This window comes from Petaurus breviceps, unplaced genomic scaffold (assembly GCF_028583685.1).
Source record: "Petaurus breviceps papuanus isolate PSGF00001 unplaced genomic scaffold, PetGlider_PUasm1.0 151, whole genome shotgun sequence".
Taxonomy (NCBI): Eukaryota; Metazoa; Chordata; class Mammalia; order Diprotodontia; family Petauridae; genus Petaurus; species Petaurus breviceps.
The window spans coordinates 28662879-28734967 of record NW_027185712.1 but is presented as its reverse complement, the minus strand read 5'-3'; positions in this window follow the sequence as shown (position 1 = coordinate 28734967).

The following is a 72089-nucleotide window of genomic DNA, read 5'->3' as shown; positions in this document are numbered from 1 at the left end:
GAGTTTCAGTAAGTTTCTTTGCCCCTAATGGCAATTGAACAAGTTGTGTTGGATTGGCAAGAAAGTTGCCCATGGTATTTGTCTGTGTTAGGGCATGAAACAGTTTCTGAATTAATGAAGTATGTGAAGATTATGGAGAGGGAGAAAAAGGACATGGAAGCCTGTGGAAAAGGAGTAGAATTCTGAAAAGAAGATGAGGGAGAGTGTAGATGCTGGCAGCCAACTCCTTATAGGACTTCTTAAATTCAGCAGGATATAGATAGGAATAGGAAGAAGAAAAAAGTGATTATTAAAAGGAAGGTAGATTCAGGGAAGATTAGTCATAAGTAAAACAAGTACTAAGCTTAGAGAGGATAGAAAAGAGAAAATTAAAAGGGAAAAAAAGTAAAAGGTTATGACTTGAAATAAATAGGGATCAAGGAGTATGGAGGATGAAAAGTGAAAGAGCACAGAAAAGAGGGAAATAAAGAATTAACTGCCATAGTTGAATGAGAATGGGATGAACTCATCCATAAAATAGAAGAGATTAACAGAATGGAATAGAAAGAAAATTTAACCATTTGTTTATAAGAAATGCACTTGGAACATAAAGACTTACACAGGACTAAAATAATAGGTTGGAACTAAAATCTATTATGTTTTAGGTGAACATGAAAATCTAGGGGTAGTTATGGTTTCAGATAATATGGTTTCAGATAGATATGATTTCAACAGTAAAAATAAACAATCAAATTAGATAAAAAAGGAAACCACATTTTACTAAAAACAAACATAGACTATTAATTGATTTCAAGTAGAAATGAGCAATGATGGCATATCTTCTAAATTCTTAAAGGAAAAACTAATTTAAAAGGAGAAATAGATATTAAATCTCCCTATAGTGGGCAATTTAAATTTGCTCTTATCAACTCTAAATAAATTTACCCAAAAAGAAAGAAGTAGCTGAATAGAATAGAATTCTAATAGAATGTTAGAAAATTTAGATATTTAAGCCTCTGACAATTGTTGAATGAAAATAGAAAGGATTGTGAAGCTAACTAGGAAAAATCTTTGCAATAAATTTCTTTGATAAAGATAAAATTCCCAAGCTATATAAGGAACTTATTCAAATCTATGAGAATAAGAGCCTTTACCCAAGTCATGCTTTAAAGATATGAACATGAGGTTCTCAACTGAAGAAACCCAGGCTATCTATAGCCATTTGAAAAAAGTGTTCCAAATCACTAAAAAAAAAATATTAAACTAATCCTGAGATCGCACCTCACTTTTATCAGATTGGCAAAAATGGACCAAAAAAAGGAAAATAATAAATGTTTGAAAGCCTATAGTAAAACTAACACATCAATTCACTGTTGGTGAACCTGTAAATAGGAGCAAACAATTTACACAAAAAGTTACTAATCACTGAGTATGCTTCAACTTAACTATACTACTACTAGGCCAATACCCCAAAATAGAGAGAGAAAAGTCCTATATGTGTGTATGTATGTGTGTATCTATATCTATATAAAGATAGATACACAGATATGTTCATATATATATATATATATATATATAGACACACATATGTGTATCAGTTTTTTTTGTGGTGGTAAAAATCTGGAAATTGAAGAAGTTTCCATCAATTGAGAAATGACTGAATAGGTTGTTGTTTATGAATGTGATCGAATACTATTATGGTGTAAGAAATAAGGAAATAGATGGTTTCCAAGAGACATAGAAAGAATTAGATTAGCTAATGGAGAGTGAGGTAAATAAAACCATAAGAAAAATTCATATTATAATATCAATATTGCAAAGGCAAACAATTTTGAAGAATTTTATAAACTGATGAAGAATGAAACAAGGAGAACTATTTTCATAATAACAATTATACTATGAAGATAAACAATTTTGAAAGCTGTAATGACCATCTATTCTGGATTAAAGAGACCCAAGGATAAACTATGATCAACATCCTGACCACAAGGTAGCAAGGTTGGCATAGGTTAGTAAACTTTGGTAACATAGTTCCAAATTATTTGCCTGTTCCCCTATAGCCCCTCCAACATTTGTCATTTTCCATTGTTTGTTAACTTTGCAAATACCATAAGAGTAGGCTAGAACTCAGAGCTGCTTTAATTTGTATTCCTCTAAATATCAGTGATTTGGAGCATTTTCGAATAGCTGAATTTCTCCCCTTGAGAACTGCCTGTTAGTACCTTTGATAATTTATCAAAAAGGACAATTAATAATTTTAAATTGTGAATTATATTTATATATATGCTTCATTCATGTAAATTATATTAATCTATACACATATTTTATTCAGGTAGATGTTTTGAGGTCAGAGCAGTGTTGTTTTTTCATCTTTGCCTCTCCAGTACCTAATACACAATCTAGTACATAAGAAGCACTTAAAGAATCTTTGGCACTTTATTGAATAAGAGAAAGTTGGAGATTAAGAGAAATGACCTCTTCAATCTTCTCCAAAGGTAATGTTATTCTTCGGGGTGGCTAGGTGGTGCAGTGAATAGAACACCTGGAGTCAAGAGGACCTGAGTTCAGACACTTGACACACTTACTAGTTGTGTGACTTTGGGCAAGTCACTTAACCCCAATTACCCTCCAAAAAGCAAAAATAAAATAAAATAAGATGTTATTCTTTGATTTCTTTTAATAATAATTCTTTGTATAACAAAATAATGTATATGATGCATAAGGTGGTATATGTCTTAAATTATATATGTGATATAGTTATAATATGTCATTAATAAAATATATAACATAATAAGATAATCATTTTTATTTATGTAGAATTATGTATTAATAAGAAATATCATCATTCTAAATATATGAGTACAATCCTGGCATCTTTTACTAATCTACCATTAGTACAGGATGTGTCAACAATTATATTTCATATATGATAACCAAAGAGAGGTCTTGGGATTTTGTCTTTGACTGGTTTAAATATTACATAATCAGTTTTAGAAAAGAAGATTTAATGTGGTAGAATTCCAGAATAGGTGGAATTCCCTCTATTCTTGTAATTACACCTTCTCCATGATTTAGTTTGTCAATAAGCATTTATTAAATGGCTGCTGTGTGACAGACACATGCTAAGTATTAAAGATAAAAGATAGGCAAAAAATAGTCTCTGCCTCTGAGGAGTTCAAAATCTAATAAAGGAGACAATATGCAAATATGTATGCACAAATAAGGTATACACAGCATCAATTGGATATAATAATCAACCAAGGGAAAATACAAGAATTAAGGAAGACTGAGAAAGGCTTCCTATAGAAGGTAAGATTTTAACTAGAATTTTGAGGAAGCCAAGAAGCTGAGATGAGGAAAGTTAAGATTCTAAGTATCAGGGACAACCACAGAAAAATGCTTGAATCTGAGATAGTTCTGTAGTTTTAGAGAAATGCTGAGAGCACTAAGAGGTTCAGTGATTTACCCAGGGTCACAAAGACTGTACATATTCAAAGTAGGACTTGTACCCAGGTTTTCCTGGCTTTCAAGTTATCTCTCTATCCATTATGCCACATTGTCTCCCTCTCCCTGCTCATCCTTTCTCCTCTTTTCTCTGTTTATGTCTCTTTTTTTCTCATATGTATACTTAATACTGTTGTATTTCCTACCTGAGTCTAATGCTATTAACAAATGGAAATAATTGCCCTTTCATTAGACCAACCACAAATATGAAGTATTCTAAGCTTATTCCATAATATGCCTTGACTAGCTATTGTCTTCTGAGAATAAAGACATTCTAACTGGACATGTACGCTCCTGTAAACAGCAGAAGACAATGGATTCAAATTATAAGTAATTAAAACACCTGTGACTTTATTAATTTCTGTCTACTTTAAATACATATTTAGGGCTAATTTCTTGATTTGAAATAATTTATATTGATCTGGGATTCCAGATTTCCTTGGGTCCCATGTAGCTTTAATAGAGTGATTGCTTTATTCTCTACATCTTTGTCCTCATTTACATGGTAATTCACATAGACAATATCAGTGATAACAAGTCAGTATTGTAATAGCAGCCTTGCAGGAGGAGATACATAATGGCTCACTATTTAACATACAGATGGACTACTGAACACCATAATGAAGGGTAATATTAGCATAGGGGTCATCTTACCTTTAGGGAAATGAGGTATTTGCAAATACTTTTTCATGTTACCTAAATTTAACTATCTCCATTCCAAGATGAGAATATGGCATTTAACTATTAAAAAATTCCATGTTGAGTATATTTTACACAGAATTCTTTGACATGGTAAAGAACTGCCTGATCAAGTAGAATTCTACTGTGGAATTCAGGAGTTCTTAACCTGTTTTAGGTCTTGGACCCTTTTGGCACATCTGGTGAATCCTATGAGTCCCTTCTCAGAATAATCAATCAATATTGATTCAGTGCCTTCTCTTTTCCAGGCATAGTACTAAGCTCTGGGGATGCAAAAAGAGGAAAGAAAGTCCCTGCCCTCAAGGAGCTTGCAATCTTTGGGGAGGGAGGTATGATATGCAAACAAAAACAGACAAAGAAAGTTATATGCCAGATAAGTAGACCAAGATTAACAGAGGGAAGGCATTGAAATTAAAAGGGGTTACAGATAGCTGCCTGTAGAAGGTGGGATTTTAGTTGGGGCTTAAAGGAAACAAGGAAGGTCAGTAGTTGGAGTGGAGGAGAGGGATTGTCCCAGGCATGAGGAGAGCCAGAGAACTATCTGGATCCATGCAATGGATGTCTTGCTTATGGAACAGCCGGGAGGACAAAGTCACAGGATCAAATGCAGTGGTGAGTAAGTTTTTAAGAAGGCTGAAAAGGTAACAGGATTAGGTTATGAAGGGCTTTGCATGAAAGAGAATTTTTATTTGATCCTAGAGGCAATAGGGAACCACTGGAGTTTACTGAGTAGAGGGTGTATAATATTGAATAGAATCATACCTGCACTTTAGGAAAATCATTTTGGTGGCTTAATGGAGGAGGATGTATTGGAGTGGGGAAAATTTTGAGGCAGGCAACCCCGCCTATTGCAATGATACAGAAGTAATGTAATAAGAGCCTGGAGTAGAATGGTATCAATGTCAGAGGAGAGAAGGGAGGATATTCAAGAATTTGTTGTAAAGATGAAATCAATGGGCCTTGTGACAAATTAGATATGGGGCGGGGGGCGGTGAGAGATAAGAATATAGGATGATTCTTAGGTTGTAAATCTGAAGGACTAGGAACATGGGAATAATGATAAATTTATTTATTTTGAGGCTGAGTCTCTCTTCCTGGTCCTGACTGGAAGTTCAGCAGCCACTCAAGGGCCCAGTTCAAAAACTAATTGACACAGAAGTTTTAACCTTTTCCATTTTTAATATGGGGGCTGGTTTACCTCTCCTTAGCTACTGGATCCCTCACTCTTGAGCAGTTGCCATACTGGCCCTGGACTTAGTTCAGATACTTGTGCAGTGCAACCTATTATTTCTCAGAGTTCTTGAGCTCATGTGATCCACCAGCCGCAGCCTCCTCTGTAGCAATTATCATAGGTATGTACTACCATGTTAGGCTCAAAATAATACTTTCAAATGCATAAAATAGAATATGTAGGGTTTTGAAGGAGGTCAATTTTGTTCAATAAAGATGTTTATCCCATCGAATCTCACACATCACCTGAAATTTATGCAGAGACTCCTTGAGGATCTATGAATCCAAGGTTAAAAACCCCTGCTCTATACTTTTTATGCTGCATGGGAGCTGATGCAACAGGAATAGAATGGACTATATGTCCTCTTCACTACTTATGAAATTAACCAAGAAAATGGTGCTAAAGGAACCAGAAATATCCTACCTACTGATCCATATGAGATCCCACTATTTCCTGACTTTGCTGTGTACTATTGATAAGGGCCATTAATCTCCTCACTTTTTTTTTTTACTTCTTTCCTTCTCTTGAAATCATTTGTTTGTTTTCCATATTTTGTGAAATTATTTACAGATCTCAGTTCAATTCTGTCTCCTTGTAGTCAGGATTTTATGCCACTTGTAACAATTGGACACAAAGTCCAACTACTCTGGAACCAGCTTGAGAATGAATGATAACATTGGGTTTGGAAAATTGTTAGAATATTACTTGTGGCTTGATCCTGGTCATGTATGAGGATTGAGTGAGAGCTTCTCTATAGCAATTAGAGGGGATGAGCACAGAAGGTCAGATATCAGAAAATTCTTTCCCCTGAAGGAATTCACTAGAGTTAATATCTTCTGAATGCTTCACTCTTCAGTCTTTGTGTTAGTTGGCTCCATGCTAACTCTGGATTATTCTCTCTGGACCTGCTCCCTTGGCCTGTTCGTTGGTTTCTACCTCCTCTCTTGCTAGGCAGATTCTCAGTCATTCCTAGATTCCACTTTGCCAGTCTATTTTTATTCCATTGTTTTCTCTCCCATAACAGAAATAGAAAGAACATTTTCCAGTATCTGACTCAGATGGCAGTAGTGCCCCCTACTGAAGTTAGAAGATGGCAGAGTCCTATACTTGGCCTCAAACCCCAAAGGACTCAGACTCTCACAGGTTACCACATTTATTTACAGAATGGTCTCTGGGCATATGAGTTTACAATGTTTGCCCTCCCACATGAGCTTTACTGTCTGTGAAAATGCTGATTTGTATGTTAAACAAAGCAAATTGCCAAAGTCCCTCCTTAAAAGGTATGTTTCGTTCACTTAGCTAAGCAAAATAACAACTTGTGTGATTTTACAATCAGTAATAAGCCTTAGGTCCTTGGTGATTATTTTCCTGTCAATGGATAAAATATCAGAAAGAGTTAGCTTCTTTTCTAATTTCTTATTTTATGAAATTAAGGTTTGAATGCTTAATATGTCCTCTACATGTATTTTCTATATCATCAACAAAACAAAAAAAACCCCTGAAAATTCACTAAAAAGTAACTACTAGCAGGTGTTCAGTATACTGCATTGCAAGCTTTTTAAAAAGATCATCTATTGTTCTTGATTTGGATTCTTTGGGAGGGATATTACTTGTGTCATTGGTAATTGAAATTTGGCTATGACTCTATGGCCTTCTAAGTGATAGGAATACTAATAAGTCCTACTAACACCAGAAACATCAAGGATACACTTAGAATTTGGTCTCAGAATCTGGGTATAGGTTAGTCTCAACTTTTTCCCCACTTCTTGCCCTCTGATATAGTTAACTGACTTCCAAAAAATGACATTCAGATTCACCTTATCTCCCAACCATTACTAACACCACCACCCCAGTACCTGAAGGAAAGAGTAGTTTGACCCATGACTAATCTCAAGAAATTTAGTTTCTTCTTCTTCTTGTTGAATGGATAAAGAGAGGGCTGGACCTGCAATTGCATCGGTATATAGAATTTCTAGATGAAGAATCTGCCTCTATCGATGCGAATCAACACCTTCTCTGCAATTTGTAGTCTCGGGGGAATTGCCTAGAACACTGAAAAAGTATGTGACTTGACTAGTGTTGCACAATTTATCTATCAAAGGCAAAACTTGACTCCAAGTCTTCCTGATTCTAAGGTTGGTTATTTACCGTGCCTTATTTTTTATAACCCCTAGTAATTTATTTCTCATCACTGGAGACAACCTGGTTACATTTTACTGTGGAAGGCAAGAGTTTAAATATTCATTTAATAATATTTGTATTATAATAAATATTTAAATCTTTATTAGAGATAAAAAGGAATCATCCAAATGTTTTTTAAAACCCTGACACCTCAAGTCTTCCATACTAAATGTGTATTGTTAGTGACCAGGAAAAAATATTATTCAGTAAGAATCTAGGTTGAGTTAACGGTTAATGCGTCTGCCAATCTTCATTCTATTCTTTAGCAGAATGAGAGAAGAAAGAGGTATCTGCATGATAAGGTCAATGATTAAGAAACAGAGAGGTTCAGATATCAAAAGTATAATCAATGCTGTAGTTGGGTATATAGGAAATACAATGCTTTCTCCCTTTCATTATAGGGCATCTGAGTGGCCCCATGCCATTTCCCACTAAATTTTTAGCAGATCAAAAACAGCATTGAAATTGCTAATCACATCAAAAAGCTACCTCTCCTTTACATACCGTGTTATGCTGCTTTCTAGCATCTTTCTTCCTGCATTTAACTTGCCTTCCTCAGTCAGCAATTTACCTATGTTTTCTTTCCTTTGGTGTTTGAAGTTGATGAAGTCTCTCCCTAGAGTTAGGAGTTCAAACAATACTGTGAAGCCTTGAAGTTGCATCTTCTCATTCCCTCTGGTTAATCTTAAGATACTAGAAATGTCTTAAGATCTTTGTGCCCTTCTCCCAACCTCATCACTGCAATCATATTTTTGTTTTTCCTCATGCCATGGTAAATACTGGTACCCCAGAGTGGAGTGCTTTTTCCCTTCTATGAACTCTGCTTCTAAGAGATTATTAGTCATCCCCAGGTCTCTTATGATTCTGATTTTTACCTTGCAAACACCTCAAAACATGAAAACATCCCCATAGCAGTATTCACAGGCTCTCTGCTCCTGTGATTCTGGGGAAATTTTTTTCCCAATCCCAAGAGAACTTTCCCCCTTGATATCTCCTCAACAGTGCACTTAGCAAATGTTCCCTCTGGCTGAGCATGGCTGAATAAGATAACTTATAACCTCTGTTAACCAAAATCCCAGCTGAGGAAAAAGAAAAAAGTGCTATTTGAACTAGAGAAAGAAATGTCCTTTTTTCCCTTCAGAACCTAGTAGAGCTTTTGTATTAATTGGGCCTGAGAAATAGCAATAAAGCCCTCCCAAAATACATGCACAAAATAATGTTTTCTACTGGGGAGTAGACCTCTGTATTTTCTCCTTTCCATCAATATCAGCAACTTTCTACGTTGTCAATCATGGCATCAGATTGACTAGTGACACTTTTAATAGATGGTTGAAGCATCTTGATTGTTCCAATGTTCATTGATGGCTCCTCTATCTAGCAGAAGGAAGTGAAGGAATAATGAAACACATGTCCTATTCTTTTTTTTTCTTCCGCTTATTTCTTCTTCTTCTGCTTATTTTATCACTTCTTTTTCACTTTTGCTTATTCAACCTAAAAATATCTTGGATATGACTCTAGAGATACCAGAACAATAGCAACTACTACCAAAACCTCACTCTGTTTAATAAAAAAGCCCTTATTCCTTTTAAGTTAACTAGAGAAGAAAAGAAAAAAAATGCTATTTTTAAGGGTACTGGTTTGGTGACACAGTAGACAGAGCACTAGGCCTAGAATCAGAAAGACCTGAGCACAAATCCAGTCTCACTCACTAACTATAAGAACCTGGGAAAGTCACAACCTCTGTTAGTCTCAGTTTCCTCAATTATAAAATGGGGATAAAAATGGTCCCTACCTCATATGGTTGTTTTAAAGATCAAATGAAATCATGTTTTGTAAAGTGCTTACCACAGTTCCTGATATATACTAGACCTTATACAAATGCTTGTTTTGTTCCTTCCCCTCCCCCACCATCTATATCATAATTCTGCCAATCACTAGCTGTGCAATCTTTAGCAAATTACTTACCTGCTCTGGGTACTGTTTTATTGACCTATGAACTGAAGATAGATGCCCACTATGGCTTTGTCCAATTCTAGATGCCATGACGATTGGATGAAGGGAAGAATTCTAGTTGTGTCTAAATCATCCCCATTGGAGAATGCATCCTTTAATGCCACATCTTGTTTGCTATCCTACTTCCAGTTAGGGCTTAGACAATAGTACCTTAGAGGTCTTTTTGAAGTCTAAGATTCTACCACTCTTTGAACACTGTTTTCCTGTGTGCAACACAATAATATTTTATTATTATAGAAAAGCACCAACAATAATCTTTTCCCACGTTTTCAATCACTTATACTCTAGCTCATTAAAATTTGACATGCAGGACTTCACTTATTACAGAAGGAATGATACATTACCTACAATTATTAAGTTAAGGCCATTTTTAGAAACAACTAAAAGGCTAAGATGAATTTGTTAATCTCATCAGTTTGAATATTTCCTGTGATCTCCATAATTGGCATTTGCCACTGTAGATGAGGAAGCGAAGCATAGCATACAAGCATTTATCAAGCAACTACTGTGTGCCAGACACTGCACTAAGTACTTTACAATACTATCTCATCTCCCAAGCAACATCTGACACCAGCTCCCATTACTGCAATGGAAGAGAAGTTTACTCATTTTCTGCCATCTCCATTGTTGGCATTTGCTGCTTTAGGAAGGGAAGGGAACAAGCTTTTATTAAGTGACTATTCTGTGCCAAGCACTGTGCCAGGTACTTTACAAATAATAGAAGATAATCAGTTTAACCTAAGTACAATTCTAAAACCCACTTAGTCATATCAAGACATTGTCAATTGGCAAAGCATATGCTTTGGCTCATTCACTCCATTGTGCAGCTCTTTTCCTATTCAGTACCTCAATAAAGCTATGTTTTTTCCTTCCCCAATTCTACTCTAAGGTGACATTTGCTAATAAGGATTATAATCAATATTCAGATTCTGTCTTATTATATTGCCTTGACCCATCTACGTGCAGGCTACATGCACAACACTAACGAAGTGGGTACATTACAGTCTTCAGGAATACTGCCTCCTTCCTCCCTTCCTATTAATGAGCAAGTGCCTAAGTTTTGGTCACGAAGGCATTAAAAGGGAATGCTATTTAAAATAGCTAGGGTAATATTTACTAAGCTTAGAGGAAGCAAATTACTTTTGGATATTTTTCAGCAATGTGGATAGGTTTCTAGTTACATTAACTGAGCTACACAGAGTCACCATTACCAGCATACAAATGTGCAGAGGGGGATTTAAGGAAGGGGATAGTACTTTAAGTACTATCTGCTAACTTGGGAATACATTCTAATTCAATTCAACAGCTATATATTGATTTTTGGTTGCCTTTAGAGGTGACAGACTCAGAGATTAGCCTCTAAAATTTAATAAGTGTTTAACTACACTATCAGAATTCCCAGACTTGCCTGATGCTGGTGAATATGTGTTTAGTTTCCCTTCCTTAGGACATACTTGGTACCTCTCTTTTGTTTATCCCTCTTGTGGTTTTAGTGAAGTCTATGTTGAGAAGACCTTCCTGAGATATCCTAGAGTTGCATTTATAATTTAGCATCTTTTTGAGACTACCTCATTAAATTCAGGTTTGCTTATGTGTCTCTGGCATAAGTAAAACAAAGAAAGTGTAGTGAGAGACACAGAAACCTAGTTCAATGTTGTCCTAATTTGATTGTCTTTGTTCAGTACATAAAGATTTTTTTTTGGCACTGTCTGTATTTCCACATTTCATGTGAAGTGGGGAATTGAGACAAGTACCCATATATCAAGGAAAATGGCCCACTTTTACTCAAATTACATGGTTAATTTAGGAGTTTTCCCTGAATTATACACATAATTAAATCCTATGCTTTATCTTGACTATGAAGAGATGACCTTAGGAATCCTGGGAGAGTATTTACCTTATCACAATATCATGTTGTACCATGCCATCATGGCAGCATTCTCAATTTACCAAGCTTCTCACAGAGTCCACTTGCTTCAGTAAATTACAGAGGCATAATTACCTCAATGGCCACTCTGACTGAATACTAAAGTTGAGATAAACAATATCTATAATTACTCCTAAGGAAATTTGGAGTGAGCGGGAGTGGGAAAATACCTTTTTTTAATAATGAAATTAATGTCAATTATATATGTCTGGTTCTAATTCCTATCTATACTAACATAAAACCTTCAAAGACTTTTGTCTTCAAAAAGAGAGCAATTTCTCCCAAAGATCAATTAGAATAGAATAAAGAAGGAACAAGTAGTCATCTAACACCTCTCTCCTGAGGAAAGCTAATCAAACAAGAAATCAATAAGCAACTTTAATGTCCTTTTGTTCTGGGTACCAGGAAGTCACCATGTATTTATCATGAATTCATTTTTGGATATGAGAATATAAGAACTGACATACCAAACCAGATTATCGAACATTGTGCTGCTGATACTATAAGCCAATTCCTGAAGGATTTTATTTCCATTAGAATGCAAGCATCTAGTAGACAGGGACTTCAATCAGGAAGAGACTTGAACAGTGCAAGGACTTAAGGACATTTTAGCTAAGAGCAAGAAAAGGGTATGGTGCTATCAACTAAAATGCCCCCTAAGTATGTACAATTAAAATCAACATGTAAATTCCATATGTCTCCCCTTTTTACACTGTTGGCACACTCCCAACACCCAACACCATTCTTTGCCATCATCCTCCAGGAAATGTCTGCAGTACTGGGTTTGGCTGCCTAGCAGCCATCCTCCTTTCCTTTCTTCTTATGCACATTCCCAGGTCCAAATTGCCCCTTTATGGCTTCTCCTTTCTCCTTTGTCCTTTCTAGGTTGCCTTTGAAGGAATTTATGCTATAGAAAAATTTTATCCCATGTGTTATTTTCCACAAAATCTTAATTGTTCAAAGGAAAATCCTTCTCTTGAAGCCAGGGATAACCCAAGGCCTTCCTGTCAGTTCTTCCTTGCTCACCTCAAACTTTCAAAGGTGTCCTGTTGTAATGGAAGGCATAGGATTTAGTGACATTAATCAACTTCTCAACCTTCTGGTTTTCTTCAGATCACAGCTAAAAATCCCACCTTCAGCTAAAAGTCTTTTCTGGTCTGCCTTACTACTAGTACCTTCCCTCTGAGATTCTTTCTGATTTATCCTGTACATAGTTCCTTTTATGTTGTATGCCTCCTTAGGTTGCGAACTCCCTGAAAGCAGGGGCTGCCTTTTGCCTTTCTTTGTAACCTCAATACTTAGCACAGTGCCTAGCACATAGAAATAGCTTAATAAATATTTGTTTACAGATTGCCTGCTTCGTCTCTCACCTCCACACTTTGCAGTCTGTGCTCCATGGCTGAAATATGCTTCTTTTTCAATTGGCCTCTTGGAAATCCTCATTTTATGCAGGATTTGGCTCAAGAGTCACTTTCTATATAGACTCATATGATCATAGTTTTAGAACTGGAAGGGACCTTAGAAACCATTGAGTCCAACTTCTTCATTTTACATATAAATAAATTGAGATTCCAAGAAGATAAGTCATTTACCCAGGGTCACACAGGGAGGAAACAAGACAAGGATTTGAACCTAGATCCTCTGACTGCAGAGAAAATATTCTATGGACCAGGGCTTTTTAAACCTACTTTTTGTCATAGTTCCTTTTGGCAGTCTTATTAATTATTAGGTCTATGGATCCCTTCTCAGAATAATTTTTGAAATGTGTAAAACACATAAGATTACAACGAAAATCAATTACAGTGCAACAATGATTTTTTTTTTTTGAGCAGTAGAGCTCATAGACCACTAAATTCTATCCAGGTATCCTAGGTTAAGCACCCTCATTTTCCATGAAGCATTTCTTTATCCCCTCACATATTAATATCCTTCCTCCTAAAATCGCAGTATGGCTATTTTCTCTATGTTCTCTATTGACACAAACGTATGTGCACATATTGTGTCCCCATTTAGAATGTAAGCTCATTGGAGGTAGAGCATGTTTTGCCTTTGTATCCTCAGCAGTTACAGTAGGGCCTGGAACAAAGTAGTAATTTAATCCATGCTTATTGATTGATTCCTCTCTTTGGGTTTCAGTTTCTTCATCTGTATAGTGAAGGGATGGGCTGGACTGGCTGACCCACAAATTCCCTTCCAATTTTAAATGTTGTCCTCTAAGATGCTTGTAGCTATTCAAATGTGAGTTCCTTCAGAGCTGTGATGGTCTTGCATTGTATTTATATTCCCAGAACTTAGTATGTACTTTGCATATAGAAAGCCCCAAATAAATGTTTTGTCCGACATTCATTCAAAATGATAGGCTTTGGCCAAAAGTGGAACATCCTGCAATGTGAAGTCGACCAACTGTGTGCCGTTCTTTCTCTGACACACTGAAGTTTAGTGGTCCCAGAGGCAATGACCATTTTCCTAGCTTAGATGCATTACTCTGGAATACTCCTGCAGAAGGGAAAGGTCCATCCCAACTTCTGAGGGCCTAGATTTTTCGTGCAGTAGTTCTCAGCAAGTATTGAAGTCAACTCTCATGTAGCCATGGATGTGTTGGCATGACAGGAGACTATCTGTAGAGGGAGGGAACAATGGGGAAAGGGTGATTCTTACTTCTCTGTTGAACTCTAAAGAACAAAAAGTTAGCTAAAACTGTAAAACTAAGGAAAGACCAGAGACTGTATAGAATAGCAATGTCTTCACTATAGAAATAAAATAAAACCTATATAGATACTAGAGCAGGAGGAGAACATCTATTATTTGGTTTTTTATCAGAGTGTACTAAATGAAAAAAATATTTTTGATATATAGATGGCTACTTGAAAAAAATGTGGCAAATATTGCACCAACCGAAACATAGTGGCAAGGCTCATAAATAAATAAAACATCAAAGCCCGAGATTTCTTAGATGTGAGAAATTTCCTTCATGGCCCACAATACATCTCTGACTTAAAATTTTAGAAGTTCCCCTGATGCTCCAAGAACTTTACTGACTTGCCCATAGTAACACAGATTGTATGTATTAAAATACAGATTATCTTGACTCCAGGTATTCAAAGCTTTCAATTGTGACACACTGGCTAATAAGAGAGTGATCTTCACTATGATTTTCTTCCTTTCCTTAATTTTTTTTTTTTTTTGATTTTACTTTTCTCAGCTCATAGAATTTTAGAGTTGGGAAAATTCCTTAATGATTTGGAAGAGATTCCTTAGGGCAGAATCTGGAAATTAAAGTTCTTCTCCCTTAGTATCTTTACTTTGACAGTATGATGGGGGGGGGGGGATGGCAATAGGTTATACAGGGGACCCAATCAATGACCAGAGTCCCTGAATCTGGAAGGAATTAACTAGGCTCAAGCAAACTTGAAGTCAGGATTGTAAAACTTTATTGTTACACTGTACAGTGGGCAAGGGTTCTTAGGGAACCTGAAAGCTTAAAGAAGTCATAGGTATAGTTTTTTAAAGAGTCACAGTGGTAAATCAGGTGTCAATTATGCTAACTAGATAAGTAAGGGTGGGATTAGGGAGGATTTAAGGAGTGGTCAGTGCTTAAAGGAACATGCACTTTTAATACCAATTGCACAGGCTATTGCCCATAATTCACTGGGAAATAGTCCAAGGGGGCGCTACCTGGAGGTGTGGTTTTAGGCTTGAAGTATAACTAAGTCAGCTAGTGGTCAGGGCTGACTGAGAAGTGCCTAGTCTTCCACCCATCAGTGTCATGTTTGACAAGGTGGATATTGGGAACCAAGGCTAATGGAGACTCAGTATGGGTATAATTGACGACAGAGTTAACCTATAGATAGTGAATTGAAGGATTCATAGATGCAGTTGGCCATTATACTAAGGGGAGATAACATTTGCCTAAGCTAAAATGTTTATAGAAGATTTAATGAAGGATTCATAGGTGTAGCTTGTTATTGTTCGAAGCAGAAATAAACAGTTCATGAGTTGTTGCTGGGCAGAGTGCTGGCAGGGGGAAGGGGCAGAGTTAATGCTCTGAGGCTGGGCAGGGGGAGATGTGATTTTACAGACTGGTTTTACAAATTGATTTTACAAACTGATGTTACAAACTGCTATTACAGACTGATGTTACAAACAAAGATCCCAAGTACCCCATCAAGTACAGGAAGCTGAGGTCCAAATCTGAAGTAGTTGAGTGTTAACACTGACCTTTTCTTTAAAATGTGCCATTGTTTTCTTTCCAGAGTCCAGTTCATTTAATTACATAATGATGGTTGTGACCTACCAGGTGGCTCAGTCTTTTACATGGAAAATAATTCAGTCAATTGTTTGGTTTACATGCTAGGGGGATGCTATACCTTCCCTTTTGACTGCAAGAGAAAGGAGAAAATCAGTCAGAAAGTGAAAAGTTATTTTCTAGGTCATCTGAAATTGCTCACATTCTCTGTTTCATAATGTTTGATAAAGTGAGAGTAAAATTCTTATACCTGTATTGTATATTTCAGAAGGACTCAGTTGTCAAGAATAAAATGTATTTAATGCCATAACCAAAACATGCATTGATTTCTCAAAGTATAACTTTGATCACCATTGGTGCTCATAGATAGCTATTAAGATTGCCATTATTGACCAAAGCCAACTTTTAAAATTTTTATTATGAGATTCTAATAAAAAAAAACTGAGCAGTTTGTTTAGAATTCACATTTAATTACATAAACCATCAAATCCGTCCTCAACCAATGCCAAACTGCTTGGAAGAGAGCAGAAGTCCAAACATGATGCCTGTTCAGTATGTTACATAGCCACAGATCCATCTCCCATTGTGGGGGAAAAACGACAACAACAAAACCAAAAACATGACAACTTGAAAGAGTATTGGAAGTTAACGCTAGTTGTTCTTGCTTTCAATGATACCTTTATTTCAGTCTACTTGGAGTCCCTATTGCCTGCTTCTGGAAGTAGAACTCCCTTTGGATATGGGTATAGCCAAATCAAAGGACTTTTCAAAACATTCTGAGGTAGGCCCTACTGGAAAACATGCAAAAAGACACTGTCTTCTGTGAATTTTAAGTGCTGGAAGAAACCACCTTAAATTATTTTTATCTTTCCATTGCAGGATATGTTTAGAGTACTAATGTGCAATGAAACTCATTTTGCATCTTAATGATTTTGTGAAAGAAAAGCCATTCCCTGTTTTTTGAAAAGAGTTACCATTAATGTAATCTATTTTCTTGAAAGCAATGAAATCATTCAGACTTTGTTAATGGTGGATTTCTACCCTTTCATTTCAGGGAATTGAAATAAGACAACCTCATATTGCTGTGTTTTGCCCATTTTAGCCTCAAATGATCATAACAGTAATCGCTAAAGAGGCTTTTCTTTCACACTGAACTTTTGTTAGCCCAAATTATATTCCAACAAGACCAGGCTGCCCTGCCTGTTGCTAGTGTGGAAAATAACAGACTGCACATTCTCCTAGCATAATTTTGTTTTCTGCCAGTAATTCCAGGAGTGTTTGTCCTGTTGCCTTTTGGATCATGAGAATTTCAGCTTTTACAGAGGACAATAGACAAAATCATTTATGTATACTACATATCAGCAAGTTTTCAAAGTGTGGCACAGAGACATTTGGGGGATCTTGAGACTCATAATACTAACAATTTTAATTTCTAATGTAAATATTTCATACCTATAACCCACATGAACAAAAGCTGGTGTCACTTGTTATTTTTAAGAGTATAAAGAGGTCTAAGATAAAAAGTTTTGAGAATTAAGTCATTCAATCCACAATGTTTTATAAGAATAGTTTACATTTTATGAGTACTTTGACAGTATAAATATTTGTCATAAATTATAACATTTGATCTTATGACAGTCAGGTGAGGTAGGCAATGAAAGAAAATTTTATTGCTGAAGAAATTAAGATTCACAGAAGATAAGGCACTAGTCTATGATTACAAAGCTAGGAAGTGGTGAAACCAGTGCTAGAATTCATATAACTCCAACTCCAGTGAGTTTATCTAGCACATGAATGAAGGTTAAAAAAAAATTGAAATAGGAGAAATACTTTAATGAAAAGAAAGACAAGAAAGAATAACGAACAAAAGACTAGAGGGTGGAGAAATACAACAGTTAGAGAAGTAAGAGAAGGACCCCTGAAATATTTTAACTATGTGCTTGATTTTGGGGTTCTTCCCATAAAAAGTGAAGATAGATTCTCTAAGGAGGAAATATCTATTCCAGGGAAAGATTGTGAGCAGCTATGGAAGAAGACATACAGTACTGGGTATAGGAAGAAGATATGTAGTACTTGGCATAGGAAGAGGAAACTATTTGTGATGGTTGATGAGTCCCTGCTCAGGAGTATCAATTTCCTTGACGTGAACAGTTGAGAAGTATGCTATCTGGCTGAGGCAGGAAACTAGGACATCACAGAGAGCTCTAGGAGATTCCTCAGACCTAATAACCACCAATTACTTCTTACGATTCTTACAGAGACAAGTGATAACCCCAGAAGAATTCTTAAATACAAAGCTTCCACAGAATCTTTACTTATAAGTTAATAGCTTAAAACAGAACTAAGCCTTTTGGTATACTCTGTACATTGCTTGCTAGGGATTAAGAAGTCATAGTAGGGGCGGTTAGGTGGTGCGGTGAATAGAGCATTGGTCCTGGAGTCAGGAGGACCTGAGTTCAAATTTGGCCTCAGACACTTAATACTTACTCATTGTGTGACCTTGGACAAGTCACTTAACCCCAATTGCCCTGCCTTCCCCCCCTCCAAAAAGCAAAATACAAACAAAAAAAACCAAAAAAACAAAACCAAGAAGTCATCCATAAAACACTAAAGATATAATCATCATATCTTTTTTCAGTTTTGTTTTGGAAGAAGGGGGAAAAACACTTCTAACTATTAGAGTAATCCCAAAGTAGAATAGCCTGACCAGGAAGGTAGTGAGTTTCCCTTTATGAAAAGTCTTTAACTAAAGGAGAGATATCACTAGTTGAGAGTACACTGGGCATTCTTGTTTATGGAAGGGTTGGACTAAGGTCTTCCCAAATCTCAAAATTTTAATACTTTGGTGAAAATTTCATTCCTCAAAAAATTGAGGAAGTCATTCGATTCCATTCTGTTTAAGAAGCATATATTAAGTACCTGTTCTGTGCAAAACACTATGCTAAGTAGTTAGTATAGAAATTATAAAAATGAAAAGCTCCTCAAGGGATATACATTCCACTGGGAAAACATAATATACATGAATATTAGGAAATCTAGAATATATAAAGAGTAATGTAAAGACTAAGAACTAGCTAGATCAGTAAAGGCTTCATTTGGAAACTGACTCCTATACAATGTCATGAAGTAGGGAGGCATAAACTAATATAAAGGGAACAATTAACAGGCAAAATTTAATGAAATTAAGAGTGCATGAAACAGAATAATGTGAAATAAGACTGGAAAAGTAAGTGTAAAACTTTAAATGCCATCTTACATTTTTATTCCATTCTAGGGGAAACAGAAAGTCACATCTTTTTTAGGAATACTGATTGGTAACTATGTAGACAATATATTTGGAGGGGGGAGAATGGAAGTAAGATGACTATCACAATAGTTCTGGTGAGAGGTCATAAGAACATATACCAGAATAGTGGCTGTATAAGTGGAGAGAAGGCCACAGAGGTGATATTATGGAGGTACACATGATAAGCTTTTGAATCATTGTCCATGTTCTTTAAAAATTCAGGGAGAATTATACAGGTGTTACAGGTTTTAATGATAATGTAATTTGACTCTTTGTATTAGCAAGTAAGCAGGTACTTAGCACTTAGTAATTGATCAAGCCTCCGTTGGGGAAACAGAAGGTATGAACTCCTGTCTCCTGTTACTGACATAACAGGAAGGGGTTGGCTGAAACAGGAAGCTAATGCTGTGTGTATGTAAGAAAAGCTCCAGAGAGGCGCAGTCAGAATTTCTTGGGACAAGAATCTGGTGGCAGAAGCTGTTCTGAAGAGGAGCCCAGGAACCCCCTTCCCTCAGGCTGGATAAGGTGATTCTGATTTTTTGAATGAGCTGCAGAAGACTGAGGAAGCATGACCAGGATGTGAGGACTTTTGTCTGTTTGTGGCTTGGTTGAGCCTTGAATTCCCTGGAGCAGAAATGGTGAAGGATCTGACATGGACCAGAACCTGTGAACTTCAGTGTGGAGTAGGACCTACCCAGAGAGCTGGACAAGGAACTGGGAGCTGTCTGCCAGTGAACCCAGGTGACAATCTGGTGAATCCAGGTAGAATCTGTGACCATGGAAGGGGATCCAGGGAATCTGAGAACAGGTCCCAAGTCAAGATGAAAACACCTCTCCCTGGGTACTGAGTAATGATGAAAGTGTAGTTTACTAGTGACCTAGTGTTGGAGGGTTTGTGCATTTTCTAATGATTGTACTGACTGATTAATGATACTTAGTAATTGATTGCTGAATAAGTAACTGATTAATTAATTTAGTGAGCCCCATGAGTGGAAGACTTTGAGTATTGTACTTTGAGATGATTGTTCTTTGTTCTAAATATTGTGACCATTTTGATGAAAACTATGGGGCCACTTTAATGATAAGCTGTTGTGAATACTATATTGTGATTTTCTGTGTTAAGTTGTAACGTTGTGAATGCTGTACCTTGATTTACTGTGAATGTTTTGCTTTGATTTGTTACTGAATAAATACAGTGTTCACTATACTATGTGATCAGAATCTTAAAAGCTGTTCACAGTAGCATTCTAGAAACAGGAAAATGAGTTCTCAATTTTTTTTTTAAAGGGAAGAAAGCCATGTCTTAATATTACAAGCTCATTAGTTTGATGTGTATTCTTGGAAAACTACAGAATGATTTATTTAATGGATGATCTATAAAATCTTTAGAAGAGTCAACTTGGGATGTTTGTGAAGAATGAGTCAGGGTGGTTAATACCTATTTTTTTAATCATAAGGTAACTTGGAAAGAAGGAATAAAACAAACACTTATTAAGTACCTACTATGTGTCAAGCACTGGGCTTTACAAAGGTTATTTCATTTGATCCTCACAATAATCCTGAGAGACAGATGCTATTACTATCTGAATTTTATAGTTGAGGAAACTGATTCAGAGGTTTAATGACTTGCTTAGGGTTTCTCAGCCACTGGATTTAAACTCAGGTCTTCCTGACTCCAAGTCCACCACTGTATCCACTTCATCACCTGGTTGCAGCTATCATTAGCTATGTAGATCAGAAAAATGCTGCAGATATAGTCTGTATAAGATAGTTGTCAAAGTTTCTCATGCTTTCTTTATGACCAATATGGAGAGATATTGTATTGATGATGATAGAGTCAGGTGGGTTTGAAACTGATTTAATGACCCAAACCAAAGAATAATAGTTAATCAAGCAATTTCAGTCTATGGGAGTTCTCTTGGGAGTACCTCTGAGTTTTATCCTTAGCCTTGTACTGGTCACTATTTTTATTAATGATTCGAAGTTATAAATAGCATGATTATCAAATTCAGCTGGACTAATTTTGAAATCCTGAAGGTAATTACCCTTCAATACTCCTTCTCCTTACTCCCTCTCAATGAGCTCCAATAGCTATAAAAGCATCTTTTTGGCTTTTAATTTTCATAAGGTGATCCCTTCCTACCTTTCTAGTCTTATATTTTACATATGCCACCTACTCTACTATCTACAGCACTGGCCTTTTTGCTTTTCCTTACATGTAACACAACATCTCCTGACTATTGTTTTTATTGGTTATCTATCATAAACATCCCTCCTTATCTCTGCCTCTGTGCTTCCATTGCTTCCTTCAAGGCTCAACTTAAATCTCATCTACTTCAAGAGACTTTTTCAGGTGTTTCTTTATCCCTTTCCACAAGTACCTTTTCCTCTAGATTACTTTCTATTTATACTCTATGTATCTTGTATGTACATCATTGTTTGCATATTGTCTCTCTCATTAGAATGTGAACTTCCTAAGGGCAAGGATCATGTTTCTGCCTGTTTTGCATTTATTTGGCATGTAATGTAGTGCATAGAACTTAAAAATGCTTATATGTTATGATGATGATAGGTCCACAATCACATTTGTTACAAAGTATTTCTACCTGGTAACATGAACTCATAGAAGACAGTTCACAGTCTCTTGCACTTGTCTTACTTGGGTTTCAATTTTATTTGTTTTTTTTTTAGAAACCTATCCATCCAAGAGTGAGTATTTTATATGAAAAAATAAAACAGAACACATTTCTGCATTATATCGGCCATCCATTAACATGGGATATACTTCAAGTAAGAGTATTTTCTCTTCTCTGATCTCTGATTTTTTTATTCATTCTCCATTATTTTTCCTTGCTTCCATCTTCTATACATGACTTTTTAATAAATTTGAGTTGGTTTATAAGTATCCTATGTAACCACATCAGATTATATCAGACAGATCTTCTTTGTTTTATCAATCATGAATTCTTAAGATGGTGCAATAATGTCTTCCCAATGTTCCTATCATTTGCATTTTAGCAACTGGTCTCTTTGTTGTTCAGAATCAGGTCTTGAATAGGAATCTGCCATAGCACCTCCGTATTTTCCATACGTTTAAGCCATGAATCCCTCTTGATTAAGGTTCTCTTAAAATTAACATGTTATAGGTGAGCTGCTGTCCATAATCTTTGGGAAACCATCGCAAATGAGAGAGGACTAGAGACAGAAAAATGTAATGCTAATTAAAAAACAAGAAGGTAGTGTCTTACCATAAACTGGAGAGTTTTATTTCTATTCCTGCCAAAATATGGAATTAATTATTTAATGGAGGATTGCCAACTAACCCTTCAAAAGATCTAATTTGGTTTTATGAAGAAGCAGTCTTTATGAGCAAACCTCATTTCCTTTTCTGACACAAGATTAGAAGAATGTTGTAGACAAGTCTGAATTTCAACAAGAAATTTGTCAAAGTTACTGATGTTATGCTTATGGCCAATGTGGAATGAGGTGGTCTAGGTAATGACATACATAAGCAGTTTTGGAACTGGTTGAATGAGCACATCTAAGGAAGCATATTGACTTTGAGGGGAGGATCTGGTGGTATGACTCAGGGTTCCATTCTTTGTCCTATTCTGCTCAATAAGCTTTATCAGTGGCTTACTTGAAACCGTAAGTTTCATGCTTGTCAAATTTGAAAATGACAAGGAAGTGATAAGGAGAGGTACCATGTTGAATGACAGAATAACTTTCAAGGATATCAACAGATTAGAAAGATCCATAGATCCAATAAAATGGATTTCAATACAATTGAAAATACAATCTTTCACTTGGGGTAAAGAGAAGAGGTTTTACATAGTATCAGGTTAAATGAAGCTGATGTAGAACAATAATTAATGTGAAAATATATAACTGAGACCTCTCATGCCCACATGGAAACTATGGTTGAATGGGTAAATAAAAAAAAGAAGAGAGGTAGGTATAATAACTTTAATAGACATATATGATATTATTTATAAGAAAACCTCTTAGGTGATATATGAGGAGAAGATCACACATGGGGGGATTAGATACAACTCCTTTAGATAAGGGCAAGTAAACTAAATTTTAAAGGATCAGTAGGAGTTCAATGAGTGACGAGGAGGAGAGATGGCCTCCTAGGAATTGAGAACAGTCTAAGCAAAAGCACAGAATTATATAGAGCTGCTGTGTATTTTGGAGGCCGAGAGTTTTGCAGTTGTCATGGGCAGAGGTTGTTCAGGGGATTATGATGATTTAAGGCTGGAAATTTAGATTGATTTTACCTGAATATAGAAGGTATTGAGGGCCAGGCAAAGGAATTTTCAGAGTCACTGTATATATTTGAGTAAAAGAGTGGCATAACCAGATATAGGCAAAAAAAAATAAAATGAGCTACAGTACAGAAGCCTCATAGTCTACATAAGAGGCAAAGAGATTCATAATTAGATGTTGATAGTGAAAATAGAGAGAAGGGGAGGAATTCAAGAAAGGTAAGGATGAAAAAGTAGACCTTGTTAACTAATAAAAGGTGATAGAGGGGAAAAATCAAAGGGGAAATATCCATGATTATAAACATGTAACCTTGTGAAAGCTGGTGCTCCAGAGGGAAGTTAGAAGGAAATATTGATTTTGGGGGGGGGGCGGGCATACTAGTTCAGTTAGGAACATATCTATCCTAAGTTGGCAGTTGCAAAGGTATTAAAAGATGGAGCAATTAAGATATGAAGACATGGAATGAATTGTTCAGGGCAACACAGCTAGGAAGGAGCTGAGTTCCTCCTCACTAGAGGTATTTGAACAGAGATCAAATGACCACTTATTAGGGTCATTGTAGGAAGAGTTCCTTCTCAAGTATGGGTCATACTTGATGAGTCATGTGAAATACTATGATACACTGGAATATAAGAAGAGGAAAATTCATTTGATGATGTAGGTCTACATTGTATCTTTGTTTTCTCAGCAGCCTGTCCATCTATTAGATTTCAATTCTTCTTCTTTCTTTTTCTTTTTGCCTTTTGGAGGGCAATTGGAGTTAAGTAACTTGCCCAAGTTTACATGGCTAGTATTTTTGTGTGTGTCTTAAGTGTCTGAGGCCGGAACTGAAATCAGGTCCTCCCAACCCTGGGGCCAACGCTTTACTCACTGCGCCACTGATTTCAATTCTTCTTATAGCACTTGAAGATTTGATGTGATTTATTCCTGTACACAGAATAAGACCAATGACAGCAACATCTCTTAACACCTCCATGGAAGACTAGTGAAGAAAAAATGAGTTGGAAGCAGAGTGCCAAATTCAGCATATTTTGCCAGATTAATCAATGGGGAGATTTTTTTCCCCTTTCATTTTTAGCAAACAAATGGCTTTTCTCCAATTTAATAAAGATCTAAAGTAGATAAATAGCAAAGAGCTGTGGGCAGAGCACTTGGGGCATAAAAATGATTACAGTTTAGTAGCTGAAGTCTCTGCTTTGCTTTTTAGCATCAGATTAGACTCCTCAGTTTTGGCAGAGAATAAAGAGGACTCATCACAGTTTTACCTGAAAAGTGGGTGGATTCTAATATTGTTAATACAAAGACCAACTTGAAAATTAGTTTTAAAAATTGTGCTTCAGAGGGAATCATAGAATGGTAGGGTTGGAAGAGTTCTTGAAGAGCACCTCAGATTTTAGAGGTGAGCAAACTGATCCCCAGAACAATAACTAACATTTAATATAACATGTTAAGTTTTAAAGAAGATCTATATATGTGTGTCTACATGTATATACATATACATACATATGTGTATATATATGTAGAGAGAACACACAGATATAGATAGATAACTATACATGCGTGTTGCATGTATGTATGTATATATATTTGATCCTCAAAATAACCTTGTGATCTCAGGATTATTTTGATTCTAATTTTAAACATGAGGAAACTAAGGCTGAGTGAGACAAAACAAAACAGGGTCACAAAGCTAGTCCAAGGCAGGAATCAAACTTAGTTATCCATGACTACAAGTCTAGTGTACTGCTCCATACAATTAACCATCCAGTTGCTTCAGGAGGGAAAGAGATTAGTCCAAGTAACTGTTAGTGGCAGAGTTTGAAAAATGATGTTCTCAAGTACTCTCACTGAGCTACAAGAAGATTTCCCAAGATTTAAGAGAGAAAGAAAGAAAATTTTAATTGACTTACATGTGGCAACCAGTCATGGCAGCCTTTATTACATCTAGGGTAAACACAGTAGAAGGCAGTGTACAGATGACAGTACCACCTTAGTTTTTGTTGCTGGAAGGGGCACCTCAAACCCCTGGAAAAGCAGCACTGTGGTGAAAGGTGGTTAAAACACAAGCTGCAAGGGGTACCTGGAAATGAATCATGGAGGATGGCTTATATCACAGGAAGGAAGCACACTCCAAGATGGTGCTTTAGGGTAAAGCTTCATTTGCTATTTATGGCTTTGATGGGAATCCTATTCAATGATCATGTATAGTATCAAAATAAAATGAAAATAGACTGTCTTTTGGAAATAGTTTTGAGATCTTTTTTAAGTGCCAGGATTCTGGCCAGGATGAAATTATCTTATATTAATTTGTAAAGATACACTTGGATTTCTCAATGGACTTTGTAGATGATAACTTTCTAGTGATAAGAATAACTACATGAGCTTTTCCTACCTTTGAAATACCCTTGCCTTATAATCATCCATTTAATTCTTAAAGTCCCACACCACCTTTTATGAGGTTATCACTCTCATCAATATTTAGAGAAAATGTTTCTAATACTCAGAGGTTAAAGTTTTTTTTTTTTAGCAAAGAATCACAGTGAGTTAATATCCAAGTTTAATTGAACCTAAGTGTCTTAATTCTAAAAGCTAGTTAGCATTGGCTAGATCAGCAATTTTGGCTTTTGGGCTTAAGCTTTTTTTTTTATTAAATTCAAGGATTCTATTCAATTGCCTTTTTTTCCATATAAAATCTAAATGAATCCAGCTATTCTCTCTTCTATTTGTCATGTGCTCTTTATAACCAGGCTGAAAGCAGGTGATTTGTGTGGAAGCCAGCTTATTAGTAATGAATTTAGGAGTTCATTATTCAGTAGAAATATATTCAGGATCATCAAGGAAACTCAAGTGCTCCTCATCTGTAATTCTTTACAAAAAGGAAAGATTGGTACCTAGAGAGTTATGACTAGAAACTGAAATCTTCACCTATCATCTTCTTAAAAGAAGGACATTTAAACAATTATTCAGGAAAGTAGTGTTGAGGGATGAAGATTAGGAAAATGACACTCATCCTTCATCTTAAGATCTGAAGATTTCTGGGGGTGACTAGGTGGCACAGTGAATAGAGCACCAGCCCCAGAGTCAGGAAGACCTGAATTCAAATCAGCCTCAGACACTTAACACAAAAACTAGCTGTGTGACCTTGGGCAAGTCACTTAACCCCAATAGCCCTCCAAAAAGCAAAAAAAAAGATCTGAAGATTTCTGGATGTTGAGACAGAGTATAGTGAGGGATGGGGGTTAGCAAGAGAAAAGACAACCTCTAGAGAAGTTATGGAAAGTTGTATTTCAGTTTAAATGACTATCAATAAGTTTGTTGATGGAAATAGTGTGTGTTCTCTTAGCTCTTACCTTGTCTACATTAGGGAAAATATGTCTAGCCCCTAAAGTTATTATAAGAAAATGACAAGAAATTCAACAAACAGATTTCATTTGTTAGCTATCCAAAACCAACTAGGTGGTTGCCTAGGAATATCCCAAGTAAGGATATTTCCGTCACACTCCAGATGTGTCTTCCAAAATAGATCTATAGCTGTTATAGAGTTAATATTCAAACATTTATCCAAATTCTGATCTTGAAGCATTTTGTAGGATTGTATAGCAGAAAGAACACTGGATTTGGAATCAAGAGATGAAGGTTCCAACCTCTTCTTTGAAATGACCTCTATTTTTTACTCAATCTTCTTGGACCTCAGTTTCACCATCTGTAAAATAAAGAAATTAGAATAGATGATTCCTAAGATCCTTTCTAGATCTAATTTATATTCTTCCTTTTTTGGAGGGGGGAAAGGTAAGGCAACAGGGGTTAAGTGACTTTCCCAAGGTCACACAGAGCTAGTAAGTGTCAAGTGTCTGAAGCTGCATTTGAACTCAGGTTCTGACTCCAAGGCCAGTACTCTATTCACTGTGCCACTTACCTGCCCCTCTAATTTATAATCTTATGAGTGTACATTTTGGGGCTGTTCTTCTAAGATGAGGAGAGTGGAATGAATTCTTAAAATGTAGACAAAAATGAGGAAAGTAGTTGGAGTGGATGGTACTTTGAAAGAGACCCTTTGGAAAATTGAGTTTTTAAATAGGGATAGAAATAAAACCAGGAAGTGATTTTTTAAATTGATTTTCAGAAATGCAAATATGACCAATTATAGAGATTCAGGTAAAGAGGCCTATGTAAAATTTAAAACAGGTTAGGGGAAAACTGAAATTACCAAGTTCCACTGTTTCTTTTCATTTATTTCTTCAACTGGATGGTAAGCCAAGCTCTTTGTCAATAGGGTCTATGCACATTTTTCCTCAAGTTCACCAGTCATGAATTAGCAGTAAGTGGTAACATGCACATAGTAATACTGAAGGAAATGAATAAATCTCCTCCCTATTGCGTACACAAATAATTCCCCCCAAGTGTACAATCTGTGGGTCACAAACAAGGTAAAGGTCATTAAAAAAAAAACAACAGATCTGTGATTTCTTCAGTATAGGGAATTCCCAGTGAGGAAATTCCCTGAGAAAATTCAACTCAGCATTTTCTCTGTAATTTATATCATTAGGTACCATACTTGATACTGAGAGGTCAAGTTACTTTTCCTATAGCTAGGCTGTTTCAGAGGCAAGACTTGAGTTTAGCTCCTCCTGAATTTGAGACCATCTACTTTCAGAGAAGTACAAATGTAATGAGGCAACATTGACCTTACTAATGTCACTGAGACTTGAAATTCATGACTAGAGTATAGCTTTGGATGGATATGCCTTATTCAGGATGAATGGGATATGTAAAAGGGAAGTGTGGCCGGATATTAAGATTAGATATTAATGTAATGAAATTCATGAACCAGAGCATGGAAGCAAGGTAGAACACATTTGTCTAAAGATCATTGGAGGCAGAAATAATAAATATTGTCATTAGAGTATACAATAGACCATCAAGATAGAAGGAAGATAGATTCAGAAAAAAATATTACAAGCCTGATATGAAGTTATAATATAGTGCATTCCAAAGGTTATAATGCAGTAATGAGCTTTAATAGCTCAAAACTCCACTAAGACTTTTGTAATACTCTGTTATGGCAGCTATGAATATGCTGATGTAGTTGTGAATAACAAAATGTAATAGGCTCTCCACATGGAGAACAGAACCAAAGCATCTATTCAAATATCAGAAAACTGATTCCCAAAACCAGAAAGGCAAATTCGTTACAGTAACCACAAAGTTGGTCCATATAACCAATGCAGTGAAATCCAACATTCCCAAGCCTTCCCTCTGTCAGGCCTTCAAAACAAAACTCCCTTAAGCAAGAATGCAACTCTCTCACTCACACTAGCTGCTTAGCCTCCATGCTGCTTGTTCCCAGAAGTTCTGGCTCTGTCTAAGCTTGTGCTTAGCTTTTTATTCTGGTCACTGGCTCCTCCTTGTTCTGTCCCTTCCTGTTGCATCAGCAAGTTCCTCCCACTGTAGGATTCCCAAGTTCTGTTTCTTAACAAAGACTTGACATAATAAAGGGCAAGGCTCAACTTGAACCAAGGCTCTAAGTACTTTTCATTACAAGGGGCAGGGAAGATCTTCAAATCCCCATTACTATCTGTGTAAATGATAAAGGGAGACTCTAGTTATTTTTACATTTGCTGAGGTTAACTAGCTGATATAGTGGGTAGTGTGCTGGGTGTGGAAAGATTCTTCTTCCCTGAGTTCAAAGCTGGCCTCAGAAACTTACTAGCTGTGTGACTCTGGGCAAATCACTTAACCCTCTTTGCTCAGTTTTTCATCTGTAAAGTGAGCTAAAGAAGGAAATGGCTGAGAGGAATAGCATGCTTCAGTCTACATTCAAATAGTATCAATTCTTTCTCTGGATGTGGATAGTATGCTTCATCATTAGCCCTTTGGGATTGTCTTGGATCATTGTATTGCTGAGAATTACCGGAGTCATTCACAGTTCTTCATTGTACGATATTGCTGTTAATGTGTATAATGTTCTTCTGGTTCTGCTCACTTCACTTTACATCAGTTGATGTAAATCTTTCCAGGTTTTTCCAAAAATGATCCTACTTATCATTTCTTATAACACAATGATATTCCATTGGAGTCATATACTTCAGCTTATTTATCCATTCTCCAATTAATAGGCATCCTCTGATTTCCAGTTCTGAGTCACCACAAAAATACGTTGTTCTTTTAAAAAAATGTTTATAGCTTATTATAATGCCAACTTACTACTCTTTGTATTCATTCTACAAACACACCCATCAATCTTACGACAATAAGAAAGAAAAAAAAGACATTTAATTAACTTAACCATAGTCCCCTATAAGAAAGGGAGTACATTTTCTCATCTCTTTATTGGAGAAAACTCATGTTGTTTTAATTTCACATTATTCAGAGACTTCTTGTGGTTGTTCTTTTCATTTATATCGTCATTGTGAATACAGTTGTTCTGCTTATTTTGTTCTTTATCATTTCAAATATGATATCCCCTCCCCCAGTATGTCTCTGGATTATTTGTATTCATCTTTTCTAATGGTGTGGGTTCAAGGAAAACTAGTACTTCTGGTAGGAGGGCTCATCCAGCCCTTCCCAGGGCTGCTCCTACATCTTTTTTGGAGCCATATAGCTATAGATAGCTTTGATTACTTCATCTGGAAACTGATCATATCTTTTGATCATTTATCAATTGGGGAATGACTCATTTTTTTTATAAATTTGAATCAGTTCTCTGTATGTTTGATAAATGAGGCCTTTATCAAAGAAACTTCAATTTTTTTTCATAGTCACTTTTGCTAACTGTTCCCTCTACCACATTCCACCATTTATTCTGTTCTCTCTCTCTTTTCACCCTGTGCCTCCTCAAAAAGGTTTTGCTTCTGACTACCTCCTCCCCTAATATGCCCTCCCTTCAATCATCTTCCACCATTCTCTTATCCCCTTTACCCCCTACTTTCATGTAGGGTAAGATAGATTTCTATACCCAACTGAATGTGTATATTATGCCCTTTGTGAGCCAGTTCTGATGAGAATAAGATTCACTCACTCTCACTTCCCCCCTCCTCTATAAAAGCTTTTTCTTGCCTACTTTAAGTGAGATAATTTACCTCATTCTATCTCTCTCTCTTTCTCTTTCTCCTACTGCATTACTCTCTGACCCCTTAATTTTACTTTTTAGCTATCATCCCTTCATATTCAACTTATACCTGTGCTCCCTATCTGTATATACTCCTAATTAACCTAATAATGTGACAGGTGTTATGAGTTACAAATATTATCATCCCATGTAGGAATTTGAACTTTGTAGGAAGTTTAACTCTAATAAATCCCTTATGATTTTTATTTCCTGTTTACCTTTTTATGCTTCTCTTGAGTCTTGTATTTGAAAGTCAAATTTTCTATTAAACTCTGGTCTTTTCATTAAGAAAGATTCAAAGTCCTCTATTTTGTTGAATATCCACTTCCCCCTGAAAAATTATAATCAATTAGCTTGGTGTTGAGGAATATTTTAGCTTACCAATGAAGGGAAATCTTCCTAACCATTAAAGATAACCAAAAATGGAATGGAGTTCCTTGGGAGGAAATGGATTCTTTATTACCAGAAGTCAAGTGAAGGCTGATTGACCAGTTAAGAGGGCAATTGGACAAGGGATTTTTGTTTAAATATGATTTGAGCTGTATGGTTTCTGAGGGATCTGCAAACTCTTAGATTGTGATCCTTTCATCTGTGTATCAATAGAGCAAGATCCCTGGTTCTGTTGTCACCATATAATAATTTATACTTCCTAAATCGTTTCCATGAAGAAAGTGGTAAACCACATATTCTCAATCCTGTCTTCTTGAATTCATTAAAATTATTCAAGGCAACAAATGAACAAACATTGATTAAGCACCTACTGTATTTTAGGCCCTATGCTAAGTGCTTGAGATTAAAAGTATGACAAAGACAAGTCCTTACCCTCAAGGAGCTCACAGTTCATGAGTTCCTTGGGGAATGGGGAAGACAACATGGAAATAACTATGTAGAGACAAAATATATACAGGGCAAATTAGGGGTACTCTCAGAGGAAAGGCACTACAACCTAGGTAAAACCTAGTTGCAACTGGAAAATTTTTAGTTTTCCTTGGAACTTCCTGGGTCTGGATGCCACAGTTTAATAGTAGACATGATGGAGTAAAAAAAAAAAAGAACAAAAATTACATAAGCAATAACTTCTAAATGATGACCTACAGATGACTCAGTTATCTATGAAATGATAAAGATTAGAAATTAACTTTAGTTCTGCTATGCTTCTCCATGACCCTGGCATTTCAGTCAATAGTCCTTCATAGGCCATTTGAGCTTGGAAGTCAAAAGAGCTTTTTAACTCAGAAGTTTTCAGGTCAAAGGGAAATCTATGAAGCTCTGTAAGGAAGAAAAAAAAAACAGTAAAGAACCTTTCCATTTTTTTTTTATATTGGTGGGTTGGAATGCATCAAGAAGGTATATAAGCACAATGCAATAAATTAGAGATAAGTTAAGGATGTAAAAATTACTTCAAAAAGTATAAAACATTGAGTGATTATTAAATATTTTCCATAAGTTTCAAGGACATTTTGCTTTTCCTGGAAGAGCTAAAAAGTCTTGTATTTAATCATACTTTTAATAATTAACTCTTTGCAATTTGTAATAATTATATAACATATGGAAATGAGATCAGCATGATATACAGTATTCATATCACAGTCTTGAGCATTGCAAAGGGGATAATTTGCATTCCATCAATGAACCAACTGAAAAAGGGAAAATAACTACTCACATTTATAGTTTTTTTTTAAGTTCTACAAACCATTTTACTCACAACAACCCTGGATGGTGGGTAGTATAAATATTATACCATTTTATAGATGAAGAAAGTGAAGTTCAAAGATTTACTGACTTGTCTATGGCTACAGATTATTTTATACTATCGTGAAATATATTATAATGAGTTTCTATGTCTCCGTGTCTCTTCAATACCTTATGCTGCCAACTTGACAATCTTTCAAAGGGATAAATAGAATTATCATGACCTTTCTGTGATGAACCCATGCTCTTCCTCCCTAATACTGTCTTCCTTTTCTTATTTTCTTGATAATACATTTTTGAATTTTCCAGGAATCAAAGTCAAGGTTTTGGTCTAGAATTGACTGAACATTTTCCTTTCCCTCTTTTGAAATTGGGAACATCTTAATCCTTATCTAATCATATGATCCCTCATCTTGGTAGTCACGTTTTTTAAATAGTTCTTTCAATGTTCAAGAATGTAATTCATCTAAGACAGGCAACTTGAATTCATTAAGGGAAACTTAGGGCTCCCTGATTATTTCCCTACTAATCTTGGACATTATCACCATATTAGCTATTTTAGTTGTATCCTTTATCATTCAGAAGACATTCTCTTTATTAGAGAAAATGTCAGCAAAATAAAACTTTTGAAGCTCTGCCTTCTCTCTGTTGTAATTTCTCATTTTTTCACTGACTACAAACACTGGTCCTATCCTTTCATTGATCTTCATCTTCCCCATAATACAACTTAAAAACACACATGTACATTTGCCATCTTTAGCTTTCTTTACCAGTTTCAATTCATTCTGAGCTTAAGCATTTCTGACATTATTTTTACAGATCATGCCATGCTATCTTATTCATTCTCTTTTTTCTATCACTTGCCTTTATTTTTCTGTATATGTATCTTTAAATTCTAAGTTGCTTGATAAATTTCCTGTGCATTCATAGCAATTTCTTTAGATACTTCCTTTTACTCCTTATTGGAATTAACATCAAATTAACACCTGAGGTTGTATCAGTCATGTAGAAACTCTGACAGCTATGGCCAAGTTGGAAATGCTTCAAGAATACAGCTAGAACAGACTAGATGTTTTTCATCTCAGGGTTAGCCCAGACAAGTTCAGAGAGGATTCTGGATGATAAAGCATTTATCTATAGAAACTCTCTAGGATCCCCTACTAAGTCACTGTTGTTCAGTCATTTTTCAGTTGTGTCTGACTCTTTGTGACCCCATTTTGCATTTTCTTGGCAAAGATACTGGAGTGGTTTGCCATTTCCTTCTCCAGCTAATTTTATAGATGAGTAAACTGAGGCTCACAGGTTTAAATGGCTTGTGCAGGGTCACACAGCTGATGAGAATCTGATGCCAGAGCTGAACTCAGGACAATGTCTTTCTGACTCCAGGCCCAGCACTCTATCCATTGTGCCACCTAGCATTGCAATATGTTTCAATGGAGGAAATACCTGCAAAAATGATGTTTGGTTCAGGTTAAAAAATTGTTAGAAGTGGCAAGAAGTCACTTTGCCAGGCAAAATATCATTGTTACAGAGCATTGTTCCCACATCAATGGAATCACAGATCCTTGGACTATTGAAGTCAATGTAGAACTGGTATCTGTTTAAGAGTCAGCCTTACATGATTTTACGTATTTTGAACAAGTGGATCAGACACTGATAACTCCTTCTCACTAAATGTATAATCAAATTAAAATTTAAATTGAGGTAGTGAAATCTCTTCATATTACTTTTTGTGAATCTGAATTTTATATGCAAGAGAACGTTATTTCCTTACATTATTAAAATATAGAAAACTGGCATAACTAAGGATTGTAATCTCTAGTTTCTTGCTTATGCCATGGAGTAAGGCTTTCAGGCCCCAGTCTTTGGTGTCAATATTTTAGGACTCTACAGTTATATTTGTTATGGTGCAGAGTCTGTTATATTGTGACTCAAATTATATTCCCAGAAACACAATTCCTATATTGGTAAGACTTTAAAAAAACACAAATTACCTTGAGTTGATTACTCTTCCTGCTACCCAACACCAGCTTTATAAAAAGAGGAAAGCATTCCATTATTTATCCCTAACCCATGATCTTGGGAAGGCATCATGATCCAATAGAAACCTCCTCCCCCAACCAACCTGGAAGCAAAAAAAAATTTGATTCTTGAACACTTTTATAATTTTGTAAGCTTGAGTAAGTCACTTGACCTCAAGGAATCTCAGTTTCTTCAATTACATATTAATGAAGTTGGACTAAATGACCTCTCCAGTTCTTTCCCAATCTGACATCCTATAATTCTGGAATGGAGTGGGCCCAAGAAGGCCGAGGAAAGAAATTAGCAGCCAAGTGAAAGAAGAATCAGAGAGAAAAAATTAAGTAAATTCCTCTTAAGAATAGATAAAAAAATTATTCTATTTCAGACAATAAGGGAAATCTTTGGTGATACCTTTTTTCTCCTATACTAACATAAAGAATAGATCTTAAGGATGTTTGTTTTAAGTTTATGCCATCCATAAGTTATATAAAAAAGAAGAAAGTGCTTCTTTTACAACTTGGACCCATCTTTATCACCAGAGATCTGGCCTTGGAAATGTTCATCCTTGAGCTGATGAGGAGGAAGAAGAATACAAATCATCTTTTCCTCCTGATGCTACAGTGCACTTTTGCTACAAGGAAGAAAGAAATAAACAACTAGGATGAATGTCTGACAGTTGCTACTCCATCAACCTTGAAATTACTCACATCCAAAAGGGTATGAACAACAGAGATAAAGCTCATGAAATAGGAGCCAGCTCAATGGAGGTCTGCTTATTTAAACTCTTTTCAATTTTTAATTTAATCTTTTTTTTTTTTTGCCATTTGCCACCTCTAGCTAAGTGAGCTGGATAGCCTCCAAATGCAGTGTGGAGCTTAGTAACTATGAAAAGCAGTAAACTGAACACAGGCTGCCTTCATATAGGCTTGCCTAATATCACCAATGTTAATGCTATAGTTGTTATAGAGTGAGGCCTGACAACTGGATGATAGCAAAGCTGTATTTTCCTGATAGAGCTACAAAGTCACTGTCCTGAGTGCTGAATCCACTACAGTGTACTGCAGTTTCTGGCATTTTATGTTACAAGCTGGTAAAGAAACAAAACTTTATTTATCCTGTAGTCTAATCCTATAATTTTAGAGCTAAGGAAATTGAGTCCCAGAGAGTCCACATGACTTACCCAAGATCTCACAGGTAGTTAAATAGCAAGACCAGGTCTTCTCACTCAAAATTCAGTATTATTTCCCTAGTACCATGCAGTTGATAGAATGGAAGAACCCTGAGTCTCTACATCACTTTTTTTAACCTTGCATTTTAAATGAACTGGCATAGAAATCTATTTAAATGAATTTTTGGTAGAGTGGGAAAATGGAAATTCACATTACAATATTAATAATTATCTAATTTATTTGTTTTTTACATACAAACATGCATGTACATTTTTGTGTATGTATAAAATTCTTGCCATGAGAATTACACTTTGTATTTTCTGTAGAGTTTTATATACTCTACTTCTTTCAATACTTGTGTATAGGATCCTGAGTTAAAAATAAAGCTGGAATTTAAATAATACCTGATGTTATTTCATTTGTGCCTTTAAACAACCCTTGAATTATATAATACAAGTATTATCATCACCATTTTTATACATGATGAACTTGAGAGTTAGAGAAATTGAGTGACTTTTATGTGGCTAGGAAGTACCAGAGTAATGATTTGGACCTTTTTTGTGTGTGTTGTAGACCCCTTTGGCATTCTGGTGAAGCCTATGGACCCTTCCTAAGAATAGTGTCTTCAAATTCATGAAATAAACAAAGGAAACCCATTATATTAAAATAGACCCTTGGTTGGAAATCCCTCCTCTAAGTCCAGTACTTTTTATCCATTTTATTGTACTTCCTTTCTAGGCAGCCATGTATTAACTTCATTTTACAGATGAAGAAGTTGAAGAGACATTTCATTACTTTTATTTAGGATCAAAATTTTGGACCAGAAAAGAGTCCAGTTTGGAATTTCTCAAACTATTTTCTATGGACTCCTGAAGGTCTACGAAGAAAATCAGTGCAGGTCTCCAGAGAAAGCATTAGCAGTGGCAGAGAAGCACACATAGCAAATCTGTCTAATTTGTTGTCTGTGTTGTTGTCAACTGCCAAGTGTTGCTGCAGCTGCAGCCCCATCTGGAGAGGTGGAAAGCATGGGAGCCATATCAGCCAGGAACCCAGAAATTAGCCACCTCGTTGTGGTTTCATTGCCTATTCTGATTAAAGCTGCTACCAGATGCAGGGGCTGAACCAGAGGATGAGTCCTAAACTGAGCCATCTTTGAACAATCACAGCATCCAGCACCTTGGATAGCAACAGTACCAAATCCAACCCTAAATCCCTACTCTGGCCTGAAACTTTTGCCAGTGCAACTTCAGAGTTTATAGTAAGAGGCAGGAATCAGACAAAATGTTGCCAAATACCTACTCTATACCCTTTGACTCTTTCGAGGATATTTGTAGTTTCAGGTCTTGGTAGAGAAAAAATAAAGTTAGAGAATGAGACAAAAGTCTAGGTTACCAAGTAGCTTTTCTAGAGTTCCACTCCATCTCATATTCTATATTGTATCCTTACTCTGTGCTCTATGACAACTACCATTTCTTTATTGCCCTAACTGGAGACCTGCTACCATTCTTTCCATTGGTTTATCCCTAAGTTCTTGATTTTTCTGTCATGGATTTGAACATTTCACTTTCCTCTTGTGTTCACATCTTCTACCACTTTTCTTGTTTGGTGGTATTAGTCTGACTACCAAACAAGATGGGGTTGCCAAAGCTTAGGAGATTGACTTGTGAGGGACTGGTGGGGGCATTTGTCTCTCAAGGTCTTGGTTGAGAAATCTTCTGACATGGAGGGATATGTTCTATTATAACTGTTGTTATCTGTCCCTGCAATTTTTCAAAGTTTAGAATACATATGGAGAAGGGAAAATGCCTCATTTTACATCAGTCAATGACTAGACATTTAAATCAGGTGGTCTTGAATTAGACATTCAGTAGGGCACACAACTGATCATTTGTCTAGTCATTAGATATAGTTGGAGGGATTCTTATCACCTCTTCTGGAGGGATCTCTGTATCCCCTTTGGGTGATAGTACCTCTAATGAAATGAAGTTGCAAAGTAGTTAAGTAAATTTATGTATTCTAACAAGTAAATTATTCTTAGTCAATAAAAAATGTGGCTTAGAGTAAAATTGCTTCACAAAGATCTGGGTTCAAATCCTGTTTCAAATATTTGCTAATTATGTCAAGTCATTAAACCTATCTGAGCCTCAGTTTCCTCCATCTATAAAATTAGGGGTTGAACTCAGTGACCTCTAAGTTTCCTTCTAGCTATAGATCTCTATTCTTAACTCTAATTAGGAATCTTTTCTAAAAAAAATTCTCCATTGAAATGGACACATTGGGGATATTGTAGCCTATTCACCAAAAAGATCATGCCCCCAAATCTCTTATAGAATGTACATATGCATGATTATTGTATGTATATCAGTGCACCATAGTTAGAAGTATTTTATGGGAAATGGATTAGTATTAGTATAGGATTTAGAGCTGGAAAGGAACTTCAAGATATTTTATTTCAACATTCTTATTTGACAAATGAGGAAATAGAGCTGAGGACATGTACAAGGCAAAATGCTAGTATGCAGACCCAGGGCTTTTAGCTCCAAATACAGTATTATTTCCATAGCACCTATCTCCTTGCCATATGTCTATTTATATCCTGTTACTTCAATCAGGAATTAAGTGATTTCCAATCATCTTTCAACTCTAATCTCAATTCAACAACATTCAAGACCATGATATTAACTAAATGCGTCTCCTGATACATTTACTCACTGTCCTCTAATGCCAATAAAGGCAGTCACTAGGGGAGATTATAACTCTCCATAGAATATAAACGTAGAGTGACATAAAAAGAATTCCTAGAGATTATCTAATTCAAAACCATCCCTCATTTTATAGATAAGAAATGTGACCCCAGAGGGAAAGTTGGTACTGGAAGCCAGGTGTCCTGTGTCCCTCTCAAGTACTTTCTCTACTACTTCACAGAGACTCTCTTCTTATGTCTTCAATCTAATAGAATTTACAAATTCTGTCTAAGGACCAAATTAGACTATAGAAAAGAATTTTTTTTCTTTTACAGCTGGTGAATCCAGTTGTTGTTGGTTTCTTAACTGCGCGTTACCCCCCCCCCCCCAGTTCAACAGAGGAACTATCTTTCATATTGCTTGAAATCCCAATCTCTTCCTATACTTAAGCTTCAGCAAAGTCCTGGACAGGAAGAGGAGACTGCTAATTCCCTCTCTTATGTAGCATCTCTCTGGGTTAATATTGATCCAAGGAGATGATGGGATGAATGCTGCAAAGTCATATTCTCAGCAGAAAACCATGTCACAGTTCATTTTTTAAAATGCCGAACCAAAACCAAACATTTTTTCAGTGTTCCATGAGTTATCCCTTGCATAGAGCTTACATTTAAGTTTGACTATAACATAAATCAATCCAGTTGCTTTACTTCTCGTAGAATTTTGTATTTTTTCAAGTACTTTCACAATGTTTTGCTGTTTGGAGGCTTGATAAGTATTTATCAAATTGAAATTTTTATGAATACAATAGCACACAACACAAATTAAAAAATACACCCATTTTACAGGTGGGGAAATTGAGATAATAGATCCAATGTATGATCAAGATGTAGCACAGACATGACACTGGAATCAAAATATTTTTCTTTACCACTTTTCCTCCAAAAGAATGACTCCTTTAATACTAGATAAAGAGAAAACTGTGTTGATTCTGTTATCTGATTCAAATATCTGCCACCAGGAGATTTAATTTTCATTCCCTTGGAGCTTTAGCTACTGAGACATCTAATAGCCTGTGTTTAGGATTTCCCATTGCTGAAATGAATTGTCCTCATCCTGAATATCTTGAAGATGTGGAGACAAATGGCATACCCATTTGTTTAATGGAAGGAAAACAAAGTTGGAATTATTATTCTGTATTAGAAATGGTGAGATTGAGATGCCTATAGCAAGCACAACAAGTTTAAAATGACTAGTGGATAATTGATGATGGCAGACTGGGATTCAAGAAAGAGATTAAGATCATAGAGATAGACCTGAGAGGCATCTACACACACAGATAATTGAACCCAGTTATAGTCCCACTACCTGCTTCCCCTAATCATCCTTTGCAGAGAAAAGTGAACTATTTTAGGACTACTGTGAATGCAAATGAGGTGCTCTGCAGCAGAAGGTAAGCCAGGATGAGGAAATGATATATTTAATGGAAACACATTACAGAGGAATTGCAAATTGTGCCAGATGCTTCAGCTTTACCTAGACTGTGGCTGAAAAGGTACCTCTGAAGTCGAGAAAGCACAATCATAGAACATGGAAATGTAGTGTTGCTGGTGCTCAACTCATTCCTTTTATCTCTGAATATTCTGTCAGAAATAGCAGATGACAGCAGCAGCTGGTACAGAAGATCATAGCAGAGAAAAGAAAAAACCAAGGGATCTTTTTCCTAATGTATATGCTAGAAAGTGGGTAATACGATTTGGTTTGAGGGTCAGAAAGTGTCTGCCTTGGATTGTGGTGCCCAGGTAAACCCAATTAAAAATACTATTCAGACCCCAAAGAAGGTGTTGTTCTTATTGCTTAATTGTGATTTAAATTAAATAATTTTCTTTCCATTTCAGCCCACACACTGCCAACACATCTGTATCAAATTTGTTATCAACCCTGTGCAAAGCCTAAGGCACTGAATGTGGTAGTCTTCACTACCTTTAATTAATGTAAGCAGGATGGTTAATAGCAGTAATGGGTGATTTCTTGGGGATTTTTCCTATTAGAAGCACTATTTAATAGTTATGTCAACTCTCACCTATTTTTAGAATTTAGCAGCAGCCAAACCTGGGTCCCCAAATTGACCATTATTTAGGATTGTGAATAAAGACTGACTTGTCATTGAGGCCAAGTGCTTGCTATAGGATACAGCTAATTTGAAAATTAGTTTTACTTGCATTTTTACCTTTTGTAAGTATAATGTGTCACCAGTTCCTTGAGTATAAAGACCAGGCCCCTGGCTGAGAGCTGCTGGCAAGCATTTCTCTCTGCCTTATAAAATTATCAGGCAGTAACTGTATCTCTTTCCCTGCTTTGCTTCTGAATCACTATAAGCCATTATGTATTGAGACTAAATCCATGATGGGGAATGTGTCTCCTTGCACAAAGAAATGATTGGGTGGGGTGCAATGAATGAGCAAGTAGTTTAAACAAGGAATTAAATATACAATGGTAAGATTCACTCATCTAACTGTAGGTCAAAGGAATGCTGTCTCTTATTGCACAATCCATTAGTTTCAAGGAATCCCTGGTCAATCGACTATATTTGTACAGTGTTTTACAGTTGGCAAATTGTTCTCACACAGTATCCCATCTGTTCTTTATAACAATCCCATAAAGTAGGTAGAACAAATATTATCCCTATGTTACTGATGAGGAAACTGAGGCTCAGAAAAGTTACAGTTTATTACTTATATGGTAATCTCATTAGATACTTGGGTCCAGTTGTCTGAATATCGAGATGACTTTCAAATCTATCTCTCTGACCCTAATCTCTATCCTGAATCCCAGTCTCCATCACCAGCTCTCCATTAGACATTTGGAACTGGTGATGCCATAGGTATCTCAAGCTCATCATTTTTTTTAATTTTTAAATTTTTTATTAATTTGTTTGTTTCCTTTTAGTTTACAGGATTCAATTCCACAATTCCTTGTGTTTCACATTTTGTCCCCCTCCTTCCCCTCCCCTCCCATGACGGCTTATAGTCAAGTATAGGATCTGTAAATACTTTCACATTATACATTAGTCAGGTTATAAGGATGGATTGTACCAGCTGGAATGAAAAATGGTAAAGAGGACATAAAACCAAATAAGAGAAGGAAAAAGATCAGGTATTTTGCTTCCACCGGGATATAAACTTAGTTCTTTCTAGTTCTTTCTCTGAATGCACATATTTCTCTCCATCATGAGTCTTTTGGGATTGACTTATATCACTGCATTGCTGAGAAGAGCCCAGTCTATCAAAGTTGGTCATCACACATACGTTGTGTCTGTAAATGTGTACAAATTTCTCCTGGTTCTACTCTTCTCACTCAGCATCAGTTCTTTTAAGCCTCTCCAGGTAAATATGAAGACCGTCTGCTCCTCGTTTCTTATAGCACAATAGTATTCCATAACATGCATATACCACAACTTGTTCAGCCATTCCCCAATTGATGGGCACCCCCTTAATTTCCAATTCTTTGCTACCACAAAAAGAGCTGCTATAAACATTTTTGTACATATGGGTCTTTCTCTCATTTCTATGATCTCTTTGGGATATAACCCTAGGAGTGGTATTGCTAGATCAAAGGGTATGAGAGTATTTATAGCCCTTTGGGCATAATTCCAGATTGCTCTCCAGAAAGGCTGGATCAGTTCACAACTCCACCAGGAATGCATTAGTGTTCCAATTTACCCACATCCTCTCCAGCATTTGTCATTTTCCTGTTTTGTCATCTTAGCCAATCTGACTGGTGAGAAGTGGTACCTCAGAATTGTTTTGATTTGCATTTCTCTAATCAGTAGTGAATTAGAGCATTTCTACATGTGCTTATAGATAGCTTTAATTTCTTTCTCTGAAAACTGCCTGTTCATATCCTTTGACCAAATATCAATTGGGGAATGACTTGTATTCTTATAAATTTGACTCAATTCTCTGTATATTTTAGAAATGAGTCCTTTGTCAGAGACATAGGTTGTAAAGATTCTTTCCTAATTTCCCACCTCCCTCTTAATCTTGGTTACATTGACTTTGTTTGTACAGAAACTTTTCAATTTCATGTAGTAAAAATTATTCATTTTACATTTTATAATGTTCTCTAATTCTTGTTTAGTCATAAAGTCTTTCCCTCTCCACAAGTCTGATAGGTAAAGTATTCCTTGCTTTAGGAGACTGCTTACAGTGTCAACCTTTATACCTAGATCATGAACCCATTTAGACTTGATTTTACTATATGGTGTTAAATAATGGTCTATGCCCAGTTTCTGCCATACTATATTCCAGTTTTCCCAGCAGTTTTTGTCAAATAGTGAGTTCTTATCCAAAAGCCAGGGTCTGGAGGTTTATCAAACAATAGATTACTATAGTTATTGACTTCTGAATCTTGTGTGCCTAATCTATTCCATTGATCCACTCCTCTATTCCTCAGCCAGTACCAAGTAGTTTTGATGACTGCTGCTTTATAATACAGATTGAAATCTGGTATAGCTAGTCCACCTTCCCTAGCATTTCTTTTCATTAATTCCCTTGATATTCTGGACCGTTTATTCTTCCAAATGAATACTGTGCTATTTTTTTTGGCTCTATAAAGTAGTTTTTTGGTAAATTAATTGGTATGGCAATAAATATATAATTTAATTTAGGTAAAATTGTCATTTTTATTATATTAGCTCGAGCCAGCCATGAGCAATTCATATTTTTCCAATTAGCTAGATCTGACTTTATTTGTGTGAAAAGTGTTTTGTAGTTATGATCATACAGGTCCTGGGTTTGTTTTGGCAGGTAGATTCCCAAATATTTTATAATGTCTACAGTAACTTTAAATGGGATTTCTATTTCTATCTCTTGCTGTTGAATTTCATTGGAAATATATAGGAATGCCGAGGAATTATGTGGGTTTATTTTATATCCTGCAACTTTGACAAAGTTATTTATTGTCTCAAGTAGCTTTTTACTTGATTCTCTAGGATCCTCTAAGTATATCATCATATCATCTGCAAAGAGTGATAGCTTGGTCTCTTCTTTGCCTAATTGGATTCCTTTGATTTCTTTTTCTTCTCTAATTGCTACTGCTAACATTTCTAGTACCAGATTGAATAAGAGGGGTGACAGTGGACACCCTTGTTTCACCCCTGATCTTATGGGAAATGCTTCTAGCTTCTCCCCATTACATATAATACTTGCTGATGGCTTTAAATAGATGCTACCTATTATTTTAAGGAAGGCTCCATTTATTCCTATACTTTCTAATGTTTTTAATAGGAATAGATGTTGTATTTTGTCAAAAGCCTTTTCTCCATCTATTGAGATGATCTTGTGGTTTCTGCTAATTTTATTGTTGATATGATCAATTATACTGATGGTTTTCCTAATATTAAACCATCCTTGCATCCTGGACTAAATCCTACCTGATCAAAGTGTATTATTCTTGAGATAAGTTGCTGTAGTCTTTTTTGCTAGTATTTTTATTTAGAATTTTTGTATCTATATTCATGAGGGAGATTGGTCTATAATTTTCTTTCTCTGTTTTCCCTCTTCCTGATTTAGGTATCAGTACCATATTTGTGTCATAAAAAGAATTTGGTAGGACTCCTTCTTCACTAATTTTCCCAAATAGTTTGTAGAGTATTGGAATAAATTGTTCTTTAAAAGTTTGATAGAATTCACTAGTGAATCCATCTGGCCCTGGAGATTTTTTCCCAGGGAGCTGACTGATGGCTTGTTCAATTTCTTTTTCTGAGATGGGATTATTTAATTAATTTAATTCCTCTTCAGTTAATCTGGGCAACTTGTATGTTTGTAAATATTCATCCATTTCCCTAAGATTGTAAAATTTATGTGCATACAATTTGGAAAAATAATTCCTAATTATTGTTTTTTTATTTCCTCTTCATTGGAGGTAGATTCACCCTTTTCATTTTTGATACTCATAATTTGGTTTTCTTCTTTCTTTTTGTTATCATATTGACTAAGGGCCTATCAATTTTGTTGGTTTTTTCATAAAACCAGCTCTTGGTTTTATTTATTAATTCAATAGTTTTCTTAATTTCAATTTTATTAATCTCTCCTTTTGTCTTCAATATTTCCAATTTAGTATTCAATTGGGGATTTTGAATTTGTTCTTTTTCTAGGTTTTTTAATTGCATGCCCAATTCGTTGAGCTCCCTTTTCTCTAATTTAATCACATATGCACTCAGGGATATAAAACTTCCCCTAAGAACTGCCTTTAATACATCCCACAGATTTTGGTATGTTGTCTCATTATTATCATTCTTTTGAATGAAATTACTGATGGTTTCTATAATTTCTTGTTTGACCCACTCATTCTTTAGGATTAAATTGTTTAATTTCCAATAAGTTTTTAGTCTGTCTTTCCCTGGCCCTTTATTGCATATAATTTTTATTGCATTGTGACTTGAGAAGGATGCATTTAATATTTCTGCCTTACTGCATAGAATTGTGAGGTTTTTATGCCCTAGAACATGGTCAATTTTTGTGTATGTGACATGAACTGCTGAGAAGAAACTATATTCCTTTTTATCCCCATTCAGTTTTCTCCAGAGATCTATCATACCTTTCCTCTATAAAATCCTGTTCACCTCCTTAACTTCTTTCTTGTTTATTTTGAGGTTGGATTTATCAAGTTCAGAGAGGGGGAGATTAAGGTCTCCCACTAGTATAGTTTTGCTATCTATTTCTTCCTCTAATTCCTTTATCTTCTCCTCTAGGAATTTGGATGCTACACCACTTGGTGCATATATGTTAAGTAATGATATTGCTTCATTCTTGATGGTGCCTTTTAACAGGATATAGTTTCCTTCCTTATCTCTTTTAATTAGGTCAATTTTTGCTTTTGCTTTATCTGAGATAAGAATTGCTACCCCTGCTTTTTTTTACTTTAGCTGAGGCATGATATATTTTATTCCAACCTTTTACCTTTATCTTGTATGTATCCCTCTGTTTCAGATGTGTTTCTTGTAAACAGCATATTGTAGGATTATGATTTCTAATCCATTCTGCTCTCCATCTCCGTTTTATGGGAGCATTCATTCCATTCATATTTACAGTTATGATTGTTATCTGTTTCTTTCCCTCCATCCTATTCCTGCCCCTGTCAATGTTCATATTTTTCCTCCCTTCTCTCTTCTCCCCCTTAATAGTTTTCCTTTTGACCACCGCCTCCCTCAGTGTTCCCTTTTCAGCCTCCCTCCCTTTTCTTCCCCTTTCCCCTTACTACTTCCCTCCCTACAAACCACTCCCACCCCCCCTTTCATAACCCTTTCCCCCTCCTACTTCCTGTAGGATATTTTTATACTTAATGAAGTATACTATTTCTTCTTTGCATCAAGAGTGACAGGAACAAATCTCATGCAAAACTCCTCTCCCTCCCCTCTTTCCCTCTAAAATGATACTTTTTGCGTTTCTTCTCCATAGAGTCCTATGCTTAACTGGTTGTTATTCCATCCTTGTACCAGAACCAATGAGGGAAAAGCTCATATGCTTCCCAACTCCCTCCCTTTTTCTCCTCTGCTATACAGTTTTTATGCCTCTATGTGTGGCATAATTTACCCTTTTCCACTTCAACCATTCCCTTTCTTCCATTGCAGTCCCTTTGTAGCCCTTAATAAAATTTTTTTTAAATCGTCATCTTGTGTATTTTGTAGTCATACCCTCTACTTGTCTATAACCAGTTTGTTCTTATCAAATAGCAGGGTGTGTGTATGTTCTCCTTGTTTACCTTTCTAAGTCAGTGTTGCATCTTTTAATTGGAGGTTGAATTTTCCATTGAGTTCTGGCTTTTTTATCAAGAAGTTCTGGAACTCTGTTATATCCTTGAATAACCATCTCTTTGCCTGGAAGAATATGTTCATTCTCTCTGGGTATGTGATCCTTGGTTGTAACTCGAGCTCTTTTGCCTTCTGGAAAATTGTATTTCACTGCCTCCGATCCTTCAGTGTAGAGGCTGTCAAATCCTGTGCAATCCTCACTGTGGACCCTCGATATTTGAATTGTTTCTTTCTGGCTGCTTGAGGTATTTTCTCTTTTATCTGGTAGTTCTGGAGTTTGGCCACAACATTTCGAGGACTTTTCAGTTTGGGATCTCTTTCAGCAGGTGTCCGGTGGATTCTCTCGATTTCTATTTTACCCTCAGGTTCTAGTATCTCAGGGCAGTTTTCCTTAATGAGCTCTTGGAGAATGTTGTCCAGGCTCATTTTTTCATCATAATTTTCTGGTAGGCCTATGATTCTCAGATGATCTCTCCTGGATCTGTTTTCCAGGTCAGTTATTTTTTCTTTGAGGTATTTTACCTCTTTTTCTAATTTTTCATTCTTGTTGTTTTGCTTGACTAATTCTTGGTTTCTCATAGAGTTATTTGTTTCCATTTGGTTAATTCTAGTTTTTAGCAAATCATTTTCCTTGGTTAATTTTTGAAGCTCCTTTTCTGTATCATACACTTTTCTTTTTAGAGAGATATTTTCCTCATTATAATGTTTTTCTAATTCTGCTATTTTTGTTTTGAGAGAATTATTCATTTTGTCTTCTATCTCTCTCATTTTGTTTTCAAAGTTCCTTTTGATCTCATCTAGGAGAGCCTTCTGTGCTTGGGACCCATTCCCTGTTGAAGTTTCAGCTTTGGGTGTGGAGTCTACATTGTCTCCCTCTGAGGTTGCTTCCTTCCTCTGAGGATAGTAGGACTCCGGAGACTTTGTCTTTGTAGTCTGATTTCTACCTGTTTTGAGGCCGGGTCCTAGCCACGCCCTTCCTCTAGGATCCCAAGCCTTTACTGTAGAGGGTTTTGCCCGGGGGAAAGAGTTACTATGTTTTCACAGCAGGGGGGGGGGGGGGGGGGGGTTGGAGCAAGTGAGGTTCACTCTGTTATCCTAGTCTTTGGAGGTCCTGAAAGGGGCTTTTTAAAAAAAATTTCTGGGCTATGAAGTGGTAGCCCCAGGAGTGTTTGCTGTCCAGGACAGGGGCCCCTGTATTTGCTTCTTACCTTGCTCTTTCCAGTCCCAGCCCTTTGGTGATAGGCCTGGTAGTGGACCTTGTGGTTGGTGGGAAGACTTGCCCTCTGAGCTGATCAGGCCCCTTCTGGGCCTTCCTCTGCCGGCCGCGCCTTCCTGGCCTGCCCCTGTGTCTGCCCAAGCTCATCATTTTTAATACAGCATTCATTATCTTTCTCCAAAGACCCTCTTCTGAAGTTTTACATCCTTTTTCATTATCCCCAGAAGTATACCTGTCACCCAGGTTTGCAATTTCCTTGTTATCCTTCACTCCTTTCTTTCAATGACACCCTATATTCAAGTGAGTTTCCAAAGCTTGTTGTATTTATCTTCACCATACCTGTTAGATGTGTCCTTCTCTCCATTCGTTAAGTCACCACTCTTCTTTAGGACCTCATCCATTATTACTTCTATTCTGGACTCCTGCCATAGTCACCTACTTGTTCTCCCTACCTTATGCCTCTCCCTCTTCTAATCACATCCTTCACATTGCTGCCAAAATGATTTTCCTAACATCTAGTGTTGTTAATGTTACTTCCTTACTCAACAGATTTATTGTGGTCCAGTCATTTCAGTCATTTTTGTCTCTTTGTGACCCTATTTGGGGTTTTCTTAGCAAAGATACTGGAGCGGTTTGCCATTTCCTTCTCCAGCTCATTTTATAGAAAAAGAAACTGAGGCAGAGTTAAGTTACTTACCCAGGGTCACACTGCCAATAAGTGCCTGAGGCTAGATTTGAAATCACAGAGATAAGTCTTCCTGACCCCAGGTTTAGAACTCTATCTGCAATACCTCTTAGCTACCTTACTTAATAAATAAGTGCTTTTAAAAATGAATGCTGGGATCAAGTATAAATTTTTCTGTCTTTCATTAAAGTTCTTCACAACATAATCTATTCCTCCCTTTCTTGTCTTTTTCTCCATTACTCTCCTCTGTATACTCTTTGGTTGGGGTTCACTATACTAGCCTGTTAATTGTTTCTTATGCATGACATTCTATCTCCTGTCTTTAGTCACTGCCTTTGCATTATTTCTCATGCCTGGAATTCTTTCTCTCCTCATTTTATAACATAACATCCATGGTTTCCATTAATATTCCACCTGCAGGAGCCCTTTCTTGGTCTTCCTTACCTGTTAGTACCTTTTCCTTTAAGGTCACTTTGTATTAATTTTGTTTTTATCTCATATATGTTTACATATGTTCTCTTTCTCATTAACGAGTCAGCTCCAGTAAAAAAGATGAGATGTAGTAGTCTTTTAGCTCAGAAGGGATAAAAGGAAAGGTCCCTCTCACTGTAACTGAAGAAAAACAGCATAGGATGGGAGGTGTCCTAGCAAGCCCTACCTCAGCAAACCAGTGGTAGATCCTGAGCCCCAGGGTGGTGAAGCAGTCAAATGTCAACACCAGGCACACACCAGCCACCATCACCAACTCCTATTCAGCACCAGGTAAGCTACCAACTTCTAGATTCTAGCACCTGAGGCCCCAGCACACAAAACCAGTAACCAAGCCTCTAGTCCCCAGAACAAGAACACTGGGGCACTGGCACCTGGGCCCCAGAAGCAGAGATCAACTTTAATAGCCAGAAAAAAAGGCAAACGACATGAGCAAAAAGCAACAAAGAAAAACAATAACCATGGAGAAGAATCTTGGTGACAGTGAATATCAAAACACAAATTCAGGAGAGGACAACATTGTCAACATACCCCCATCCAAAACCTCAAAGGGGAATATGAACTGGTCTCCAATACAAAAACACCTTCTTGGAAGAGTTCAAGAAGGATTTTAAAAGTCAAATAAGGGAGGTAGAAAAAAAAAAACTTGAATAATCCCTTTAAAAATGCAATCAACAAAATGGACAAAAAAGGTACACTGAACAAAATGACTCATTAAAAATTAAACTTGGCCAAATAGAAAAGGAGGTACAAAAGCTAACTGAAGAAAACAATTCATTAAAAATTAATTAGAATTAGGCAAGTGGAAGCCAATGACTCTATGAGACATCAAGAATCAGTCAAACAAAATAAAAGAATGAAAAAAATAGAAGAAATAGTAAAATATCTCATTGGAAAAACAACTGACCTGGAAAGTAGATCCAGGAGAGATAATTTAAAAATTATTGGTCTACCTGAAAACAATGCTAAAAAAAAGATCCTGGACAGCATCTTTCAAGAATTCATCAATGAAAACTGCCCTGAGATTCTAGAACCAGAGGGTAAAGTTAAGTCATTGAAAGATTCCACTGCTTACCTCCTGAAAGAAATGTCAAATTGAAAAATCCAAGGAATATTGTAACCAAGTTCCAGATTTATCAGGTCGAATAAAAAATACTGCAAGTAGCCAGAAAGAAACAAATCAAATAGTGTGGAATCACAGTCAGGATTACACAGGACCTTGCAGCTTCTACATTAAAAGATTGAAGGGCTTGAAATGTGATATTCTATGAGGAAAAGGAACTTAGATTACAGAATCAACTGCCCAGCAAAACTGAGCATAATCTTTCAGGAGAGGATATGGACATTCAATAGAATAGGGGGCTTCCAGAGTTTGCTGATGAAAAGACCAAAGCTCAACAGAAAATTTGATCTTTAAATACAAGACTCAAGAGAGGCATAAAAAGGTAAACAAGAAAGAAAGAAAAAAGACATGTTATTTAATAAGGGCATATTGCTTACACATCTGCATGGGAAGATGATACTTATAACTCTTGAGAACTATATTTTTATTACAGAATTTAGAAGGGACATACATACCATGGCAACAAAGAAAACTTATAGGTGATTCCTATTAGGTTAACTAGTAGAACAACTGGGACAGCTAGGTGGAGCAGTGAGTAGAGAACCAGGCCTGGAGTCAGAAAGTCTCATCTTCCTGAATTCAAGTCCAGTCTCAGACATTTACTCCTCATAACTGAAAAATGGCTCAACAACAGTAGAAGAAAACTCAAACATCCAGTTTAGGAAGGAATTTGTAATTAAAGTAAGTTGAGGTAAAAGGTTTCTAGAGTTGACAGATGATCTTACAGCAGAGAATCAGTAAGTTAATGGATTCAGTCAGACGGAAGTAGGAAGGTGAACATATTGAAATGCCAGACTTGAATTTCTCTTTAAGATTTTTTTTTTCCAATTAAGAAGCAATTCATTTTTTTCTCCCTCTCAGCACAATGCCCTCACTGAAAAGAAAAAAATAAAGAAGGACAAGGACGAGGAGGAAAGGAAGGGAGGAAGGAAGGGGAAAAGGAAGAAAGATCACTTTTTGTGGTTAATTTTATTTGTAATTTATAGAATTAATCAAGTATTTTCATAACAGTATAATAAAAATATTATTGGGGGTGGTCAGGTGGATCAGCGAGTAAGAGCACCAGCTCCAGTGTCGGGATGACCTGGGGATTGAATCAGGGCTCAGATGCTTAGCACCACACCAAGAAATAACTGGCCATATATCCCTGAGCAAGTTACTTAACCCCAATTGCTTTAAAAAATTAAAAATATTATTGCACACATAACTGCAAATCTATTATGTACAATTTACTATTCCTTATAATTATATAATACAGTTATCACGTATATTTCTTTTTTCCCTTTTTCTCCACCACACACTCAAGATGGCTACCATCAGACATAAATAGGGGTATACAAATACACACATACATCATTCTGTACATACTTCTATTTATCTGTTCTTCTCTGGATGCAGATAATATCTTCCTTCATATGCTCTTTTTAGTAAATCTGGATGGTTATAATAGTGAAAATGACTTATTTACTCAGTTGTTTTAAAAACAATACTGCTGTTACTGTATACATTCTCTTGGTTCTGTTCATTTGTCTCTTCTTCATTTTGTACAAATCTATCCATATTTTTTTAAAATCATTAAGCTCATCATTTCTTATAGCATAGTAGTTTTCCATTACAATAATATACTAGAACTTGTTCAGTCATCCCCTAAATTTTGGTAAAATAGCAGGATATAAAGGAAATCCACTGAAATCATCAGGATTCCTGTATATCACAAACAAAACCCTGAAAGAAGAAATGGGAAGAGATACTCCACTTAAAATAACTCTATACAGTATAAAATACCTGGACATACACCTGCCAAAACAAATCAACGAACTATATAAAAACTATAAAAGTAATTTTATACAAATAAAATCAGATTTAAGTAACTGGAGAAATAATAATTATTCATGGGTAGGCAGGGCCAATATAATAAAAATGGCAATTTTACCTAAACTAATTTGTATATTCAATGCCATCCCAATCATAAGTACCAATTTTTTTACTAAACTAGAAAAAATGTAACAAAATTCATTTCATAAGTAAAAAATATAAATTTTAATAAATATGCATAGTCAAACAAATTCTCATATTGACATTCCCATAAATGTATGTTTATTCTGCATGTTCTCCTTTCTGTCAAAATGTAAGTAGCATTCTTCATCATTAGTCCTCTGGAGTCATGGTTGGTCATTGCAATAATGGGAGTTTTTAAGTCTTTCAAAGCTATTTACTTTTATAATGTTGTTATAGCATGAATTGTTCTGTTTTTGTTCACTCTGTGTGGGTTCAAAAAACCATTCATTTCATCAGTTCTTATAGTGCAATAGTATTCTAGTGTATTAATATGTTATATTTTTTCAGCTGTTTCCCAATATAATAGTACCCCTTTAGTTTCCAGTTTTCCAGCACACACACAAAAAGCTACTGTATCTGTTGGCTTCTGTATGCTATGTACCTAATCTGTTTTACTGATCTCTCTTTTTAAAACAGTACCAAATTATTTTGATAATTACTGCTTTGTAGTATAGTTTATGCCTGATATTGTTGGACTTACTCCCCATTTTTTTTTCATTATATTTCTTTGATATTTTTGGCCTTTTGTTTCTCAGGAACTTTTAAAAAATATTGTCTTGCCCTATAACATAATTCTTCTGTATATTGATTGGCATGACACTAAGTAGGTTTAGTTAGTATTATAATTTTATTATATTAACTTACCCTACTACTAACCAATTAATATTTCTCCAATTGTTTAAGCCTATAAAGATTGATGTATAGTTGAATTCATATGGTTCTTGCATGTATCTTGATAAGTATGCTTCCAAATATTCTGCATTTATTTTAGTGGGAATTTTTCTTTCTTTCCCCTCTTGTGTTTTATTAGTAATATACAGAAATGCTGATGATTTATGCGAACTTATTTTATATTTTGCAGCTTTACTAAAATTATTATTTCTATCCATTTTTAATAACTCTATAGGTTTCCCAAAATAAACCATTACATCATCTGCAAAAAGCAATATTTTTTTCTCTTTCTTCGCTTATTCCCTCAACTTCTTTTTCTTGTCTTGTTGCTCTAGCTATCATTTCTAGCACTATGTCAAATAATATTGCTGAAGATAAATATCTTTATTTTATCCTTGATGTTGTTGGAAAAGCCTCTACTTTCATTATATTTAAGACTGATGACTTTAGAAAGACACTAGTAAATAACACATCAAGTCAACACGAATTTATTAAGTACCTTTTGTATTCTACATGATAACCACAAGGAAAGGACCATTTATTCCTTTGTTTCCTAATGTGTTTTTAACATAATGTGTGTTGTATTTTCTACATATATTGAAATAATCATAAGATTTTTACTGTTCTTATAATAAATATGGTCATTAAAGTTTATAGTTTTCCTAATATTGAACTAATCCTATGTTCCTGGTATAAATCCAACTAGTCACATTGTATAGTCTCTTTATAGGCTATTTCACAATCTGTTGTTTATCTCAGACAATAGTGAAAGAGAATCTGCCACTTATCTGGGCATCCAGTAACTAATTTTTTCAACCAACTTAAACACAAGTTCCATCCAGACAGAATGTCTAGGAAATGTCTCTACTCAAATGTTTTCATTGAGCTGCTGGTCTTTTCACGGGAGCTGTTATTACTATTAAAGAAACTGTTCCATTTAATAAGAATGATAGTGTGGTAAGTGGATAAAAGTGATGAGCTTGGAGTTAGGAGAACCTAGGTTCAAAATGCATCCTTACGACTTACCAGCTGTGTCACCGTGGACAAATTATTCTCTCTGAACCTCAAATGCAAGACCACACTTAAGTTACAAGCTGATTGTGATCTGCCTCCATCAAGGGAGTCATCATAGCACTAATGGGCTTAGTATGAAGAAACTAGGAGGACCAACTTTTTCCAAAAGCCCTGTCTTTTCCCAGAACTTCTCTTTTTGCTATGTTACTTTATAATTATACTGTATCTCTTTCGTGTTTACGTTTTCTGTTTGTAAATCATTTGTAAGCACCTTGAAGCCAAGAACTGAACCTTCTATTCTCTTTGCATTTCTCATAAAGTCTAATAGATTACATTCCCACAAAATGGGTACTCATTGTTTATTGAATAAATAAATGATGTAATACAGAGTTTCAGTTAGTGAATCTTTGCCTTAGATTTCCCATTTCTGAAGTGGAAATAATACTCTTTTTTTTTTTCATCTAACTCTGGGCACGGATAAATTTAATTCAAAAATGAAATAGGGTTAACTAATCATTTTTAGTTCTATGCCTATTAGTATTCTAAATTTAATCCTAAAGAGAGAGTTTGATTTTACTTTTAGTTCCTGGTGCAGTCCAGAATGAGTCTAATTTTGTACCTTCACTTCTGGGCTGCCTTCTCCTTACAGAGTAACACAAACTCCCTGGGTAATCTGGCATCAGGCAATGGATGTGTCAACTCTAGAGGTAAAATTGAGCTAATTAGTGTAACTATCATTCCTACTGCAAACCTTTCCATAACCTTTCTTAGTAAGTGCCTACTTTCTTTCTTTTAAAAGACAGAGAAGTAACCTGCCATCTTCATATTCTTTCCTTTTTCCTTTTCTCGTGACTTTGTGGAAAGTTGCTTAGTGCTCAGAATAATTCTACTGATACCAAGTAGGGTTTGTAAGTCACCTTTGTCCAAGGATCATGGAATATTTTCTAAATATCGATACAAGTAACCTTGTGGGAGAAGTTACTTTAGAATCCATAGAAAGATTCTTTGAACTTCAGATCTACCCACATCTTTAAAATGAAAGAGTCTTAAGTATAAGTGGAGGGAGAGGTGAGGAAGGGGGAAATTTAGTTCTTGAAGATAGTCACTCTTTGTTTTCCCCTTTTTCCTGTACACTATGACCAGGAGACTAGGAGAATAAGAAAGGATATCTCAGGGATATTTAAGCTAAGATTTCATATTGTACAGCATGAGAAGGAAGGGGTATGAGAAGCTTAAGTATTCTTTTACTTTAGAGAACCTTCAAAGGCACTAAGGTACAGTAGACATGGAAACATAGATCTAGAAGGAAAGAGACTAAAAGATCATCCAATCTAAGCTACTCATTTTACAGATGAGAAAACTGGGGCTCAGAGAGATTATGTAATTTGCCCTAGGATACAGTACTAAAAAGGACACAGTAATAAGGAAAACCTCTATCAACCCTGGTGCTCATACCTTATCAATACTTTATGAAGAGCTCCTCCAAAAGTTTCCACTGAAGGAAGGAGCCCAGACCAAACATCTCTTCATTTTCCACTGTACTTCTTTGGACTTCTCCATCATAACCAAATGCCTGGACCTCTTCCCCTTTCTTTTTTCAGTTTCCTTTTTTTGTATTGTACTTCCCTATTAAATTATAAGCTCCTTGAGGGTACAACTGTTTTTCTTTTCTTGTATTTATATCTCCAGTACTTAGCACATTGCCGAGTCCATGGGTGGTGATTAGTAAATGTTTACTGACTGACTTAAGGGAAAGAAGGTCAGTAAGAGCAACTTTCTTGAATTATCTTGGGATTCAAGATAAAGGGGAAAGGCACCATCCAAGTTTGATTGAGAAAAAAAAATAGGAGCATCTTCTCTGACTCAGATGCTACACTGAGACTTTTCTCAGCTTTACATGAAGCAAACAGGACAGCAAACATTTGACCTGCATTGTGGAAACATCTTTGTTTAACCTGGAACAGTGGAAGGAAAATCCTTATGGAGTACCCTGTAAGAATGAACTTATTGAGAGAACTATAACTTTGGATAAATAGGGAACACAGGATAGGAAGTCTGCAAAAATATTCATCATGGGGGTGGCTAGGTGGAGCAGTGAATAAAGCTCCAGCCCCAGAGTCAGGAGGACCCGAGTTTGGTTCCAGCCTCAGACACTTAACACCCACACCAAAAAACTAGCCGTGTAACCTTGGGCAAATTACTTAACCCCTATTGCCCTCCAAAAGGCAAAAAAAAGTATTCATCATGAAAAATATATCAAGATGAAGGAAACATTCTACACAAATAGTTTTCATGAAGTTGAGTAAGAAATGTCAGTCTCTTTTAGGCTGGGCATCATAGAGTGGCAACACTTTGGTGTACCAGCATAGGTCAAGTCTCATTCTGAGCTTCAGGTTTTCAAGTACAAAATTTCAGTTTGATCACTACACTCTAAGGCAGGGGTTCTTAACCTCTTTTGTGTCATAGATCCTTTTGGAAGTCTGCTGAAGTCTATGGACCTCTTCTCAGAATAATGTGTTTAATATTAAAAAATAAAATATAATACATTACGAAGGAAACAATTATTTTGAATTGCAATAATTAAATACTTATAAAATGAAATGCATAGACCCCAGCTTGAGAACCCCTTCTCTAGATAATTATCCCCACCCTACTCTGTATATTTTTACATGTATAGTCACTAGAATATGAGAGGAAGTTTGATGTAGAATATAGAGCTGGACTTGGAGTCAAGATGACCTGAAACTTAGTAGTTGTTTGATCCTGATCAAATCACTTCACCTCATTTTAAGATGAGCTACTCTACTCAGTCCTTCACTCCACCTCTGACTTTTGCACACTTGTATTCTGCCCCTCATATCCTCTTCTTTGATTCTGGTTCCTCCTAGAACTTTCATGTTAAGGAAAGTGCCCAGACTTGGGTAGAAATCCCAGAGTAGTGTTTTCATTATTCCTTGGTCTCTACCCCTTACTTCATGCTCTCTCTCTAACCATGCCCTGGGTAACTATTTCATCCACTTCCCCTTTTACAGCTTTCTTTTATGCAGTGTGCCTAGCATATGGTAAAATTGTGTTTACTTGACTTTTGAAATTATATAAGATATAGGTACTTTAGTAATTTGTTATACTTAAACAGGGAGCTTGAAGGTGTGGTAGAACCATGACACTTACCTTGAATCTCCATCTCCATATTGTTATTTGATGCATGTAGATATGTTTATGAGGATTGATCTTAGTCAGAATTCAAGACTGGTTCATTCTAGTATCCTAGTGAATTTATTCAATTACAGAGAACACCTTATACAATACCCTTTTCCTGTTAAGTAATACATTGCTTACCCTAGCCATCAAGTCTCCTACCATTGTATAACAAATTTGGAACTCAAGCTCCTCTCTCATGCAGTATCTTTCAACACACATCAACAATCTGCCTTGAACATGGCACCCATTAAGTAATACTATGGATTTACAATCAATTGTTACACATCCCAGCTATCTCTCATTCTGGAGGAAGTTTTCTTTTCTTTTTGAAATTTTAATTAATTTATTTACTTTTAGTTTATAACATTCAGTTTCACAATCCCTTGAGTTCCCAAATTTTCTCCTACTCCCTCTCCTCCCTTCCCCACCCAGCCCCACATGGCACCATACAATCAGATATAGGTTCTACAAATATCTTCACATTAAACATTAGTTGAGATGTAAATTGGAGTACACAATGAGAAAGAAGGAACAAAACAGAACAAAACGCAAAAGAGAGAGAGCAAGTAGTTTGCTTCAATCTGCATTCAGACTCTATAGTTCTTTCTCTGGATGTGTATATCCCTTTCCATCATGAGTCTTTTGGAGTTGTTGTCTAACCTTGCTTCTACCAGCCCTGCCCACCTTTTATCCCCCTTCCTTCCTACTTCTCTGTAGGGTAAGATATATTTCTATACCCAGCTAAGAGTGTATATATTTCTCTACCCAGCTAAGAGTGTATGCCAAGTCTAGCAAAGTTAGTCATCACAGATATGATGTGTCTGTAATTGTGTACAAAGTTCTCCTGGTTCTGCTCTCCTCAGTCAGGCTCCATTTATATAAGTCTCTCCAGGTTATTATGAAGTCTGTCTGCTCCTCATTTCTTATAGCACAATAATATTCCATTACATTCATATACCATATCTTGTTTAGCCATTCCCCAAATCTCCTTGATTTCCAATTCTTTGCTTCCACAAAAAGAGCTGCTATAAATATTTTTGTACATATGGGTCCTCCTCCCATTTCTCTGATCGATTTGGGATGTAACTCTAGAAGTGGTATTGCTGGGTCAAAGAACATGCACTTTTTAAATAGATCTTTGGGCATAGTTCCAGATCACTCTCCAGAATTGTTAGATCACAACTCCACCAAAAATGCATTAGCATTCTAATTTTTCCACATCCTCTCCAGCATTTATAATTTTCCTATTTTGTCATCTTAGCCATTCTGACTGGTGAGATATGGTACCTCAGAATTGTTTTGATTTGCATATCTCTAATCAATAGTGATTAAGAGTATTTTTTCATGTGTTTATATATATATATATATATATATACATATATATATATATCTTTGGTTTCTTCCTCTGAAAACTGCCTGTTCATATCCTTTGACCATTTATTAATTGGCGAATGGCTTGTATTTTTATAAATTTGATTCAATTCTCTGTATATTTTAGAAATGAGGCCCTTATCAGAGACACTGGTTGTAAAAATTCTTTGCAATTTTATACTTTCCTCCTAATCTTGATTACATTGGCTTTATTTGTACAAAACTTTTCAATTTAATGTAATTAAAATTATTCATTTTCCATTTCATAATTCTCTCTATCTCTTATTTCATCATAAATTCTTCCCTTCTCCATAAATAGAGGAAGTTTTCTTGAGTGAACAGCAATATTTGTATCTTCTTAGTCATCTCCTCACCATGCCTCATACTTCCTAGACATCATCTTCATTTTTACCCTCACCCAACCATAACCCTTAACTCTACCCTTTGCTCTGATAGGTGAACTTTCAATTTAGTTTAACCAGAAGCATGTCTTCATGATATATCTAACCTTTTCCTTACCCTGTTGCATGCACTCCAGTCATTATTCTCATCTCCAATCCACTGCAACATTGGAGGCTGTCATAGACGAGCTTTCACCTTATCTTGACTGGATCCAGGTTTCTACACTACCTTCTGTCCATTTACATACTAGGCCAAAGTACATTATCCCCTGAGCCCCACGTTGTAGCCTCCCTTTATGTGTCATCTTCCCATGGTAGAATGTAATTTCCTTGACAGAAAGGATTATCTTGCTTGCTTATATTTGTCTCCCTATCACTTATCAAAGTACCTAACACATAGTAAATGTTTATATCTCTTGCTAACTTAATATTATCCTACCCACCTGACATTACCTTGGTCATTTCTTCATGTGGGCCTGGCAGCTTGAACTCATTGAGATCAGGTAGTGACTACATATTACCTGCACAGTTATTTTGAGTATCAATTTGCTTTTTACCATTTTTGTTTTATATTTACTGGTCCAAATAATATTCCCCTTGGAAAGGAAAAAATTAAAATAAGAGATATATACATTTGTCTTCTTTGATTATTATCATTGTCCCATTTACCCTGAACAGGGGTCCTACCCTTTCTTTGTTCTTTGTTTTGCCCCTAAAAAAAGCACCTTTTTCTTGGTATTGATTGTAATCCTTGACTCAGTTCAAACTTGACTTTCTGACACTGAAGATGATGCATGTTTTTATAATCAGTTTAGGTTACTGGCCTTTGCTGGCTTCTCTTGTACCTGACTCTTTATAATGTAAATTACTTAATGTCTCTATGCATCTACATTAATTTCTTTAGATAGCAGCCCTCATGACTCTCTTTCTTCTTTGTGTAACCAAAATTTCATTCTGGAAGTTAATTTATACATCTCAAAATATCTGTTCCTTTTGGAATATGAATCTATGATACCATTCCTATCATTGCTCTAAAGTCTTTTAATTTCAATATCTCAAAATGTGAAGAACATTCTAGACTATATCAACTATCCCCTCACCTCTTTATTTACTAGGAATTGTAAAATATTGTATTCACTTCTTATAAAGAGTTTGATACTTATTGCTCCAGAAAATAGTTCCTCTTTCTTGATCAGAAATAAATCAAGATGAGTTAGTTGTTGCCTTTCGCATACCCTTTATTTTCCAAACGATAGCCACAAATCATTCCTTAGAGGTTTTTCCATTCTGGGTGTGATTTTCAGATTTATATTCTCTTCTACTTTATATAAATCATAATCATGGGAGAATATCCTTTCCATAACTAGTTTCACTTTTTCCTCTCCATAAACTTAGTCCCTTGGGTCTGATTAAGCGCTATGTTTGGGATTTTAATTAATTTCCCATAAGTCTATTTTATTGTATGTAATGACTCCATGTTTTCCATATCTCTTACCTCTTTGTTCATTTATGCAACTCAAGTTAATTGATTAATCCTTCACTAATTCAGAATAACTTTAGGGAAGGGCAATCTGAATTAGTGTAAAGGTAGAATCAAGAAATCACTTTTAAAAAATACAGCTTTATTACTTTTGAGTACAGAGTGACCTTAACTAAGCTAATAACATTGCCTTAATCAATTTCCTTAGGGGGATCTTCTTTAATGAACAGGTAAGGCTGGTTATAATTAGCCAAGAAATTATTTGTATGTAAATGAGCACTTCTGAGGTACTTGAAAATATTTTGTTCTCAAGTACCTAGTCTTTACCATCTGTAATCTTATTTACAATTTTTCATTTTCATAACAATGTCTTATTCACAATATTGAACAAAAGTAAATTTTAGTTCTGGGCCTAGTCCAAAGGATTAGGTTCCAAATTAATGAAGATCTCTTGGTAAGTAGCAAGGATTATAGAGAAAAATAGGAGGCATGAAACGTGTCTTCCAAACAGATATCATGTATATACTATCTGCTCATATCTAATGAGTTTTATTTTTCCCAGAAAATCCCTACCAATGTATTTCTTGAGATAGCAGAGAAAAGGTGGAGGTGAAAGAGGGTAGAAGGGAAAAGGAAGTGGGGGAAGAGAAAAGAGGGAACAAAAGAAGAGGAGAATGCTCTATGAACTAGGGTTCATACCAACAGAGTTATTGCCTTGATCTTTTCACAGAAGGTGTTACAAATCTCCTCTAAGAGAACAAATGATTTATTTTTTTTTAAGCAATTGGGGTTAAGTAACTTGCTCAAGGTTACACAGCCAGTTATTATTTCTGGGTGTGGTGCTGAGTATCTGAGCCCGGATTTGATCCAGGTCATCCCAACACTGGAGTGGGTGCTCTTACTCGCTGTGCTACCTGGCCGCCCCGAACAAATGATTTATTGAAGCAATGACTTGCTCCACTAGAGACCATGCCCATATTCATAATATGAAATCTCATTACAGAGTGCCCATTCTTGGGAGGGAGAAAAATTGTGTGATTTGAAAGTCATGTAGAGCTTCAAGTAGCATTTTTTTAATTAAAAAAATAATTTATTTTTAATTATGTGTAAAAACAACTTTTAAGATTTGTCATTTTAAAATTTTGAGTTCCAAGTTCTTTTCTTCTTTATCTCTCCCTGGTAAACAATTTGATATATGTTTTACATGTTCAGTCATGCAAAACATTTCCATATTAGTCATGTTGTGAAAGAAAACACAGACAAAAATGAAATAAAATGAAGAAAGTAAAAAAAAAAATGCTTTGATCAGCATTCAGATTCCATAAGCTCTTTCTCTGGAGGTGGATAGCACTTTTTATCATGAGTCTTTTGGAATTGTCTTGGATTTTTGTATTGTTGAGAAAAACTAAGTCTCCACAATTGTTCATCACATCATATTGCTGTTACAGTGCACAGCTTTCTCCTGGTTCTCTTCACTTCACTTTGCATCAGTTCATTTAAGTCTTTTGAAGTTTTTATGAAAGTATCCTGCTCTTCATTTCTTATGGCACAATAATATTCCAACACAATAATATATCACAACTTGTTCAGCCACTCCCCAACGAATGGACATCCCTTCAATTTCCAATTATTTCTACCACAAAAAGCTGCTATAAATAATTTTTGTGCAATTAAGTGCTTCTTTAAAAATATATACACATATGTATATATGTGTATGTGTGTATGTGTATCTGTCTATATACACACATATATGTATTTATGTATATGTCTTCAGGACTGTAATGTAATGCCAAGGAAAGGCAACTTCCCAAGGTTCAGAATACCAGCCTATGTGCTCTCCATTTTATTCAGTGACAAATTAAGAACAGAGAAGATAAAAATATCAAATCATTCAAAATACAGCATTTACTAAGTGTGATTAAATAATCTCCAAGTACTACCCCACCCCAGGACCTTATATTCATTCAATCAATTACAAAGTCCCTGTTCTAAATACTACTCCACCCCTAGGCTGTACCTTCATTTAGTCCATCACAAAGCCCCTCTTCTCAAATGGAGATTAGTTTCCAATCTAAGTAAAGTATATTCATTTCTTCAATCATAGAACACAAAAAGGTCAAAAGTTCTCCACCCCTGGATCACAATTGAATCTACCCCAGAGTTACAACAAGTTTAAGCACAGCACTTAATACCCAAATGGAGGTCTTTTCTTCATCTTGACAAGAGGCAAGTTCTCAGCAATCTTTGTTCCTGGGGAGACAAAGCTTAGCAAGGCCACAAGATACATTGCCAGTCTCTTCATTAATTCATCCTCTGTCTGCAGAACAGTCCTAGAACCCCTGAAAACATTAGCAAAACCCTCTCCCAGGATTTCTGTAAACATACAACAAGAAAATCCTTCTTCAGGGCTTCTGAACCAACAGAAAGGTTCCCAGACCCCTGCAACAACAGGACTGTCCTTCGCCAGTGGACAGCATTCACTCTCTGTCTGCAGGACAGTCTCAGGAGCTCTTAACCAACAGCCAGGTTCCAGAACTTCTTCAACAACAGGACTGTCTTTCACCAGTGGACAAATCTGGCAAAACAACATCAAAACAGACAGACAAAGTACCAGCATAACAGCCATGTCTCCTCAGTCCTTCACAGCTCTGGGGGCAGGTCTCAAAAGTTCAGGGCAATTCAAAGTGGCCCTCAGCAATCCTCTCAGTCTCTCTCTGCCTCCAAAAGTGCTGCTTCCAAAAAGTTCTTCTACCTCTCTCTTGTGTCTCTCCAAATCTACGTCACCAGCTCCTCCCAGTTCAGGACTCTCTTTTCACTTCAACAAGTCCATCCCACAGGTGGGATTAACAAGCTCTGGGTTTTAACACAATCAATTTGAAAACCAAGCCAATACAGGGGGATCTTTATATTCCATTACTATCACAAGGACACAGATCTAATAGTGGTATTGCTGGGTCAAAGGGTATGCATATAGTTTAGTAGCCCTTTTGACATACTTACAAATTGTTCTTCAGAGTGATTGGTTCAATTCACAATTCTACCAATAATGCATTAGTGTCCCAGTTTTCTGCTATTCCCACAAATATTTGTCATTTTCCTTTTGTATCATATTAAGCAACCTGATAAGTGTGAGATGGTACTAGATGGTTCTTTTAATTTGCAATTCTTTAATCAATAATGATTTGGAGTATTTTCTCATATGAGTATAGATAGCTTTGATTTCTTCATCTGAAAACTACCTATTCATATCCTTTGACCATTTATCAATCAAGGGATGACTCATACTCTTATAAATTTGACTGAGTTCTTTATTTATTTGAGAATGCCATTCCAGAGAAACTTACTGTAAAGAAAATTTCCCCTCAAATTTCTACTTTCCTTCTAATCTTTGTTAAAAAAACTTTTTTTTACTTTCATGTAATGAAAATTATTCATTGTATATACTGTAATTCTATCTATCTAGTTTGGTCAGAAACTCTTCTCTTATGCATAATCTGACAGGTATCCTATTCCATGCTTCTTAATGTGTGCTGGATCTATAAAAGGACCCCAGATCAGGTGACTAGGTGGCGCAGTGAATAGAGCATCATCCCTGGAGTTGGGAGGACCTGAGTTCAAATCCAGCCTCAGACACTTGACACACTAGCCATGTGACTTTGAGCAAGTCACTTAACCCCAATTGCCCTCCAAAAAGCAAAAAAATAAAAATAAATAAAAGGACCCCAAAACTCCTGAACTCTCTCATGTTTGCCTGAGGTACTAGGCTTGTCTCAGTATAATCCTTTTAATTGCCCTTTCATCATGGACCTCATTGTCTGCAGCTGGACCCACAGGAGATTATTTTACCACTCCTCAATTCCATTTAAACCTCTTCTTTGCTACCTCCCAGTCACCCCAGACTGTTGGCCACTCCTTGATCACATCCAGATCTTCCCATAATCTTTTTCCCTGTAAAAGGGAGCCAATCTCATCTACCAATTGTGCAGATTCTTTCAAAATCTGACCCTCCTGTCAATACAAACATCAAATGCTCAAATTTTTAAAATCTGGTCAATAACACAGACTCACTAGGAATCGTATCCCACCCCAAAGGATGTTTTAATAAACCTTGTCTCTGACTGAAAGAAGGCTTAAGTTGAATTCTTTCAAGGCAGAACCCATGTCTTTTGCACTTGAATTTTGTGGTTCCCTGCAACCCTACACAACAGTATCACTATTTATGTCTAAATCAAGTACCATTTTGATCTGACCTCAATACATAGTATGAGATGTTCGTCTATACCTAGTTTCTGCCACACTTTCCAATTTTCCCAGCATTTTTTGTCCAATAGTGAGTTCTTGTCTCAAAAGCTGGGATCTTTTCTGTTTATTAAATGCTAGACAACTTTGTTCAGTTACTGCTATGTATTGTGTCCCTGATCTATTCTCCTCATTCACCACTCTATTTCTTAGCCACTACCAGATTGTTTTGATGACTACTGCTTCCTAATACACTTTGTGATCTGGTACAGCTAGGCCAACTTCCTTCACTTTTTTTTTTTTACATTAATCCTCTTGATATTCTTGATCTTTTATTCTTCTAAATGAATTTTTGTTCTAATAATTCTAACTCTATAAAATAACTTTTTGGAAGTTTGATTGGTATGTCACTGAATAAATAAATTAATTTAGGAAAAAATTTTTCATTTTTATTATATTGGTTCAGGCTACCCATGAGCAATTAATACTTTCCCAAACATTTGGATCTGACTTTATTTGTATGAAAAGTGTTTTGGAATTGTGTTCATCTAGTTCATGGGTTTGTCTTGGCAGGTAGACTCCAAAGTATTTTATGTTGACTACAGTTACTTTAAATGGATTTCTTTTTCTATCTCTTGCTGGTGGACTTTGTTGGTAATATGTAGATTTATGTAGGTTTATTTTATATCCTGTAACTTTGGTAAGTTATTAATTATTTCAGTTAATTTTTAGTTGATTCTCTAAGCATACCTTCATATCATATGCAAAGAATGACAATTTTGTTTCCTTGTTTCCTATTCTAATTCCTTCAATATCTATTTCTTCTCTCACTGTTATAGCTAGCATTTCTGGTAAAATATTAAATGATAGTGGTGATAATGAGGGTAGCTGGGTGGCACAGTGGATAGAGAACTGGGCTGGAAATCAGGAAGACTCACTTTCCTGATTTCAAATCAAATCAAAGCCTTGAGATGCTTACTAGCTGTGTGACCTTAGAGAAATCATGTTTGCCTTAGTTTCCTCATCTTTCAAATGAACTGGAGAAGGAAATGGCAAACCATTCTAGTATCTCTGCCAAGAAATACCCAAATTGGGTAATGAAGAGTTGGATATGACAAAACATGACTGAACAGTAACAAAAATGAATGTCCTTGCTTCACCCCTTATTTTCTGGGAAGGCTTTTTACTTATCCCTATTACAAATAACATTTGTTGATAATTTTAGATAAATACTAAGCTCTATTTATTCCTATGCTTTCTAGTGTTTTCAATAGGAAAGCACAGTGTATTCTGTTAAAAGCTTTTTCTGCATCTATTAAGATAATCATGTGGTTTTTCTTGGTTTTGTTATTGATATGGTAGTCAATTATGTTGATAATTTTCCAAATATTGAACAGCTTTAAATTTCTGGTTTAAGTCCCACCTAGTCATACTGTATTATCCTCATGATAAATTGCTGTAATCTCTTTGCTAGTGTTATATTTAAAATTTCTGCATTAATATGCATTAGGGAATTTGGTTTATAGTTTTCTTTCACTATTTTCACTTTTCCTGGTTTAGGTATCAATACCACATTTGTGAAATAAAAGGAATTTGATAGGAGTTCCAAATAGTTTATATAATATTAGTATTAATTATTCTTTATATGTTTGGTGGAATTCACTTGTGAATCCATCAGGGCCTGGGGATTATTTTTTTTTTAGGTAGCTCATTGATGGGTTGTTCAATTTCTTTTTCTAAGATAGGGTTATTTAAGTATTCTATTACATTTTCTCTTAATCTGGACAACTTATATTTTTGTAAATATTCACATACTTTACTTAGACTGTTTTGTGTCTGTATATATCTGCAACACATGAATATACACACATGCATATAATTGGGCAAATAGCTCCTAATAATTTGTTAATTTCATCTTTCATTGGTGGTAAATTCACCCTTTTAATTTTTAATATGTGTAATTTGGTTTTCTTTTTTCTGAACAAATTAGTCAATGGTTTATCTATTTTGGTATTTTTTTCATAAAACCTACTCATTTTACTTATTAGTTTAATAATTTTATTGTTTTCAGTTTTATTTATCTCTCCTTCAGTTTTCAGGATTTCCAATCTGGTGTTTAATTGGAGATTTTTTCTTTTTTCTTTTTCTAAGGTTTTTTTAAAGTTGGTTTCTCAATTTATTGATCCGCTGTTTCTCCATTTTATTAATGGAAGTATTTACAGGTTTTTTCCCCCTTATTTTTTTACTTTGGCTGCATCCCATAAATTTTGTTATGTTATCTTACTGTTTTCATTCTCTTTAATGAAATTATTGATTGATGATTTGCTCCTTTACCCACTTATTCTTTAGGGTTAGATTATTTAGTTCCAAATAATATTTAATGTATCTTTCCATGACCCTTTATTGAATGTCATTTTCATTGCATTATAATATGAAAAGGATAAATTCAGTATTTCTCTTCCTGCATTTGGTTGTAAGGTATTTATGCTCTAATACATGGTCAGTGTTTTTCTGTAAGTGCTATCCGCTGCTGAGAAAAAGATATGTTTCTTTATATTCTTATTCACTTTTTTTCCAGAAATCTATCAAATCTAACTTTTTAAAAATTCTATTCATCTCTAACTTCTTTCTTTTTAATATTTTTGGGGGCTAGATTTATCTAGTTCTGAGAGAGCAAAGTTGAGGTCCCCTGCTGATAGTTTTATTGTCGATTTCATTCTATTACTCATTTAATTTTTCCTATAAAAATTTGGAACCTATACCTTTTGATGCATATATCTTTCATATTGCTCTTTCTTCATTGTATCTGTTCACAAGATGTACTTTTCTTGCTTATTTTTTTAAATTGGATCTATTTTTTCTTTTTCTTTGCTTTCTGCATGTCTTGTAAACTACATGATGTAGGATTCTGGTTTTTAATTTACTCGGCTTTCCACTTCCATTTTGTGTGTGAGTTCATTCCCATTAACGTTTACAGTTATGATTGCCAAGTGTGTATTTTCTCCATACTATTTCCCCTCTGTTTATCCTTCTCTTTCTCTCTCTGTCTCTGTGTCTCACACACACATGCGCATGCACACACACACATACACATACACACACCCTGTCCAACAAAAGTGTTTTACTTCTAACCATTGCCTCCCCAAAACTGATCTCCCTTCTATAATCCCCACCCCTCTATTCATTTCCACTTATTTTCCTATAGGGTTAAATAGACTGCTGTACTCAACTGAATATGTATGTCATTTCCTCTTTCAGCCAATTATGATGATAGTAAGGCAACCACCTCCTGTCTTCCCCCCAGTATAAAAGCTCTTTCATGCCTCTTTTGTATGAGATAATTTGCCATTTTTTTTACCATGCTTTTCCTTTCCCCCTTCTCCCAGTGCATCCCTCTTTCTCAGCCCTTAATTTTTTTATATCCTTTAATAGTAAAATCATACCCATGTTCTCCATGTATATTTCTTCTAATAGCCCCCATAATGAGAAATTTCTTAGGAGTTACAAGTGTCTCCTTCTCATATAGGAACATAAACAGTTTAACCTTACTGAATCACTTATGATTTTTCTTTCCTGTTTGTCTTTTTATGCTTCTCTTTGGTATTGTATTTGAAAGTCATATTTTCTATGCAGTTCTAGCATTTTCATCAGGAATACACAAAAGCCCTCTTTTTCATTAAATGACAATTTATTTTTCCCTCAGAAGAATAATACTTAGTTTTGTTGAGTAGGCAATTCTTGATTGTAATCCTTTGCTTTCCAGAATGTCATATTCCAAGCTCTCTGATCTTTTAATGTAGAAGCAACTAAATGTTGTGTTTTCCTGACAGTGACTTCATGATATTTGAACTATTTCTTCCTGACTGCTTTAATATTTTCTCTTTGATGTAGGAATTTGGGAATTAGGCTATAATATTCCCAGTTTTCATTTTGGGATCCCTTTCAGGAGGTGATCAGTGGATTCTTTCCATTTCTATTTTACCCTCTTGTTCTAGCATATCAGGGCAATTTTCCTAGATAATTTCTTGAAATATGATGTCTAGACTCTTTTCCTTATTATGGCTTTCAGGTATTCCAATAATCCTTGAATTATTTCTCCTAAATGTATTTTCCAGGCCTGTTGTTTTTCTGATGAGATATTTCACAATTTCTTCCTTTTTTATTTTGTTTTATTATTTTTTATGTGTCATGGACTTATTAGCTTTAATTTGCCCACTTCAATTTTAAGGAATTAATTTCTTCAGTGAGTTTTTGTACTTCTTGTTCAATTTGGTCAGTTTTTCCTTTATCAGGAGTTGTTTTCTTCAGTAAATTTTTGTACTTTAATTTTCACCTTTTTGTTCTTCCTTTACCATGCTGTTGCCTCTTTTTCATGATTCTCTTGTTTCATTCGTAATTGTTTTCCTAATTTTTCTTCTACCTCTCTTATTTGATTTTTAAGCTCCTTTTTTGTGCTCCCTTATGAGGTCTTTTTGAGCATGATTACAATTCATATTCTTCTTTGAGGCTTGGCATGTCTCTGTTTTGGCATTGTTGTCCTCTTTTGGGCTCATGTTTTGACCTTCCCTGTCACCATAGTAACTTTCTAGTGTCATGTTCTATTTTGGTTGTTGGTTGCTTATTTTCTAGCGTATTCGTTGACCTTGAACTATATGTCAAAGTTGGGCTCTGCTCCTGGGTTGGAGGAGGCACTGTCTCAGGCTTCAGGGTTTTTCCAAGATGGTATGATATAAGGAGAGGTATGGCCACTGATGTCCTGGCCTGTACTCTGGCTTTTGAACAACCACAAGCTCTCTTTTCCATCCTGAAACTTTGGCCTGGGTCTCTAATGACCTCTAGTTTCAAATTCCAATGTGCTAGAGCTCCTCTTCTCCCTGGGACTGGGACTCCAGCCGGTGATCAGGATCCCTGCATGGGCAATGCAACAGAGCCCTAAACCCAGTACCAATGATTTCTTTCTCGCCAATTGTTTGACCCCTTACCAACTATGGCCTGGGAGCTCCAGATATCACAGCTGCCTGATTTAGTTGTTCCCAAGGCTTGAACTGGCTTGTAGGGGTGTACCTGTACTGAACTGTCTTCCACTCTCACCCCACTGAGACAGATCCTTCCTGTCAACCTTCTAAGTTGTCTTGGGCTAGACCGTTACTTTATCCTGTCCTTTGGTTGGTGCTGCTACTCCAAAATCCATTTGGGTGTATTATTTTAAAGTTATTTGAAGTAGGGGCAGCCAGGTAGCACAGCGAGTAAGAGCACCGTCTCCAGTGTTGAGAAGACCTGGAGATCGAATCTCGGGCTCAGACACTTAGCACCCACCCAGAAACACCTGGCCGTGTAACCTTGAGCAAGTTACTTTACCCCGATTGCTTAGGGGTGGCCAGGTGGCTCAGCGAGTAGCACCGGCTCTAGTGTCGGGATGACCTGGATCAAATCCGGGCTCAGATACTCAGCACCACACCCAGAAATAACTGGCCGTGTAACCTTGAGCAAGTTACTTAACCCCGATTGCTTTAAAAAAAAAATAAAGTTGTTTGAAGGGAAATTTAGGAAAAATAGGACGAGTTTAAATATGCAATAGAACACCCTGCTGGCTAGGAAGTTAGAATTAACATCATTCTTGTAAGAGAGCTGTGTTCATTGAATTGTGTAATACCAGATTTCTGCAGCATGTATTTCTTATGTTTCAAGAGTAGATGGATTGACCATTAATCCAAATATAAATAACAATGTACTGTGTTCTATATTTCTTTTGGGTTCTAATGTAGCGCATATGCTATGATATAGACATATTCAGTGTGAATATAGAAATGAATAGAGTGTGAGCTGGAGGTATTGAACTGTAGCAGAGAAGGCCATTTGTATTGATCCTTTTTTGAAGGTAAGGCAGTATATGTACATATCATTTATTGCATGTACATATTTGGAATTGATTCAGGGCTTGGGTACCAGAATTTCCTAGGGAAAAATTCCCATCAGCTTTTTCCATCAGACCCATGCTCTGTGTAAACCTGTGTAACACCCATTGGTGTTAGCTTGTACATATGATGATAAATGGCCCTGTTTGTATACAATGAAAAATAAGTTAAAGAGAACAAATGACATATCTCAACTCTGTCAAGCACCTAATAAAACCTGAGCAATTTCTGCAAAAATAATAATAGTAATAATAATAACAAAGGACAAGTTGCCATTAAAGTTGTTTTCTTTAACACATTTTTTGATTTGTTATTCTAATCCAGGGATTGGGAACCTGTAGTGACCTTGAGGCCATATGCGGCCCTCTAGGTCCTCAAGTGCAGCCCCTTGACTGAAACAAAACTTTTCAGAACAAATCCTTAGGGATGTTTGGATTCAGTTAAAGGGCTGCACTTGAGGATCTAGAGGGCCACATGTGGCCCCAAGATTGTAGCTTCCCCACCCCTGGTCTAATCTTTCTATTGGCTCATCAGTGTTCTAAAATTAAAACAGAAGCTTTTTAAAAGGCCTCTCTTCTCACTTGGTATCCAGTTACCTCTAACTATTCCTCATTTCCTTTCAGCCCATCATGGCTCAGCAATCAGGCTGAGGTAGATAACAACACACTTTCAATTTTCACTCTGCAAGCTACAGTATTGCCTAAGTAGGTACTATACATCTGTTGAATATATCTCCTAATGGGTTAGAGTGTTTTGACAGTGACTGAGTATATAAATACTGATGAAATCTGTGCTAGCAAACAACTCTCACCCTAAGTGCATGTATTTTGGCTGTGCATGCATCAGTGCTCTCAGTACAGACATCTCAGGCACATCTTTCACTGACAATATTCAAAGCTTGTGCTGAAGGAGTCTCTAGCTTATAAAAGAACTTCTACATTTTGGTAGATGGGCTGCTATGCTGTATCCAGACCATTAATAACAATAGGTATACACTTTCCTTTCATAAGTGGTGCTATACATTTCTAAATCATAAAGTTCCAAGACCTTAGAAGAATCTAAATTATACAGAATCCAAAATTCAGTGAAAAAAAGTCAGCACAAAGTAGGCATAAGTAGGTCGTAGCACATCACCAATGATGACTGTTTCAAGGATGTGTTTCACTTGAAAAAGGGGGTGTCTCAGCTATGTGGTGCAAATGAGAGACAATGGAGAGATGGGCCTCATGATGTGTTCAGAGATACTTCAGAGATATTAAAAGGAGTAGATTAAGGCCCCCAGTTCATTGGATGGATCCCCTTGGAAGATTTACTGAAAGACATGGATAAAGGTCGCACAGAATAAAAAACAAACTAACTGTAATCTGTTTCAGTGGAAGTGTATCTCAGACATGATATCACAGATCATAGGATCGTTGATTTCAATCTTAAAAGGACGTGCAGAATAATCTAGTCCAACTTCCTCAAATATAAGGAAGCTAGGTGGTATAGGTCAGTGACTTAGGTCACTAGATAGTGACACAGATCCATCAGTGGACTTAGAAGCAAGAAGACCTGAGTTTAAATCCTGCCACTTTCTATCTATGTGACCTCGGGAGAGTCACTTGACCTCTGCTTTTGTTTCCTCATGTAAAAAAGTGAAGATAATAATAATGCCTACCTCCCAAAGTTGCTATGAGGAACAAAAAAGATATTTGTAAAATGCTTTGCAAACCTAAAAATGTTATATAAAGGGAGCTATTATTATACGTAGAAGATATATCTACTTTTTGTGACTACTAGTTAATTGTCTCATAGTTGCATGCTTTTCATTTCATATGAGCCTCATTTGTGTCTTTCAGCAAATTCTCCAAGGGAATTAACCAATAAGCTGGTAGGCCTTCCTCTAGTTCTTTTAAATGTGATGAAGTTCTGATACAACATAAGATACATTCATTCATTGTCTCTCATTGTCAGTAAGCAAGACTTGCTTCTCTAAAACTTTGGTTTGATAAAAAAAAGAAGAAATTTCATTAATACATGGTCAAGAAAGATGAATTCTATATATGTGCTATTATTTTTATTATCATTGTAGTTATTACTAGTTTGTCTAATGTTTCAGAATGTTTTATTTATAATTAAAGTCAGAGTTCTTCCTAACCTATCAAAGCAATTTTGCACAAAAATAAAATAAAATAATGTAATGTAAAATAAAATAAAACATTCATAGTCAAAGTGGTTCAAATCACTTATGGCACCACTGAGAATTTGGGGACATTTGCAGTATATGTACAAGACTGATTATTGGCCAATGTCAGTGACTGCCCCAGTCATGGCTTTCAAAGGTGTCAGCATGTGAAGAACCTGGAGAAGGCATGGTCACCATGTTGGTCCATCCAGTTTAAAAGGATGTCAAAGAACTGTCC